Here is a 72,089-nt window from a genome sequence, read left to right on the forward strand (position 1 = left end):
ATTAATATAATAATAATAATAATAATAATAGTAAATTATAAAAATCGTCCTTTATGTTTACACAAAGTTGCAAACTATGGCCTTTATCTTTATAATGTACAAAAAACGTACTCAATTTTTGCAAACTCTTACACGTTATGTCCTTTAGCCTTAACTCAATTAGTTTTTATGATTAAATCTGACCAAACAGACCCCATTTGAGGGCAAATTAGACCTTTTATCATTTATTTATATAAAACAATTTTACTAAAAATAACACATGAGAACTTGTACCCAATTCTACATAATCTTAAAGGACAAAGTCGATGGGTTTTCCACCGGCTTTGCCTCCTTGCCCCTCCTATTTTTATGATATTCCAATTTTAGCCCCTTAACTTTATTACTTTTAAAATTTCATAAAATGGCAAATTTAGTCCTTATATCTTCTACTTTGAATTTTCAAAAGCACAACCTCATCTTTCAAATTTTGTCAGCACCAACCCTCTACTTTGGTTTTCCACCATCGCCCCCTTAGCTCTTACATAGTTACGCACCAACCATCTTCTTTTACATTTCCAACAACACCACCTCATCTTTTACACATTTCCGCCACCACCCCTATACTTTTACACTTTGTCTTTTTTAGACTTTGCTTTTTTACCCCTTGCACTATTACTCCATTTTTACACCCGCCCAACTTTAAAAAAAATTGCAATTGTAACCCCTAGGCTACAACTCCTACTTTAGCAAATGCCAATGCATTGTGTTTTACAAAATGTCTTAGGCATTGTGTTTTACACTTTTTTTGTAATTGTCTTTTACGTACTGCGTTATACGAATCACGTTTTTGTCTTACTATATGTTTCCACCCGTCAAAAGACAAAGTCGGTGGAAACTCCACCGGCTTTGCCTCCCTATCCCCCATACTTTCACGATGTTGCAATTTTAGCCCCTTGACTTTGTTACCTTCAAAGTTTCATAAAATGGCAAATTTAGTCCCTAAACTATTACTCCATTTTACAAATAGTTTGCTTTTGACACCTTAACTTTGTGGTAGTTTCCTTTTCAGCTCCAACTTTGTTATAGTTTCCTTCTTACCTCTAAAATTTATCAAATTTTATCTTTACCATGTCTTAGCCCTAAAGTTTAGGAAATGCAATTTTAACCACTTAACTTTTTATGAACTTTGTAAATGGCACTTTGACCCCTCGAGAGTTTTTGGCTTGATGATATAAATTCAAGTTAGTCAGGTTGCGTATAATACATTGTGATTGTACGATATAAATTCGATTTACATTACGCTTTAATACAATCGCAATGCAACTATAGGATACATTGACTTTAATCGGATACGTCAAAATGTGCGTTTTCATATGGTTAACACATCACATAACGCTTGTGTGACAACTCGGAATTCCGAGGCTCTTTACGCACGTATTATTTCTATTCATGTCCGGTCGTACGTTGTGAACTTGTATTTGTTAGGAAAACATGTTGTCGTTTATTAGAATTAACAAAGGTCGTTAGACGCCAAGTGTTTGTGACACTTGTTGTTAACCGCGCACAAACCTCGAGTCGCACACCCCGAGCGGGCCACACTTCAGCCGTGTGGTTCAAATATTGTAGGCCCAAGATTCTCGAGCCCGAAATAGAACCAAACTAAGCCCGGCTCACTAAAGTGTTTATACACATGACCTTATCTACAACTTTCATAATCTCATAATTCGAATAAGAAGGTAACAAACCCTAGACCCCATCCTTCTCTTGGAGTGACGGCTACCACTCTTGGATTGTCGGCAGCCAATCTCTTGGATTTGTCGGGTAAGTATATTACCATGTTGATTAGAGTGTGTAGGTTTATGTGCAAATGATTGATTTGTTGTGTGATGGATCATTGTGTTGTTATTAAACAATTAGTATGAGTTTGTAGGTTGTCTGTTCGATGTATAATAGAGGTGTATAAAGTCAACATAAAGCAAATAAACACTATAGTGCTAATTGATAAGCTACATGTGAAATCCATGACCATGTTGTGCATAGGGATTCGGGTTATTTGATTAGTGGAATGTGATGCTTATCATTAAGATATCCAATGATCTCTTTAATTGGGATTGGGCCGAACCACTTTGGTAACTGCATGTGAATCTCTTTTGTAACTTCATTCATGTGTGTACACATTATTCAATGTCCTCTTCACGGAATGCATGTAAACCGAATAGATTGATCAAATCAATTGGGTAAAAGGCTGACATCAATTTAATAGATTCAACAGTGGGTTATAACATGTAATTGGACCTTTTATGTGATTGGGCCACTCAAGTAAATGGCCGAAAAACCCTGCTATTGCTTCACATGACATAATAACTTGATAAAATGTTGATTTTAAGGATGATTGTGTGTGCACATGAACTTAATGATCAATTGGATTATGATCGGTGATAGAATAACTGCTTGAAACATTAGAGATTAGGGAATATTGGAACTGCTTGCATTAAGTAAGAAGCTGTTAGGGTGTGCAGGGGGTCCGACGGCAGTTAAGGAACGACGACGAAAGGTTATGTTTCGTCGTCATGAGCATGGAAGGTTTTCGTCGCCTGGGCTCGACGAAACAACTATGATTCGTCGTGTGTATGTTTCGCCATGTGAGCAGTCGACGAAATATGGGATTTCGTCGAGTGGGTTGGTCGTCAGAGGGTTAACGGACTAAACTGGGTTGGGTTGGGTTTGCACAATGGGCCGCACACTTGGATCACACACTATTGGGTGAACCGCTAATCTGATTAAATTACACATGTGTGATTAATGAATGAATAGGATAGTGTCATATGAAAGATGAGTGCATGATGTGAACAGTGTATAACTTGAATGCATGCTATGTGCTATGGGATAACAATGAACTGTTATATATATAAGGGAAACTGTTACATGTTGTGTGAATATTTGGCATGCTACTGGCTTGATTATGGGTGTGTGATACTTGTACGATATTTGTGTAATGTGTATGAAAGACACGTGGTTAATGTGCATGTAAAATTGATGATCACTTGGGAGCGAGAACTTATGTTATGAATGCGTATGAAACCTAAACGTCTTCTATGTATTACTTGTGATTCGCTGAATACGTGTTTTGGATATGTGTACACGAGACTGATTTCATTGATAACCACGGTAGGGTTGGTCGACTAACTGGAACGGGTAACTAGTCATACCGAGCAAACCAAGGTGAGTTCACTACTTGAGCATGCGTCCCGGTGGTTTGGGACAGTCAGTGGGTATCCCGGGGAGGGATAAATCCTTTGGGTAAAACTGGGATGTTGGATAATATTCTCACTCTCTATCTCTTAAGTCCCATCTTTTGCTATCGTGGGTGGTAGCGGGGTATTAGTTGGTAGCGCTACTTAGGTTTGGCACCCTCACCCCGTTCCTGAGAGAGGGCGGGTGTGAACTAATGACCCAGTCGGGCCCAGTGCTTTGATAGGAGCACTGAGGAAAAGGCAAAACATACATCAGGAGCCATCTTGTTCAGTATTGAGATATTATCAACATTACTTTTGGATTTAAATTCAATGGATTAACTAAACACTTGGTAACCAACGTTTTCGTAAAACTACGAACTCACCAGCCTTGTCTGATACACTTGTTGCATGCTCGCAGGTCGTTAGATATCTTGGATTTGGGAACTTGCTGTCTGGAGTAGCTGGAGTGGTCATGGGTCGACTGGAGGGATTCATGTGATTTATTTCTTGATACTTTACATTGGTTTTGAAACTGTTTAACTTTGGTTTACTATTTGCTTCCGCTAAACATATTGGTTTTCATTTAAACTTGTTGATGCGCGTGAGGTGTAATATGTTTTAGGTATATATTTTAAGCCCTTTTTACACTCTTTTAGCCAAGTTTTAAATTTATAAAACACGATATTTACTAACACCAAACACACATATGGGCAAGTGCACCCATCGTGGACGTAGTATAGTGTTGGTAAGATACCGAGGTCGTCCAAGGACACAAGAGCTTTTAGTACCGGTTTATCCTCAACGTCTAATCAAATCAAAATGTGAGAAAAGATTTGTAAAGCTAAGAAAAATAAAACTAACTAAATGCTGAAAAATAAAAATAAAAATAAAACAGATAGACAAGATGAATCACTTGGATCCGACGCGTGTATAGTGTAACCTTTAATTATTTTCGCACTTTTGCACTTGTTTAAGAGATTATCTTAGTTATTGTGGTAGGCCCCTCTTTTGAAGGTGACGTTACCCTCAACCCAGTAGTCTGAGTCAGCAAGGATACAGTCCTAAAGGATCAGATTATTGAAAGATAATAAATTAAGTTATTAATGCAAATTATGGTAGGCCCCTCTTTTGAAGGTGACGTTACCCTCGACTAAGTAGTCTGAGTCAGCAGTGATACAGTCCTAAATAGCCGGGTTATAGTATTAATAGTAGTTTAACTTATGAGGGGGTCAAAGAGTTTGGATCCCTGCCATCCAATACCTTTGGGTATTGAAGGAGATCCTACTAAATTTGACCCAGGTCCCTTGCAGGACCTCTAGACACTGAACAAGGGCAAGACTCTTACCAAACCGTTCCTTTAACCCCCGACCAGGTAGCCAACATACCTCCATATAGACCGTGGAGATATGAATGGTGAAAATCTTTTATTTTATATAGACAGTAAAATAATGTCAAGACACCACGGACAAACGATAAGCAAGAATCACCTTCACCATAAGAAACTAGTTATTAAAGTCATTAATACAAAACCAAATAAAAAGTGCAAAAGATTAAAAATAAAAAGTATTACACTAGACACTTGTCTTCACCAAGTGATGTAAGAGACTTAGGCAAACATGGCCTTTGATTGTCAAGAACTCTTACGATCAATCTTGGATCCCGAGACGACTAACACACTCTATGATGGACAATGGATTATGGTGGTGGATGATGGTGTTATGATGGTGGTGGGTGGTGGGTGAAGTGTGAGAGAGGTGGTGTGCCAAGGGATGAGTTGAAATGTCTCCAAGCTCTCCTATTTATAGGCTGAATAGAAGCCTGGGCACGGCCCCGTGTCCGTCTGACACTCTCTCTCTTCATTAATTGTAATTCGTAATTACAATTAATGGGCCTACCGTACTCTGACCACGCCCCCGTGTCCACTGGACACGGCCCCATGGTGGGCAATAGAAGCTTCTACTGGTTTATCTTTTCTGCTGCTTCTTGGGCACGGCCCCGTGCTCGCTGAGCACGAGGCGTGTTCAGCCTTCTATCTTCCTTGTTTTGCTTGGGAGGATGCTGTCGAGGGGTCGGGCAATCCACTTTTGTCCTTTTTCTTGTATTTATGTTAGATTTTGCTGTCTTTTTGCTTCTTTTGTTAATTTGAGCTCATTTAATCCTGAAAATACAAAAGGAAGACAAACACACTTTCCAACATTAGTACTAAAAAAAAGTTAGTTTTATGCCACAATTGATATAATTTATATGTTGCATTTTGCGCATATCACTTGTTGATGGTATTTTATCAATGATTGAGAACTTTATTTAGAAACTTGTATGGGTTCAATGTAATTAGTGGCTCATTGTTGGTACGTCACACGCCTAACAGGGACATTCCCTAGGTGGTATTTTGGGGGTGTGACAGCTTGGACTAATCCGTTCGATATTTGCGAAGTACCCACGACGCAACGCACGCGGTTCTTATTACTAGTTCTTTCAAAAATACATTCAGATCTCTCTCTCTCTCTCCTCTCTTTCTCTCTTACACACACGCCCACCCCCCACCACCTACACACCACTACCATTTTCATGGTCAAATCTCCCCCACCGCTACCACCAATAACTTGTTTTCATATCTCGAACAATAAATTGTTTTCAAATCTCAATACATGATAAATTCACAAACTATTCTCAGATATATACAACATTCTCAATACATAATTCACTACAAATCTTCATCCTAAAATCTCACTGGTGACCACCGCATCTTAGACTCCGCCGTTCGCCGCCATTCACTTACGGTCTCTCTTGTTGTAAGCTTTTAACCCTAACCCCCATTTTTTTCTCAAATGTTTTTGTTGATAGATCTGGTTGTTTTTTTGATAGATCTGATTTTTGTGAAGATGATAAGGACCACCACCAATGTAATCTTTGTCGTTGACCGCTGCTTCCGTTCGTCATTGCGGCGTGGTTCTTCCGGCATTCGAGTGGAATGTGGAAGTCAAGGGGTAATCACAAATATTTACATCCAAACTTGCATTCATGATTTCAATAATTACTTTATAACAAAACTTCAAATAAATTGCTGGGATCGAAGTTAATGTGAAATTAAACTTCACATATGGTACAAAGGATGTGTGTAGCATTCTATTGGAATATTTTGACTAACAAGGAGAAACCTGTATCATTTTAGTGTGTTGTATTTTGTCACAGGGTGATCAGATAAGCTTGGGGAGACAATTACTTAACCACAATTCAAATATTTCAGGCATTCGGAGCTTACATCAGAACACAACATTTCTTAAAAAAATGCATTTACTTAGTTAATATCAGAGGAAATATTTTGGCAGTGGTTCGGTGTGGTGTATGGAGGTGGTGACAGTTGGGTGGTGGTGGTCCGGCAGAGAGACAACGCGTGTTTGGGTTGTGATATACAGAGAGAGAGAGAGAGGGGTTTATGTGTGTGTGTATATATATATTTAAAACAATTTATTTATCGTTTTTATGATTATTTATTTTAGTATTTAGAGTAAAATGACGAAAATACCCTTATGTAAGGTTTACTTGGTAAGAATTAACTATGAAAACTGACTGAGTTAGAGCTAAAGGACATAATGTGCAAACATCGAGTATGTTTTTTTCATACTTTTTGAACATAAAGGACATAGTTTGTAATCTGGTGTAAACATAAAGGACGTTTTTTGTAATTTACTCTAATAATAATAATAATAATAATAGTTGTTGTTGCTGTTGCTGTTGTTGCTGTTGTTGTTGTTGTTAAAATTATATTGTTACTGTTAATATTATAATTATTGTTGTTGTTGTTGTTAAAATATGTATTATTGTTAATTTATTATTAATATTATTATTGTTAATAACGTAACTGTTTTTTAGCGTTTCATGTCTCTAACTGATCTGAAGAATTGGGTACAAGCAACGAGAAAGGAGAATGGTTACGTAATTGTTACCCGCCGATCGTAAAATATTGGTGGTAGTACGGGGATGGTATGGCTTGTGTGCGACCGTAGTGGTGGGCACCGTAGTAAAGCAACAGTTAGGAAAACTAGTAGCAAAAAAATTGGTTGCCCATTTTCATTACTCGCTATGCAGGACGTGACGAATGATATGTGGGAGTTAAAAGTGGACAACGCAAAACATAACCACGAACCTACGACGAGTCTGTTGGGCCACGCTTTTGTGCGAAGATTTACTGAAGTCGAATACAAGCTAGTGGAGCAGCTAACTGCTCAAAACATGGAGCTACGTTCAAACCCTAAAAAAGTAGTAACCCAACAGCCTGCATGTTCAGAAAGACGTGCCAAATGCGGTACAAAAAGTTAAAGCATCACTGATGGATGGAAAGACTCCCATGCAGGCACTGGAAAGCATGGTGCATGAAAACCGATTCATTTACGACACCTGACAGGAGCCCAAAACAGATGTCGTGATAGCGCTTTTCTTTGTTCATCCTCATTCAATCACTATGTGGTGTGCATTCCCGCACGTGCTGTTGATCGACGCGACCTACAAAACAAACATCTACAACATGCCATTTGTCCAGGTTGTGGGTTTGACGTCGACCAACAAGTCTTTTTGTATCGCACATGCCGTTATTTGCAAAGAACGAAGGTAACTTCGTGTGGGTGCTTGAGCGGATCAAGTCAAGGTTGTATGAATGTATGATGCCGCCTGTGATGGTCACGGATAGAGAGCTAGCCCTAATTAACGTGTGTGCTAAACTATTCCCGAACGCGTCTAGGTTTCTATGCCGGTTTCATATCGAACAAAATATATGTAAACATTGCAAGCAAGGGTTCAATAAATTAGATTGGGAGAAATTTCTGTCGTACTGGTGGAGAGTGTGCGACTCTGCTTCAGAGCCCATGTACAAGTACAACTTGGACAAATTGTATAACCAACTTGTGGCTGCCAACCGGGAAAGTAAGTGTGCCTTCAACAAATGACTCACCCAATCTATCATATTTACACACGCTTTTACATTTCATTATTTTATTTTTGCAGGGGTCTTTAATTATGTCTACGAAAACTGGCTCAAAGACTATAAAGAAATGTTCGTTTTTTGCGTGGACTAATAAGTGTCGCAACTTTGGTCAGCGCACCACCAACAGAGTTGAGAGCCAGCCGCAAATTTTAAAAGATACGTTCGAGACAGGAGTTCATTGGAGCGAATGGCGAGATGCGTCATTGATATAGTTGAAACTCAGTTAGGGGAAATAGAAAAAAGTTTCACCGAAAGCATCGAAAAAACGATGAACCACCACAGACACCCACTGTTGGACAACCTACGTGGAAAGGTTTCCCATACAACACTTGATTTGCTGGAGGGAGAGCTAACGAGGAAGTTGGAGGTGTTGCGGAAACTTAACGCATCATGTGGTTGCCATACGTGGCTTAGTTGTGGGTTGCCATGTGCTTGTAAGCTGGAAAAGTACAAACGTACAGGTAAAAAATATTTAACCTACAAACCTTTTGTTATTTAGTACGATTTAGTTGTTTCTCACACCGTATTGATTTAACTGTGCAGAGCGTAAGATACAGCTCGAAGACGTAGATATATTCTGGCGTAAGCTTGACTTACTACTGTGTAAACTGGTAGATGAGGAAGTCGATGTTGTAGAAGAGCTCAATACTGTGCGGCAACAATTAGAGTCGCAATCCCCCGCTCAGAAAAAAAAGTTTTCTTTCAAAGAAAAAAGCGGTCTTAACCTCGAAATTCTCAACTAAGAAACCACCGATTGTCCAGCAAAATACTCACGGTCGGCCTACATCAAAGAAAGTACAACAAAGGCTAGAAGAAGCCGCGAGGTTAGACGAAGCTGCGATAAACAGCTCCTATGGCGAGGCAAGCAACGTATATACCGCATCCCCACAACATAGGTCGATTTACCCCGACACAGCTCATACATACCATCACAGGGCTCTCGTGGAACTGGTTCGGTTGTAAAGTCTGAAAAACCTAAAATGCAACGAAGCCGTTCAATGAGTTCTAAAAAGAAGGAGATGCGGGATGATCATGGTTTTCCATTAATAAAGGGGGACGAGGACTTATTAACCATTAAGAGGTTTGAGCATCAAATTCCATTGCAGTTACACTCTTATATATCGCGTATACAAGATGTGACCCCAGACTTTCATTGTGGGTACAGGTCTGTCGCTGTCGAGTTAGGTTTTGGGGAATACGTATGGCCCCGTATTCGAAATGATTTACTACTGGAGATTGACCATAGCGAGTCGCTATGGACGCATGTATTCGAAAGACGGGCCGAAGGAGACTTTAACCGGATACGTACCAGTGTCTCTTGGCATTCAGTGGAAGGGTGCCCTCCAAGTCACTGGATGGAAATGCCCCACGTAGGGCTTCTTGTAGCGCAAAGGTATAATATCGTCGTCCACGTGCTAAGCATCGAAGGGAGCTATACCTTCTCCCGTTAACGGATGCCCCTATAGATCCACGACCTTAAGCGATAACGCTCATACATATTTACGGGGACACTTCATACATGCTAAGTTGGAAAGAGACTACCCCATGCCTACAGTGAGCGCATTGTGGGCGGTACATCGAACAATAGCTGTAGAACAGTGGGAAGAAATGTATAGGTCGCGGTTACAACACTACTACGAGATAATCAACCCTAAATCAGACTCAGACAAATACAAAGACCCGAGTATGTCACACCCCGACCACGTGAAACAACAAAACGTGGCGGAAACGTCGGGGAGTGTTGTAACAGAATCAGTGTTTCACAACCATGGATTAAACAATTTCGTTTTATTGAATTAAATGTATTGCAATGTCTTAACAACAAAGAAAAATATAACATAGTTAACTAGTCTTGCATCTTTTAATGTCACTAAGGCCTCGTCCAATCCTATGTGAGCATGCATCAACATCATCATCAAATATCATCAACAATTGTACCTGAAACACATTTGAAAATACTTCAGCATAAAAATGCCGGCGAGTACATAGGCTTTGTGAAAATAGGATTCATAACTTAGGTTTAAGAAAATGTTTAATGAAAACTTGTCATGAATCCAGTTTAAGTGTTTGCTTTTATAAAACGTTTGAAAAGCGATAATAAGGTAGATGATATGTAAAAGAGTAATGTAAGGTTAAATGAATAACCAAGTAAAAATGAGTTTGTATAAAGTAAGTTGTTTGTAAAACAATGTCTTGTGAAAAATATGTTATATGTCTAAACTGAAATGATTTAAACAACGCTGCGATATGTAATATCATACAAACACTTATATATAGGAAGTACCAGTGGCGTATCCACCATGCTTGTATCATATTACACATGCCTCGTTACTTAAATCACTTACCCAAACAAACCACCAATGTAAATTGCCCATGTTTAAACCAATTGCCAAATGTATTGAATAATATGTCAAATGTTTATGTCAAAATGTAAATCATGTAATGTATAACCAATTGTCAAAAATGTTTATGTGTCAAATGTAAATCATGTAATGTGTAACCAAAATGATATGTATGGCTAGTGAAATGCATCAACTAAACCATGGGTGAAAATGCACAAAACAAAGTATTGAAGTAAAACTTGGTTTAAATCAAAGTTATGTTTTGCAGAAATGCATGCTATACTGATACAAACATCTATCTGGTGTTGTGAAAATGCATACATTCAAGCCTTGTGACTGTGGCGATAAATCCTTAAACGAATTTAAAGGTCTATCTGTGTAAATGTATGTCGAATTCGGTCATTCCTTCGACCCAAACAAACCTAGGATCTCAGGAACGGGAGTTGTCAATTCCTATGGTACCATTACCTACTAACGAGCGGCGTGATCAAAGTTAATGAATGTATATTGTCCCATTTAAACAAACCAAATGTCATACCATAATGTAAGCATGTGATGTGATGTGAATGTACTAAGTATGAACTAAATGAACATACATAGCATGTGATGTAACAAATGTACTAAGTATGCACCAATGGACATACATAGAGTGAAATGTAATGAAAACAATGTACTAAGTATGCCCACAATGGACATACATAGCAAAAACATAATGAAATCATGTACTAATAGTGTACTAGTGAACATAGCAAGTATATGATATGAAAACATGGAAAGTATGAAAGTAACAAGTAGGCGCATGTGTTTCACCCCAAAACATTTGAAAACGTAAAAGAGGGGACAATGTACTCACTTGAGGGTGCTTAGAAGTCTTGAACAACAACCAAGCAAAGCTAGAGAGATCACGGAATCAAACGGCACCCTATATAGATAACTACATAAATAACCGGACCTAAATCTGGGGATCGGGTAGTACGAGGGTTTGTAAACCAAATAAGTGTAAGAACTTATGTAATATGGTTTAACAAAGCCTACATACTAAAACAAAACCTATCCTATGTGCTTTTGACCCGTTACGACCCGTTTAGCTAGCTTATGCTACTTTAACGCGTCGTTCACGTAAAGCGCGTTTGGACCGCCTAACTAGCCCTATGACAAGTAAGATATGCCTTAACATGTTTAATATTTTTACCAAATCAGTTTATATGTAAAAAGTTATGTTACATAGGCTTAAAATGAATTTTGGCGACAAAAGGGTATTTTGGTAATTTTCCTAAGGCATAGGAACTACTTATCATACAACTACTTAAACGACGTGACCATAAGGTATAACCTCGGAAGGTTATTCCCTATACAACTATGGTCACCTAAAGTGCTTGGTCGGATCCTAATGATCGACCAAATGGTCGGCTTCGAAAGTATAAGCGGTTGATTAGATCGCTTACCTTTACGACCCTAGACAAGCACAAATCTAAAAGTGACGAGCTAAACATGCTAGAACATGTTTAGTTAAGTTAGAAAATAGGTTTGGTATCAAAACAAACAGTTTTAATACCCTAGAGTAGTTTGGTTACAAAATACGCGAGAAAACGCATTTTGGCCAAAACTACGACTCGTCACTGAGCCTAGATAACGTGGTAATCAGTAGGTATAGTTACTAGGGACTATAACCATCGTGATTACGCTCACGTTATGAAGTTCAACCGAACTTCGCGTTGACCATAAACTGGTCAATGCAGAAAGTCAAACACAGTTTGACTTTAACGCTAAAATGAATGAAAAACACGAAAGAATACTTATAGAAGGTCTCCGCAAGATTTGAACCCGATTCACCCTCAGGTAGGAAGCATATACTTCCACTTAGAGAGCTTGAATCAGATTCAAATGTGAGGAAGAATGAAATGGGTGTTGCTATTTATAGGAAATCGAAGACCGTTAGGATCGTTTCTTGGAGAAGAGGAAAAGATCTAGGCCTTACACTTGTACCCACTGATTTGGTAAACAAGGGGCACCCAAAACCAGCCCATAGAAACAAGGAAACCATGTGCAAAACCATGGGAGCAGCTGGGTTTTGTAAAATGAAGTTTGCTGACCTGGGGAAGGCTTACGGACCGTAAGCAACTCCATACGGTCCGTAAGGACCCTATTTGCTGGCAGCAACTTTCAGAATTTGGCAGAACAGGCCCCTGCACCTCCAAACTTGGTTTTTGATGCGTTTTGACACGTTTAAGCCCCGTTAACCCCATTTTAAGGCACAAATATGAAGTTAAAGTATTGGGAACTTAAAATGTGCTCAAAAATATGCCGGATGTCAGTTCGTTTGGCCGTACGATTGCGTTGTTCGGTTAATTACGACGGAAGTCGTAACGGACGCAAAACGGTCCAAATTGCGCGACGAATGGATTTTTGACAAGACAATCACTAAAACATAATATTTTAATGATTACATAAATTTTTGGATGTCCGGATGTATTCAGAACGTAAGTTATGCGCGAAAATGCAAACTTATGCACTTTTTGACGCTTTTAGTCCCTGAATGAGCATAAAGTTTATTTTAGCACACCGAACCCCTCAAAGCCTATTTCTAAGCTATGAAAAGGATATTTAGGGTGTGTTTAACTTATGATCATGTTCCGGAATGTTCGTTACAGTTCAAATTGGTATACTTTCGCTGTTTGTCAATTTTAGTCCCTGTAAGTGAATTAACTTGATTTCGGCATACAAAACCATCCAAAACTTATTTCTAAGTTATGTGGAGGTTATTTAAGGTATGTTAAGCCTATGTCACTCTTCCGGAGTGTTTGTTGCATTAAACTGGTTATATTTACGCATCAGTGTGCGTATAACCTTCCAGAAAGCGATTTAGAGCTCGAAATCGAACAAGAATTGATATGTGCAAATGATACACATATTTTTACAAATCCCAAGTATGAAATACATTATTTCATTGTTTTGATATTTGTTTGATGGTTGAAGTGACACAGATGTCACAGTCTCCCCTACTTCAGAAAATTTCGTCCCGAAATTTATTTAGAGGAAACTTGTGAGAGTTTGAAACATGAAATTGAAAAGATCAAACGACACTGGTTAGAGTCCTGAACTTCTAGTAGCTTTGAATAACATCATGCTTGCAACTTGGGAGGGACACTTATATACAAGTACATAAAGTGTTATTGGTTCGTCCACCGTACCTCCATTACATTGTTCGCATTTTGTTATGGTTGCCACTATCGGTTCTTACACATAAAAAGTCTTACTGTGGTTCCTGTGCACTGAATTTTGTAATTATGTACGGGTCCATAATTACGTAATTCCTTGCATAGTTCGCACAGTGCATTTTATAACGTGTAGGAGAAACCAAATGAACAAACCTGTGATGAGTGTGACTAGACCATACTGGGGTCCTTTTTAATTAAGTCAATAAATGATCTCCAGACCGCCAAGGAGTCTTTCAGCTTATATCATCACATGTCATTCTTAACCAGATTTTGAATCAATCTTTTGACCTAGACCACTCAAAGGGGTCTATTTTTTGAATCACGGAATGGTACTATATAATCCAAGGGTCTTGACTATCACGTAGAAGCCCAATAAGGATTTAAGGTAGTACCTTTTTGAATATCCTACTACGAATCCCTCATATGAAGATATGAAAGGTTCTACGAGGATTTGGATAATGAATATCTAGAGTATACAAAAACACAAAATGCATAAAAGAAAACACAAAATGCATAAACACATAATTGTTTAACTTGATTTTAAATTTGATATCATTTTGTTAATTTGTTCTGCTAACAGAGCATATGTATTTAAAGCACACTAGGAATCCATTCCGTGGATTTCATTTGGTACTTTAATCATTATCAAGAATCTAACTATGAAGATAGAAAGATCTTAAAGAAAAAATTCGATTTCGATTATAAGGAACCGAAATGTTCGAATTAAGGTACACAAGGAATCCAATTAAGGGACTCTGATTTGAATGATAATCATCCACAAGGGTCTAATTGTGAAGATAAAAAGATCCCATATGGATTTTAGAAGTTGAAGATGTTTTGAAACCTTGCACTAGATGTGCTTAAGTCAAAACATGAAGTAAAAAAAAATGCTTATGAAGTTGAGATGCTAGATATGCCAAGGCGACATATGAAGCGGATTTTGAAGGTTAAGTCAATGTATGAAGAAAATATTTTTGAAAACTATGCATGAGGTTCTAAAATGTGTTCAATGTTTTTTGTGGAAACCTTATATATAATACTTTTGAAATCATAAAGTAGGCGTATTAGGTAGGTATACTTATAAAAAATGTTTTAAAATCATGCGAGATGAATTTTGAAATTATGTATAAGGTTTTTGAAAACATGAATGATGCTTTTTGAAATCATGCACTTGATACAATCCTATTCGTCATGATTTATTAAAAACGTTTCATAAGATAAATTATTTATTAAGGCATAACATACCTTTTTAAAATTCCATTTATATACAAGTTCACATACCTCATGGGGGAAATCACTCACACTCGGCCGAAGGTGTATTTTTAGTGAATCACTCGAGAGCGGCATGGAACTTATTTCTACCATAAGCTTGCCAAGCAATCAATCCTCCTCCTTTTTAACTTTATACCTTTGTAAATATCAAGAGGACTTTTTGGGTGAAGGGTTAGGCTTGGGCTAAAGGTAGGTGGTTGGGTTAGTGGTTAGTTGAAAAGGGCGAAAGGCGTAAAAAGCTTTGGTTTTCGTAAAACATTTTGTTTTTGTGACTTTTATTTTTAATGAAGTATTTATTCAAACAAGCTTTTGAGGAGCTTTGTTTGTTTATTTTCAACTTTATCATATATATATACATATATACTAGTCACTTACCCGCGCGATGCGGCGGGAGTGGAAATTTACAATAGTATAATTGTTTACCGTTAGTTTATCCGTCGTCTCATGAAATATTGTATAGTACTTAAGTTAGTTTTCTTATTCGTGATACAATGGCACTGGTTTTTCTGTTAGTTTGTCGATTATTTGGTGATCTTCTACAAGAATAGTACAAAACAAGGAAGTAGATGTAATTAAAAACAAGAAGAGTTCAAAACAGTCAAGTAGCTGGACAAAACAATAAAAACACCATGCGGGGAGTCTTGTATCTCTTCCTGTTTTACCAATACATCCGTTCGCCTATGACTTTCTTGTACCTTCTCCTCTACTGTACCAGATTTCGACACATAAAAAAATGTTAGACGCCTACAGGTGGTTTAAAATAGTAATTAAAAGGTAATTTCTGGAAGCAAATAAGGCACAAAATCTACTAACTTACCTTCTTTTTTATTCGGATGCGATTAATTAATCACGCAACACTTCCTGGTAGACAACATTTGATGTGTAAACTCCGCTTTGTTTGAATTCTTTGGCGAGATGTACCAACACCTTCGTACTTTGTCTTGAAATCCCTCTTGATAACGCGACATAAAGTTGTCCATGTGAAAATACAGAATCCGAAAGATAAATACCAACGTTCGGAATTGTTTGACCTTGAGCTTTATTAATCGTCATGGAAAAGCTAAGTCGAATTGGAAATTGTTTTCTTTTCAGCTTGAATGGGAACATGTCATCTTCAGAAAGGGTTAGAGGGATTCTTGGCAAAAAAACTCTTTTGCCGGCATGTTGACCGACTGCAATTTCCGCATCAATAACATTTCGCATGAAACCCTTACATATCAATCGCGTGCCATTACACAGGCCATGTGATGGATCGATATTACGTAACAATATTATTGGGCATCCAATTTTTAAACGAAGCTTTTGAGGCGGCAAACCACTAGCATTTAGCGAGTTTAAGAACTCGACCGGATAGAAGTTGCGCTGATCGTCTTCAGCTTCATCAAAACTGTAATAAACTTTTTCCTCCCCTTGAAAAATTTCAATCATTTGATTATTAATCTCGTCAACACTATCATTTTTAGTGGACAATATTGCTCTAGAGATTATATAATCTGAAGAATATACATTATCTTCAATTGATGGAAAGATGGCATGGATCAATTCTTTTATAGCATTTTCTCTGTTGTTGCACTGAATTGTCATGTCATCGGGTATGCGGATATAGTTTCCTTCGATTGGTTCTTCAGTTCCATCGCCGACTCTTAAAAGAAATTTAGAAAACCATGGATCTTTTAGCGCTCTCATATTTATGGTCAACCGCATCTTCTTAGTCAAAGACCAAAGAGGTGACATTCGTACGCTGGAGTCTACAATCTGTGCTCGAGTGCCACGTTTAATAACCGACAACACTTGTCTGAAGTCACCTCCCATAACCATTATCTTTCCACCAAATGGGAGACTAACACCTATAATGTCTTGGAATGTACGATCGACTGCCTCTATCGCCTGTCGTTTAGCCATCGACGCTTCATCCCATATGATTATTTTGGCAGACCGAATCAGTTTAGCGGCCCCACTCTGTTTTTTGATATTGCACATTGAATTATTTTCAAGATTAAGAGGAATCTTGAATCTCGAGTGAGCCGTTCTACCTCCTGGCATATTATTAGCCGCTGCACCTGATGAAGCTGTTGCGAGGGCAATAAGACCACGTGACCGAATTTCAGTTAGCAAGGCAATGTACAAAAATGTTTTTCGAGTTCCAACTGGACCATCAATAAAGAACACGCCTGGAAGATCATTATCAACATGCATCATGATCTCATCAAACACGTTTTTTTGGTCCGAATTAAGTGAATCTTTGGCACTCAAGTGTTCAGGTTCCAAAACAATCCCATACTCTTCTTGTAACTCACGATAACCTGCATCTTGTAAGTTAACATCGTCTGTTATCTTAGGAAGGTCGAACTCATTGAAATTTTTACCCATGGATTGTACCAAGACACTAATTTCGGTAAGAACCATATTTTGAACTCGTTCTATACTTTGACAGTGTAACCGATGATCTTCAGACAGTGAATCAAAGTGGTCATTCCATAACTTTCGAATATCTCCAGGTTGGCAAAAAATCATTATGGTCGCAAATAACCTTCTAAGAGCATTGGGAAACTGAAACGTAGAGGCTTCTTCGAGACATTGTGATAGATATTCATCGTCTTCTATTAAGCCTAACTCAAGAGCTGCTTTCCGAAATGTCACACACTGTTGACCATTAACTGTGCAAAGATGTTCAAAAGAAGTAGGCCCTCTGACATTTGACAAAAGTAGGCGTAAGTAGTACCTTTCTCCTTCGGCTGGATTAGCAGAAACGATACGACCTCTTTGTTTTTTTTACCAAAACGACGACTCCAACGGCGTGTGCTTCCATTCCACGTAAAGTGTTTTGGAAAATCTTTATACAAATGTACCCTTGCTGTTTCATCGTTTCTATTTTATCTCAAAAAATGCTGTTAGCATGGTTCTCTTATCCCTTTCCCTATCAACAATATTAGGCATCAACTCATCATCTCTAAATCTAACCGTCTGATTATTTGGGAGATGAAGTTGTAAGGCTAGAACAACAGGAAAGATTTGAGAAAGAGAGAAGGAAAAAATGCGCCACATAGCCTCTGGGGGCGATATGTAGCGTGCATCTTGAAATCTTTTTATCTCATTAATAACAACCCTTGGCTCACTTTGATCGACTTGAATAACCTGTTTGTCATGTCCTTTATAAACATATTTGAAAAGATATTTCACAGATTTTATACTTGAGCAAACTTCAACATTCATGTGGCAGTTAAACATCATCAAAAGCCTTGGGTTATATGGGACCACCCATCTATTATCAAGTGTTTGTCCTCGTAGGTCCACTTCTATCCCGGTGTCTCTCCTTCGATACAACGGATACGAATCTTCTCCTTGTGTCGTCTGTTCGTTAAATTGTCTAGGATAGTGAAAACGACAAATTTTAGGATCACCCTACATACAAGGACTGCTTGATCGTAAATTGCCGCAAGGACCGTGAATCATGTGCTTGACAACCATCTCATGCAATCTGGAATGTGTTAGTTTGTTAGGAATTTCAGCACACACAACCTTATCATAATGGTCCGCGTTATTGATCTTGTGTTGCGGGTACATGATTAGGAGAAAATGTGCGTGCGGCAAACCCCGCTTTTGAAATTCAATGACATAGACGTATGCCTTAACTTCCCCGAGGACATGTTTCTTGAAGAGTTGATCCTTAAGATCTTCTAATTTAGCCCGGAACACTCTTGAAACAAGGTCTGGACGATCTGTAGCAGTTTGACCAACATGTAAGTTATCACATATCTCAGGTCACTTAGGATTACATGTCATTGTAAGGAATACATCAGGCTTGCCGTCATCTTGAACTAACGTCATCGCGTCTAGAAACCGACGTCGCATGTCGCGAGGCCCCCCGATGAAAGATGCAGGCAACACAATTCTTTTCCCGACTCTGTTTGCATGAACCTCACCAGTATTGACGCAATCCACAATACCTTGGTACAATTCGGCCCGAATCTTAGCCTGGTTTCTCTCACAAAATTCTAAGCGTGACGTCTCAATTTTGATGTAAACATCAACCACAAACTGCTGTAGCAGCCTACCACCGAACAAAAGCACATTATCGGTAGATCGAATCTGGAACTTGTAACAGTAGTACTCTCGCATAGCCACGGTTGTTCTACCACTTCGTGTGTTTGCCTCTGAACGATGAAGATGTATTAAAAACAAACAGTTAATAAAAATAAAACGCATTACGCTATTTTTATGATCTTCACTTAAAAAAGGATAACAAATTGTTGGTACCTTCCATTTCTCCTTCGATGTTGTCATTGTTGCGAACCTCATTGATTGATACTCCGTGACGTGGTATGTTACCATGCCAACCCGACTCACCATTAGGAAAAAATAGAGGATACGACAATGGATCGTAACAGCTGAAGTACGGCTGAATAGTTTGACTATATTCAGACCTACCGTACACAACAATACTTCGTTTATACGAAGTGATATTGTCATTACCTTCAACCCAAATACCAGCAACCTATATAATTGTGAACTATAAGTAAGTAAAATAAGCAATACAATTAAATAATTGCAATTAATATAATATTATATATACCTCCGATGTCGTTGGTCGGTTGTACACCCTTTGGTCAAGTTCAACCGAAGTATTCAAAGTGACTCTATAGTTGTCCAGAGGTCCTAGTTCCGCAAATCTTCTAAATGTATCGACATATGGGTTTGTAGAAAGAACACGTCTTAAAATCTGAGTAATACGCCGATCAAGATTTGGCCATCGGAGTCTGTGATCCAACTCAGTATCAGGATCGTAAAAATACAACTGCAAGTACCTAGGGGTCCCATCCCTCGGAACTAATTGGTCGATTCTGTGATATATTCCTTTATGTGCACGAAAAGTATATACACCGTCTCTCATATTGTTCAATGTATCATCCAATGTCACACCCATTGAGGCAAAAGAAAAATTGGTGTTATAAGCACGGATGTTTTGCCTAAACATATCTCCAATTTCATCTTGAGACGTGAAAAGTCGGTACAATTCCTCTGGAATTTCTAAGTTTGCTAACACAGTTTTCCCACTCATACAACAAAAGGTATCAAATTCATACTGAAATCGTTTTGCTCCACAATTAGGACATGCACCTCGTTCCTTTAAAACACGATGCTCTCCAGGTACACCATTGTAAACAAAATTATAAGGATCATCTTGCACGCTCCCATCTTGGAAGGAAGGTTGATCAATTACTTCAGCAAATTGGGGTAATAAAGTACGCGGATGAATTCGAATACCTAAAAAATTGGTGTATTAAATAATGAAGGTTGTAAAAGATGTCGAGTTCGAAAAAAAAGAAATCATTGTTAAATAAATAGAAACCTCGTGATGTTCTATGCCTGACTACGTCAATTACAGATGGGAATGTGGTTGTCGGCGTAACATCATCTATCGGGGTTTGGTTGACTTGACTGCCATTTGAAATACGCATTCCATTATCGTTTCGTGTATTAGAACATCCTTTATTGTACTCCTGGCGTTTTATAGTAGAAACACTTGAGGCGTTCTCATTTGTTGTTTGTGTAAATTGAGTAATATTAGTTTGTAAACTTCTTAACGGCGTCCTTTCTGTTGACCTATTACTCATTAAAGATATTGATGAAGCACTTTGGGAGGCATCACCACTCCCAAATTTAGATACTTTGTTATTTTCTTTGCGTGCAACATAGTATCTTTTGTGACACTCTTTTCGTTTTTCAGCTTTAGTAGATCCGCTCGAGCTAGAAGCATGATTACGATGGTTTGGTTGTCCATTAGTCATTGTAAATTGACAAAGTGACAAATACCTTGCAAATTAAATAAAAGAGTGTTATCATAGATGATGAAATTCTCAAATCATTACAACATTCAAACACATGACTTAGAGAAAAACAAACTGAATGATAACATTGAAATACATAATGATAACATTAAAATACATGACTTAAGCCGAATATCATGACTTAGAGAAAAAAAAACACAAATCCTTAAAATATTGACATACATAATGATAACATTAAGTGAAAGCCAAACTAAATACTTGGTGAAACAATGGTCTCCACAAACACCGCACCCTTAAAACCTCGAAACCAAGTAACGGGATAAAAACATTCGAAGGGCTTCATATCCATTTCAATTGTAAACAACTTCCCTAATTTAGTCATCACAAACCAATTACCATTTGTCACATAATGTGTTATATCGCACCACAATGATAATGATATCGGGGGGATCGGAGGACATGATAAGACCTTAATCCAGTAATCCCCTTGTAGCGTCCATAGGTCAATTGTCATCTCAAACATGCCAGTGCTAGCAAACATGTGAAGCTCATTTTTTACATTCACTAAAACACCTTGAACCATTCCTGTAGAAGGAACGGGTGGAAAGCTTATCTCCTTGAACTGCTCCGAATTAACATCAAAACAAATCACCACATTCGTACCTCCAATCCAACATTCGCAAACAGTGAAATATAGAGTACCACCACAAAATGTGCCAGCTGACCAATTGAAATGAGGGCTTAGGTACTCTTGTCTTGTTATGAAAGGAATATTTCTCCAAGAGTCTACTTCCCTAGAATAAACATAGACACCAAGTACACCACTCCTACGCTTTATATGCAAGACCTTGTAATCATCGTCAGCGTCAACGTACAAACCAATGGCATCAAGGTTATTTATATAGAATCCATGAGAATCAGGGGTTGACAAATGCTTGAAAGCAGTAGTTGTTGGATTCCAAAGAAGCAGCTCGTATGTATGATTCAAGCAAACACACAACAATCCGTTCAAATGTGAAAGTATTGAGACATCATTATTATGGTGATGGAATGGAAATGTAACTATGGAGCTTGGCCCATAGTCATTGGATTGAAAGATGATCGGATGAACAGAGCATGTTAGGTCGTCAATTAGTAGAACTCTCTGGTTAGATGAAACTAATGAGCGAGAACAATGTATCCTTACGAAATCTTGTGTTGACAGTAACGCGTACCATTGCTTACATACACTCTTAGAACGACCTACATCCTTCGCTGGCACCCTCGTTAATATCTCAAACACAATTGTATGAACAGGAAGGTCAGCCATGGTTATACCTTCGTTTAACACAGATAATGATTATTTAGTTGTCCAATCTAAGAAGATTATAGTTTGGTGAAAAATAGGTGTAACCATTACTTGTAAAGCAAGTAATATAACATACTTGTAATATCATATTATAAGATTAGACAAAGTAAAATATACTTCTACAATTACTTCAATATGAGGGGAAAAAAAGCAAAACACGAAACATCAAGAGAGACTTTAATATTCAACAACTAAACATATAACAACACCAAATGTTTCTAACTTAAACACAAACTTGGATAACGATCCATAATTTAAATATCCCGTGCCTCGACCATATCTGGTTCGTACGTAATCGTACTCAACTCCGTAGACTTCAAAATATTAACTGAAATAACAAATAAAATATAACTTTTATTAAATTACATGAGCCATTAAATCTAACTAATTTTTAGAATGTTCATGTGTAAAGCATAACATACTATCTGGTAGATGAACCAACTTGACACGCGATACATATATGATAGACTTTTGTTGCACGGCTCGAATGGTATGTATAACATCGGAAGGCTTCAGGGCGGACAAAAACATTTGTATTGTGTGACCACTGTATATTACGATTTTGGATTAAAGTTCTGCTAATAATAATATTTTCTTACATATAATGTAAATATTATGTTTGTAATATGTTAATAATAAATAATAACTTACGTCTTATCTCGAAGAGAAAGTTCAAAACAACATCGATCACTTTTGCCTTCTATTATTCTCCCAACCACATCTATAACAAAATCAGCCAAATCGTATACACTATATTATACATACATATATAAACTTTTATATATTTAATAAAAAAATATAGATAAAGTGTCGGATATGTACCAACAATAATTTTTTGAGGTCTCCTGTCATGCTTCAATTCTATAATGGAAGGGACCAATGGATATAAAGAAGCACCCCTTGGAATCGTAAGCATAAGTGAAGAAAGCTTTGTATATTCGTTGATGACAATTTTTTTCTCGGACCAAACTAACACGTAATTCTGGTACTTTGGGTACTCATGATATTTGAGATTCTCAATTTGGAAATGATTTAAGGAAAAAAAACCACCCATCAATGCCGCGTCATTATATATGTGTATCAAATGTTGTGGTACGAACGCAACAATTTTTTGTCTCTAAAAAGAAAAGAAATTTAGTGGTGGAAAAACGCTTACTCGTATAACACAAAGTAAATTAAAATAATGTTCTTACGTGTTGATCAAGAAAAATAACCACTAATCTCTTTTCATCGACGTCATGCCAAATAAACTCCACCTTAACAAAGATTATATTATACCATGCGCTATCATTTGTCAATGATGAAAATTCTTCAACGGAAAAATGATCAGACATATCCTATTAAGTGTTTAATGTTAGTTAACTAAAAAAATAAAAACTCCAGAAACTTAAATTTAAACTAAAACATGATTAAAATTAAACAACAACAAATTTAAATTTAAAGTAATACATAATTAAAACTTACATAATTAAGATTCAAACTAATTCGAGAAAAAAAAACTACAGGAAATGTAAAAGTTGTTCTAAGGTTCCCAAACCCTTTCTTCATCCAATGGTGGTTCGTAAACCGCCCCAGGGTCAGTTTCGTACCCTTCAGCCCAGCTCGGTAGTTCTTGTGTTTGACTGTGGTTTTCCACATAAGGGGGGTTTGAAGGTGGAGGATGCATAGGCAGTATAGGAGTGTTTGCCACCGGACGATGATGCCCATCCTCAATTTGTAGTCCACCAAATTGTAGTTGAGCGAATGTATAGTCATACGCCCAATTCAACTCTTCATCCGTCCAACCAAATGGATCATCGTGTTCAAGGTTGGTCACCGGATGAGGGTTTGCCACCGGAGGTGGGTTTGACACCGGAGGTGGGTTTGACACCAGAGGTGGGTTTGTTGATCCTTGTGGTTCAATGGGAATTGGATAACCACCACCCATACCTCTCAATTTATATTTGTTTGGAGTGATTTATAAACTGAAAAATACAATTTTGATTGTATATAAAGATCAATTTTAAAGCAAATAAAAATAGTTTGATTAAATATAAAAAAAGGATTGTGTAAACTTAAACATAAAATTTTTATTGGATATAAAGATCAATTTTCTTACCATGTTAAAAATTAACATCAAAGTAAACTGAAACACAAGGATTGTGTAAACTTAAAAAAAAAATTTATTGTAACATTTTTAACATCAAAGTTAAGTCAAATGTTTATTGGATTTATATTTTTTTGACCAAAAGAAATGGAAGCAAGTGCTAATTTCATTAGTCCTCTATTCTCTCTATCGGCGTTTATGATTTCAGGTTCAATCGGTTTATTTGGTTTTAGATGACTGCCATCAGACAACTGTTCCTCGTTAGTAGTCCTTTTCGATTCCGCGATTTTGCTAACAGTTGAGAATGACCTTTTGATACTAACAGTTAACGCTCTTTGTGATACTATTTGAAACAGATTGTTGGGTCTTAGAATGACCTTTTGTTTATTCTATTATGCTGATTGCTGATTGGTAATGGCATGGTTATATTGGGTAACAGTTGACATTTTCTAGGTATTATTTTTTCTTATTTTTCGGCAAATGTTGGGATTGCTTGGTTGATGTGTGGTGCTCTTGGAATGGGTTTAAAAAATGAAGATCAAAGAAGGTGTTTTTATTCTGGGCTTTGAGTTTTGATACTGGATGAATACGGGGAAGAACACTGTTGTGGTCTTAAGTTTAGTTTAGATTTTATCACAGTTTGCAATAATTTAAAATATTTCATGTCTTTATATAATGAACAAAAAACTAAAAGAGAAACCTAGTAAAAATGCAAGATAAGAAAAAGACCAAAAAAAATCTAATTAGCCCACCGTTAAAAAACACAATTTGGTAAAAAAAATAACAAAAAAAAGTTAAAAATAGATAAATATTAAAATATAGAAAACTTTTAAAGGTATTAATAGAATTAAGGGTAAAAGAGTCAATCAATAATACATTTTTAAGAAAATAAATCACAATGGGTAAATTTGCAATTTTTTTCATTAAATAAGGGGATATATGCAATATTATTTATGAGTTGGGTAAATATGCAATAAAAAAGATTTAAAGGGGGATATATGCAAATCACCCTATAATATAAGTTATTGTAAAAAAATTACGGCATAATTTTTTAGTTTAATAGTCCAAAAATACATTTAATTAAAAATAAAGAAATAAAATTTTAATTTATTGGTATCAAATAGTTGAAAAAGATCCTGTTATATTAATGAACGGAAATGTTTGTACAATTTTTTTAGTATGTAAAACCACATTTTTTTCCTAGTTGACAAATAAACAAATGTAAACAGACAATTAGGAAACAGGTATATCAAACAATGAACCTTTAACCAATAAAATTTTGACAGGATTTTAACCCTTTCAATTAAATAAAAAACAAAGAGGCAGTTAAACAATACATCTGGATTCAACAACAAAAACTAATTAATAAAAAAAAACAAAGAGGCAGTTAAACAATACAGATCCAAAAACCACAGTTATTTCAACATTTACAACCTTCTAAAGTTAAAAGCCACAGTTAAAAATTAAAAAAAAACCAAGACCTTAAACCTTCCCAACATGTGTGATTTAAACCCAAGACCTTCCCCTTCCCAACCTAGGTGTTTTAAAGGCTTTGCATTTACCAATGAACCACCACCCATTGGTTACTCCAGAAGTTAACATACCTAACTAAAAGAGTATAAAATGACCACACACAATAATGAATTATAAATGTCAGTAAACACATCTTGTAGAAATAACTATATGCATGCAATTGAATACATTACCATTGTGCAAATATGCATTTAGTTTAGTTATTGAAAATTTGAAGGTATTAGAGGAATGTCTATATTTATTCTTGTGTAAAAAATATTCTAATTGTTACGTTGTATACACACTTAAATATTGATGCACATATATAGTTACATAACACCCCACCAATTGTATTATATTACCAACATTTTACAATTAAATTTATTTATAGTACAGTGTTGCGTTTCCTGTTTTCTTAATTCTAAGTTGTTAACTTTTCATATACATATATAAATAATCTTAGTGAGACACTTTTATAAAGTTGGATGTTAGATTAAACTTTGCATATTATATATTTAAAAAGATAGGGGTAACTTTATAGAAATGTAATCAAGTTTGTCAAGTGTTCTAATTAAGTCACTGGAACTTTTTTTGTCTCTCTAAAGTCACTGAAGTTTCATTTGGTGTTCTAATACTATGTAATTATTAGGTTACCAATGATGATGTGTCAGGTATCTTTAATTTTTTTTATTCTTTAATATGATGTGGAAAAAATAAATAATGACATAGATTTTTCAATTAAAAAATTGCATTTTTATTCTAAATAATTTATAAGATAAGCCATTATAAGTTTTAAACAAATTTTTTTTCTTATTTTTTAAATCATAAAATGAAATTTCATGTGGTTCCTAAATGTTGCAGTGATTTCGATATAGTACCAAAATGGATCATTGGTTCCAAAAAAAAAATCACATTTTCTGTTTTTTAAATCATAAACATATGTGATTCAGCGATGATTTCTTATATATTGCAAAGATGATGTTCAGAACATAAACCATAAACCGGAAGAAACCATATTTAAGAAGTCACAGTGATCGGATCCAAGCAAATCAAATCCACAAAATAAAAACCACATTTTCTTTCCAAAAACTCAACAAAACCTAGATGAGAATCAATACTCACCTCATTAGAAATCGGAAAACAAGAGTGAAACAAAGTTTCTTCTACAGTTTCATGGTATCATGATTGAAATCACAAAGTGAAACTAAAATGGAAATCGGAAAAACCTTTTCCGTGATCTCGATTTTCAAACAATCACAAAATCAAATGGATTAGACGTACATGATTGAAGGTAGGCTTAGATATATTTTGTTTTTATAAAGTCCATCTACCCTAAATAATACCCAAATAAGCAGAAAAAAGAAAATAAAAATTTAGAGAAAAAAGTGGTAACCTGATGACCTGGTAATTACACATTATTAAAACACTAAATAATAGTTTAGTTATTTTAGAGAGACAAAAAAAGTTTGAATGATTTAATTAAAACAGTTCACAAACTTGATTACATTTCTGTGATATTTTCCCAAAAAGATATAATAAGTGTTGTAATTTCTTTTGAAAGGGGGAATCTGTGGTGCCATGTGATGCCCAGCTTGGACTTCTTATTTGTGTTTAGTGACTTTAGAGCAGGTTTAGTTAAATAAGGGGATATATGCAAAGAGGCAGGATTTTAACCGATAAAACAATGAACCTTTAACCGATAAAATTTTGACAGGATTTTAACCCTTTCAATTAAATAAAAAACAAAGAGGCAGTTAAACAATACATCTGGATTCAACAACCAAAACTAATTAATTAAAAAAAACAAAGAGGCAGTTAAACAATACAGATCCAAAAACCACAGTTATTTCAACATTTACAACCTTCTAAAGTTAAAAGCCACAGTTAAAAGTTACAAAAAAAGCCAAGAAATTTAGAAGAACTTACAACAATGCAAGAGGCAGAATTTTGTTACAGACGACAACAAATGTGAAACCTTGATGTGAGAGCCGAGAAACAACGCAAGATCCAGATGCAAAGAGTCAATATATTCTGAAATCGAAGTAAAATAGAAGTTATTAGGTTGATGTTTTGAAGATTTAACCCTTTAAATTGAAGTAAAATAGAAACAACGTAGGATTTAGTTCAACTGAGATAAACTTACAATTTGAAAGTTTAATTCGTCTCAGTTGAGTGTTTGTAGAGTGTTGAGCTTGATGAAGTATTTGTAGAGACTAAAGCAAGCATGCTCTCTTTCAGACAACAGTAGATGTAAAAGCAGTAAGTCAGTTGAGTGTAGTTGAGGGTTTGTAGAGTGTTGAGCTTGATGAAGTACTTATAGAGACTGAAGCAAGCAAGAGACAACAGTAAACTCTGTTCTTTACAGCTGTAGATGTAAAGCAGTACACGGTAAGTAGTAAAAAAAACAAAAAGGACAAAAGTCAAACAAAATATCCTGACATTACTTGGTTTTTGAAAAAGTTGAGATATATTAAAGAGTTAATTACACAAATGGGTCCTGTGGTTTATACGTAATTTCGCCTTTGGGTACTAACTTATTTTTTTAACATGCTTAGGTTCTATGGTTTCAATTTTGTAACACATTTGGGTACTAACACCAAAATTAGTTAATTAATGACTAAAATACCCTTGCATTTTTTTAAGTTTATCAATGTAACACATTTGGGTACTAACATCTAATTTTATTTAAGTTTAAATCAATTTTATAAAATCTATTTATTTTTTTATTTTCATTATTTTATTATATCTCTTAATTAACATAAACTCTATTTGTTTTTTTTATTTTCATATTTTTATTAAATTTCTTATTTAACATAAAATCTACTTGTTACACCAGTATTTTTTTAAATAGATTTTTTAAATAAAATCTACTAGCTATATAGTTTTATGTAAATTAAATTTTCGTTTTCAATTTTGGGATTGAAATGATTGATAATAATAAATATCTTTAATGTAAAAAAATTTAAGCCTTTTTTTAACTCGTTTTTTTGTTCATTTACATTCTACTATTTTAGAAAGATATTTAATTTACATAAAACTATATAGCTAGGTATTTTAGATAAAACTAAAAAAATTTAAGCCTTTTTTTAACTCGTTTTTTTTGTAAAATAGATTTTTAATTTACATAAAACAATATAGCTAGTAGATTTTACTGGTGCAGCTAGTAGATTTTATGTAAATTAAATATCTTTCTAAAATAGTAAAATGTAAATGAATAAAAAACGAATTAAAAATGGCTTAATTTTTTTACATGAAAGATATTTATTATTATTCTTATTATTATTATCAATCATATATATCCAAAATTCAAAACGAGTAAGGTTTACATTTTTAAAAAACTAGTAAAAAATTTAATTTACATAAAACTATATAGCTAGTAGATTTTATTTAAAAAAATATATTTAAAAAATACTGGTGTAACAAGTAGATTTTATGTTAAATAAGAAATTTAATAAAAATATGAAAATAAAAAAATAGACTTTATGTTAATTAAGAGATATAATAAAAATATGAAAATAAAATAAATAATTAGATTTTGTAAAATTGATTTAAAGAAAATAAAATTAGATGTTAGTACCTAAATTTGTTACATTAATAAATTTAAAAAAATGCAAGGGTATTTTAGTCATTAATTAACTAATTTTGGTGTTAGTACCCAAAGGTGTTACAAAATTGAAACCATAGAACCTAAACCTGTTAAAAAAATAAGTTAGTACCCAAAGGCGAAATTATGTATAAACCACAGGACCCATTTGTGTAATTAACTCAAAAAAGATATTATTCTAACTAAAGACTTATTAAGAATATCAAAAAAGTCTTTGGATTATAACTTGAAGTTGGATTCTAACTAAACCATTTGGTATTTGAAAAGGGTAATACTTCCAGCTATACTCCACGGCTGAAATTTCATAGTTAAAATATTATATAGGTTAATCTTATTGTGCTTTTGCATATTCAGAGCAACACCTTTAGAGATTGTAGATCGCTTCTCTTCAACAACAGCATTTTTTCCATTGATCGTGATCGGTGAAGCCTGAACATTAAACAATACAATGTCACATTCAACTAAATAAACAAAATCATGTTGTTAACTTGCACATACCTCAATCGCCTTTTGAACCGCATCTGGCACCTCAAATTCAACGAAACCAAAATAGAATCCCTGTTGCTGCTATATGAGTATCGGGGGTGTATAAAAAATAGTGAAAAACAAATGACAAGTGCGTCGAAACATACCCTGTTGTTTCGAATTTGAATACCATTGGGCTTGATAGGTCCAAACTTCTTGAATTCCTCTTCTAACAATGCATGTGTAGCATTCATTGGAAGACCCTTGATATACCTCAATCGCCATTTTCATCCGGATCATTAACTCGTCTATTTTTCTCTGTTAAGTCAGGGGTATTTCCGTCTTTTTTGTTAACTCGTCTTTTTTGGACGGAAGTCGCAAAACTGGCCAAACCACTGGACGAAAATGACATTTACTCCGAAAATGATTCCAAATATGATATAGTAATTACTAAAATGCCCAACTTCAACAGCTAATGTAAGAATACCTTCTTCCTCGTGAAGAGTGTTTTCAACAGCATCCGCATTGGAAGCCACTGGCTCGGCAGCTACAGTAGTTGGGAGAGCGATATTCAAATGTTGTTCTTGTTTCCTTGGTTGTGGTTTTCTGGGTGCTGGTGCTGGAGATGAAAACGGCACACCATTCTGTTTCATATCCATTACCTTGACGTCTCCGATCCACCATGTCCCTCATAGATAACATTCAAATAAATATAAATATTAATAAAAAATTTAAATAACATTCAAATAATTTTTTCAAAGTCACACGAATTGTTTTTTAATTGAACTATAAATTTTCCTTTAACTCATGTTAAATAACATATTTTTGAAAAGAAATTATTTTATCCAAAAAGATTAGGAGTGAGAAAAAATTAGTTTAAAAAAAACCCATTTTGATAAATAATTTTCAAAGTACCCATTTAGGTAAATAATTTTTCCAACTACACCATTTTAGGAAAAAAACTCAGCACCAATGCCCCAAACCCAAAACAGATACGTAATTTTAAATAATTTATTGGCGCCCTTATACATTCCCATGATCTCGTAACCGACTCGTGTGGACCCAGTTGACCAGACTCTTACCGATTTTGCACCGTCCATTGCCACCTTGAGAGCCGCCACGTTTACCAAATTTGCCAAATCAGCACCTGAAAATACGATAAACAGATCGTAAACTGAACTGACATAAAGAATTATGTAAATATAAACTGTTGCTGACCTTGAACAACATCAACCTTTCGAGTAATGTATTGTACTTACATTTTGAATTTCGGTAACCTTCGACTTTTGGCTTTTTAACCGTTCACCTCGTGGATCGGAGCCGTCGACAACCGAGGATCCAGGATTTGAACAACACCTTCCTTGTTTCCATCTGTCATGTTTCTAACCCATTGTACAATATCCACCCCATCCCCAAACTCACCGACCGGTTTCCTCCCAGTTACCAGTTCCAACAGAACCACACCAAAACTGTACACGTCACTCTTTACATCAACCTTAAGTGTGTAAGCATATTCTGCAATTGCATAACACATAATAAACACATCTAAAATGTTCAAAACCTTAGTTTAATTAATAATATGAGAAACACTAATGATCATAATTCATACAAACCTAGGGCTATGTAGCCGTAAGAACCGGCAATAGCGGACATGCATTCTAAAGTACCGGAATCCTGCAAGAACTTAGCAAGCCCGAAACCAGTATGAGAAATTATGACCTGAACAACACGAAGCAAGCGAATCATGAGAAATTTAGTTATTTTCGAGAACAATTCTTTCAATTGGGATATAAAATGTTGTACCTTTTCGATCACCATATTAATGACATTTTACTCGAATGTTTTTTTGTAAATTATCAACACGATAATTATGATTACAAAACAAAGATTACGACAATAGCAACAAAAATAATTAATGAAGATTCAAGATATTGTATTTGTATGCATAAAAAAATGTACCTAAAATGACTTTTAACCCACACCCGTTTGCGATAAAACACAACCAAATGGACCCGATCATAACTTATACTCACCAAATGCAAGGCTTACGATTCCATTTTCGCCTGTTGATAAATCTGCTATGAGTGCAGGCCAAGCATCTGGATTGATCTTGTCAATGTCTATGAAACCAGAACGTTGCTGAAGGATCTGCACATACCCTGTTCCATTAGTGAACGTTAAACGTATGTATGTAGGTGTATTACTGATTTAAAAAAATACTAAAAGTGTTTCTTTTCTTTCAAACCTATACAAAAGTGTTTCAAACCTATACAAAAGTCTTTCAAACCTATACTAAAAAAATACAACTCGTTTTATGTCATATTTCATATCAAACATATAGACAAAAGTGTTTCAAATGTTTAAAACCTCCTAACTCGTTTTATATTAAAATGATGAAAATTTTTGTTTAAGAATATAGGTTTTACAGTAGCCAAATGTGTTGTTGGGACCGACTCGATTTGGCTATACTAAAAGTTCCCCATTTGACCCGTTACTCAATCCACCCGACCCATTTACTTATAAATGACTGTTTGTGTCATGCTGTATACCAAACATCAGTAGGGCTGTCGTTTGTTAAGGAAGTATACGTGTTCACGAACTGTTCATGAACACTTACCGGACAATATTTTCTATTCGAGTTCGTTCATCAAGGATATGGATGTGTTCGTGTTCGTTTGTTAATTTTGGGCACCGAACGCAAACGGACATTCATGAACACAAACGACACAATTTTAGCAAAGCACAGGGACCATCCGTGTACTTCACTCTTAAAAAAAAGACGCTATAAAGTGCGTCGAATGCGCCATATTTGACCAAAATCCAAAGCCAGTCCAACTTTTTGCAAAGATTAATAATTTTAGCAAAGCACAGGGACCATCCGTGTACTTCACTCTTAAAAAAAGACGCTATAAAGTGCGTCGAATGCGCCATATTTGACACAAATCCAAAGCCAGTCCAACTACGCCCCTGATCCAAATTACCTTACTTTTCTTCTGCTTGTGAGTGTCACTGACATCTTCGTTTCCATCATGCTTCCTTTTCTGAAACAATTTAAAATAACACCATCAGAATCTCAAGCGGAAAACTAATATTAATGTCTGAATCGGTGTTAAGTAGTTGTCGATTTTGCGTGCAGAATGTCAAAAGCATCTAACCTTGTCATCCTAGGTACAGTTATGATAAGATTCAGATATTAAAGACATTTTACATAAAGCACTATATTCATAAACCATTTCCATCCTTTTAGATTTTTAAATACAAACTAACTTATCCTAAAATCACACATAACTATACGTCTATACCATAAAATTAAAAACCCAAAATGTCCATCAAATCACACATAACTATACCTTAAACAACAACCTATTCTGAATCTTATCAAACCATTCTTCCTTTAAAGATCTTCAGCTCTCAAACGGAGCTTCCTTAGGAACGATGCAACATTTAGGAGGCCTGTAACATAATGTTTAAAATGTAACTTAACAACATAGAGTTTGGACTTATCCAACTAAAAACCTGATCCAAAGTTCATTATTCATATAATAAATTACTAGTTACTTTCAACCACAGAATAGTTAAATCATTTCTAAACCTAACCACAAAATCTTTTATGCATGTCTTTTCAACAACTAAACCAGTAACCCTAGTTTGGACTTATCCAACTAAAAAACATTTTTAATGAACTCCCTAACAATCACAGACAAAATATCCAAACAAGCACCATCGTTGACGAACCCACAAGCACCATCTACTTACAAAGAACATATCTACTACAAATAAACCATAGATCTTGCCAGATCTTCCACCCACAAGCACCATCGTTGACGAACCCACAACCAAAAGGAAGATCTGAAACATTACCCATTCAAGATTCAAATAACAAAAAAATAAATAAATAAATAAGATATGGTAATAAGAAAGGTACCCTACAGTCAAACCAGTAGAGCTGGTGTCGGATCTACTGAAATAGTGTCGGATCTACTGAGATAGTGTCGGATCTTGAAGCCACCGGGAAAGAAGCCATAGAAATCGATGTTGTGTTGGATCTGGTGTCGGATCTGGTGTCGTCAACGATGTAGGAGCGGTGGAGGAGCGGTGGAGGAGCGGTGGATGAAATGAAGGTTAGGGTTAGGGTTTGTAGAGAAAGGTGGAGCGTCTGGATGGATGAAACGAATTTTGTGGTTAGATAGAGTGAATGAAACATTATATTGGATCCATCAAACTAAAAATAGGTCAAGTTAACCCGGCTAAGATCCGCGTGGGTATCAGGTGTTGAAAACAAGTTTTCAACACTTTGTGCTTAACAGGTTTGTACAATGGGCTTTAAAGACTTGTAAAGTGGCAAAAGACCATTCTATCCTTCCTATATGCTTTATAAAGTAGTATAGATATATATATTTTCAAGAGTCACACGAAAATCAAGCTTTGTTACTAAAATAAAGGTTTAAAAATGAAAAAGGGTTTTGGTGGGTAAAAAGGGTTTTGGGTTAAGAAATGAAAAGGTTTAGGCTCAAAGGGGTTAACTAGGGGGAATTTTTGGGTAGGTGAAAAGAAAAATAAAAATTAATGGTGTTGAAAGAAAAAGGGTTAGTCCTAATGCCTCCATCATTTACTTACGTGGGTTTAAGTTGGTAAGGACCTGGAATGAATTATCGTGGCAAGTTCTAGAGTCATAAGAACCAAGCGGCTATTCACACAAGAAACGAAAAATGAGCATTTAGTTGTAAAGATGTGTATTTGTATGCTCTATAAAGGCTCAAAACTCACTTTTGTGGGAATGAGTTTTTATGTGATCAAGTATATATAATCAAATTTTAACTAAGCTTGTCATGCCGTTTCATAATTTTCTTTTGTTGGTTCTTTTTATTACGACGCTATCGGTTGTAAATTCGTAAAAATATAACCTTGTTAAAATTAGAATTCCCAACTTAAACTTAGACAAGTAAAAAAAATGAAAACTTTTTTTGAAATTTTTTTTTGGGGTGATTAGCAATTCCAATAGAGTTTTGTGTAAGGCTTGTTATTAGGATTTGCAAGATTCAAGGTTTTAGCTTCCCCCCCACCCCCCACACTTAAATTACACATTGTCCTCAATGTGTCCCAAAAATAAGTTTTTAGGTTGATTGGATGTGTAAAATGGTGTTTAAAAGCAAGTTTTTATGTTACTGGCAGTCTGGACACGACCCCGTGTCCAGGTGCCAGTAACGAAAATTGAAGAAAAGAAACAGAAGCCTGGACACGGGGGCGTGTTCAGTGAACACGGCCCGTGTCCAGTTACCTGAACTGGGCAATTTTCTGCAGGATGCTCAGCACGGGGCCGTGTTGGCTGGACACGGCCCGTGTTGAGCTTACTGTAATGAATAAATTGTTGTCGGATGGCTCTGTTTTTGTGCATGGGGCCATTTTTCTCGTTTCCCTTGTTATCCTTGACCATCCCGAGTGTGTTTTATTTATTATAACACCATTTAATCCTTAAAATCATCCATTCATTCATAGAGAATTACATAGTCCTAAATATTACTAAGTTTAGATAAGAAAACACAAGAAGCATAAACCGTGGAGTTCTACAAGTTATTTTAATTAGCAAAATTTCCAAGAAGCATATATTCTTGGTTTATAGAACTCCTTCTTCCGGGTGTGGTCTCCTTATATGTCGGCGAGCCATTCCTCTATCTCCCTTGGGAGGAGAAAAGAGGGCTCGTTGGCGCTAGTTTGAGGAGTTGCGACTTCCACCGGGATTTCTTGTGAATGCTCAAGGGGAGGTTCTGCCGGAATGTCATCCCACCCGGTAGGGTTGTTAACTTCAAGTGCTAGGTTCCAATCCTCTTGAGGGAGGACGGGTTCCATTGGAGGTGTTACAAGAATATTTAACCTCTGGTGCAAGAGGTTAATTTCTTGAAAGCTATTTTCCAGCCCTACCGTAAGATAGTTAATACAGTCAATTAAGACCTCCTCTACTGAAGTCATTTCATCGATAGCCTCCCTTAATGCTATGACATAGTGCACAAGTGTAGCTTCAATGGAAGGCCTTCTCCCTCTTCGACTGTTTGATGAATGCACGAAAGATGTCTCACTGTTTTCACTAGACATTCTACGAAAACAAACTAAAAATAGTTTATTTTTCTGAAACAGTGGTCTGAACACGGCCCCGTGCTCAATGAGTACGGCCCCGTGTTCATCTTTCTGCAAGGTTTTGAAACAAGGAATCTTGAAGTTCTAAGTTATTTTCTGAACTTGTGAGGCCTTTTTGAACATTAGTAACTTAAAACTATGTTATACAACTTATTTTTAACAAGATTCCTTGAACAAAACTCAATAATCCTTGCCATAAAGCTTGATGTTTCAAACTTTAATGGAGGTTTTTGAAGAAAGATGAAGAAGAAGGGAATGGATAAAAGAGGAAAGGACAAGATGGGTTGTTGGAACCTTCTTTTAGAACATACCTAGGATAGTTGAGAGAAGATTCCTTCAAATTTCTGTCCCTAGATGGTCCATATGTGTAGAATTCTTGGCTGTATTTATAGAAAACGACAGCATGCTGGACACGGCCCCGTGTCGGCTGGACACGGCCCCGTGTGCAGATAGAATTCTGACGCAGTTTGTCCGTATTCTGACGTAAGGGTCAGACGAGAATCTTTTGGTGGACACGGGGGCGTGTTGGCTAGACACGGCCCCGTGTCAAAGGGCTGATTATGAAGTTTGTCTATTTCTAAGGAACTTATCCGGATCGGGTGGTTCCTTACTGGATGGAACAACCCCAAAGTGCCTAAGATGCCTAAATTGACTTTGGTTAAGACGAGAACGCAAGAGGTTGTCGGTGAGGGTGATTCCTATGCTATATGTAGGTGGACAAGTCCAACCCTTTTCCGGGCTCTCGTTAAAGAAGGTATATGCCGAATCGCTCAGGTCTATGTATGCACCGAACGAGGTCGATGGAGAGTCCTTCACGGCACAATCGACACAGGGACGACTATCGTCCACGTCTTTACTAGAGTCGAAGGTAATATTGGGAACAACGAGGTTGTGTGAATGCGATCCCAACACTTCTTCTTGGTTATCGTCGTGGGATGAATTTAGAAAATCCATCCTAAGTTCTTTTAACCAATTAAGAATCAGATCTTCTAGTTGAAATAGTTCATCAAGAAGCATTTCTCCTAAAATATCTGGTTGGGCGCCTTCGAGGGAGAGATAAGGATTATTTTTACTTTCGCCCCTCTTAAGGATACAAGGGAGCAATGGGTCTATATAGTGGGGCTTATAGTTTAGAAAATAACATTCTAGATCTTTATGTCCGCCTCCACAAAATTGACACCATGTACCATAAGAGTGCCGAAAGTAAAAAAAATCATCATCACTCATGTTTGTGTCAGAAATTACCAACCATCGGGATCTTACGGTTCTGTTTTCAGCAACTGAATCTTGGGCACGGGGGCGTGTTGAATGGACACGACCCCGTGTTAAGCTTACTGTCTGACTTAAAACAGGATTGCCAGTTCCAATGATTGGGCACGGGGGCGTGTTCAGTAGGCACGGCCCGTGCTGAGCTCTGCAGAAGCTGAAAAACTAAGAAAATCCTAAAAAATTAAAAAGAAAATAAAAAAAATGATTAGGTCGTTGATTCCTAACTTTCTTAAAATCCTTGTGTCCCCGGCAACGGCGCCAAAAACTTGATGCGCGTGAGGTGTAATATGTTTTAGGTATATATTTTAAGCCCTTTTTACACTCTTTTAGCCAAGTTTTAAATTTATAAAACACGATATTTACTAACACCAAACACACATATGGGCAAGTGCACCCATCGTGGATGTAGTATAGTGTTGGTAAGATACCGAGGTCGTCCAAGGACACAAGAGCTTTTAGTACCGGTTTATCCTCAACGTCTAATCAAATCAAAATGTTAGAAAAGATTTGTAAAGCTAAGAAAAATAAAACTAACTAAATGCTGAAAAATAAAAATAAAAATAAAAACAGATAGACAAAATGAATCACTTGGATCCGACGCGTGTATAGTGTAACCTTTGATTATTTTCGCACTTTTGCACTTGTTTAAGAGATTATCTTAGTTATTGTGGTAGGCCCCTCTTTTGAAGGTGACGTTACCCTCAACCCAGTAGTCTGAGTCAGCAAGGATACAGTCCTAAAGGATCGGATTATTGAAAGATAATGAATTAAGTTATTAATGCAAATTATGGTAGGCGCCTCTTTTGAAGGTGACGTTACCCTCGACTAAGTAGTCTGAGTCAGCAGGGATACAGTCCTAAATAGCCGGGTTATAGTATTAATAGTAGTTTAACTTATGAGGGGGTCAAAGAGTTTGGATCCCTTCCATCCAATACCTTTGAGTATTGAAGGAGATCCTACTAAATTTGACCCAGGTCCCTTGCAGGACCTCTAAACGCTGAACAAGGGCAAGACTCTTACCAAACCGTTCCCTTAACCCCCGACCAGGTAGCCAACATACCTCCATATAGACCGTGGAGATATGAATGGTGAAAATCTTTTATTTTATATAGACAATAAAGTAATGTTAAGACACCACGGACAAACGATAAGGAAGAATCACCTTCAACATAAGAAACTAGTTATTAAAGTCATTAATACAAAACCAAATAAAAAGTGCAAAAGTTTAAAAATAAAAAGTATTACACTAGACACTTGTCTTCACCAAGTGATGTAAGAGACTTAGGCAAACATGGCCTTTGATTGTCAAGAACTCTTACGATCAATCTTGGATCCCGAGACGACTCACACACTCTATGATGGACAATGGATGATGGTGGTGGATGATGGTGTTATGATGGTGGTGGGTGGTGGGTGAAGTGTGAGAGAGGTGGTGTGCCAAGGGATGAGTTGAAATGTCTCCAAGCTCTCCTATTTATAGGCTGAACAGAAGCCTGGGCACGGCCCCGTGCCCGCTATGCACGGCCCCGTGTCCGTCTGACACTCTCTCTCTTCATTAATTGTAATTCGCAATTACCATTAATGCGCCAGCTGTACTCTGACCACGCCCCCGTGTCCACTGGACACGGCCCCATGGTGGGCAATAGAAGCTTCTACTGGTTTGTCTTTTCTGCTGCTTCTTGGGCACGGCCCCGTGCTCGCTGAGCACGGGGCGTGTTCAACCTTCTGTCTTCCTTGTTTTGCTTGGGAGGATGCTGTCGAGGGGTCGGGCAATCCACTTTTGTCCTTTTTCTTGTATTTATGTTAGATTTTGCTGTCTTTTTGCTTCTTTTGTTAATTTGAGCTCATTTAATCCTGAAAATACAAAAGGAAGACAAAAACACACTTTTTCCAACATTAGTACTAAAAAAAGGTTAGTTTTATGCCACAATGATATAATTTATATGTTGCATTTTGCGCATATGACTTGTTGATGGTATTTTATCAATGATTGAGAACTTTATTTAGAAACTTGTATGGGTTCAATGTAATTAGTGGCTCATTGTTGGCACGTCACACGCCTAACAGGGACATTCCCTAGGTGGTATTTTGGGGGTGTGACAGCTTGGACTAATCCGTTCGATATTTGCGAAATACCCGCGATGCAACGCACACGGTTCTTATTACTAGTTCTTTCAAAAATACATTCAGATCTCTCTCTCTCTCCTCTCTTTCTCTCTCACACACACGCCCACCCCCCACCACCTACACACCACTACCATTTTCATGGTCAAATCTCCCCCACCGCTACCACCAATAACTTGTTTTCAAATCTCGAACAATAAATTGTTTTCAAATCTCAATACATGATAAATTCACAAAATATTCTCAGATATATACAACATTCTCAATACATAATTCACTACAAATCTTCATCCTAAAATCTCACTGGTGACCACCGCATCTTAGACTTCGCCGTTCGCCGCCATTCACTTGCGGTCTCTCTCGTTGTAAGCTTTTAACCCTAACCCCCAGTTTTTTTCTCAAATGTTTTTGTAGATATAGATCTGATTTTTGTGAAGATGATAAGGACCACCACCAACGTAATCTTTGTCGTTGACCGCTGCTTCCGTTCGTCGTTGCGACGTGGTTCTTCCGGCATTCGAGAGGAATGTGGAAGTCAAGGGGTAGTCACAAATATTTACATCCAAACTTGCATTCATGATTTCAATAATTACTTTATAACAAAACTTCAAATAAATTGGTGGGATCGAAGTTAATGTGAAATTAAACTTCACATATGCTACAAAGGATGTGTGTAGCATTCTATTGGAATATTTTGACTAACAAGGAGAAACCTGTATCATTTTAGTGTGTTGTATTTTGTTACAGGGTGATCAGATAAGCTTGGGTAGACAATTACTTAACCACAATTCAAAAATTTCAGGCATTCGGAGCTTACATCAGAACACAACATTTCTTAAAAAAATGCATTTACTTAGTTAATATCGGAGGAAATATTTTGGCAGTGGTCCGGTGTGGTGTATGGAGGTGGTGGCAGTTGGGTGGTGGTGGTCCGGCAGAGAGACAACGCGTGTTTGGGTTGTGATATACAGAGAGAGAGAGAGAGGGGTTTATGTGTGTGTGTATATATATATTTAAAACAATTTATTTATCGTTTTTATGATTATTTATTTTAGTATTTAGAGTAAAATGACCAAAATACCCTTATGTAAGGTTTACTTGGTCAGAATTAACTATGAAAACTAACTGAGTTAGAGCTAAAGGACATAATGTGCAAGGATGTGCAAACATCGAGTATGTTTTTTTTGTACTTTTTGAACATAAAGGACATAGTTTGTAATCTGGTGTAAACATAAAGGACGTTTTTTGTAATTTACTCTAATAATAATAATAATAATAATAATAGTTGTTGTTGCTGTTGCTGTTGCTGCTGCTGTTGTTGTTGTTGTTAAAATTATATTGTTACTGTTAATATTATAATTATTGTTGTTGTTGTTGTTAAAATATGTATTATTGTTAATTTATTATTAATATTATTATTGTTAATAACGTAACTGTTTTTTAGCGTTTCATGTCTCTAACTGATTTGAAGAATTGGGTACAAGCAACGAGAAAGGAGAATGGTTACGTAATTGTTACCCGCCGATCGTAAAATATTGGTGGTAGTACGGGTATGGTATGGCTTGTGTGCGACCGTAGTGGTGGGCACCGTAGTAAAGCAACAGTTAGGAAAACTAGTAGCAAAAAAATTGGTTGCCCATTTTCATTACTCGCTATGCAGGACGTGACGAATGACACGTGGGAGTTAAAAGTGGACAACGCGAAACATAACCACGAACCTACGACGAGTCTATTGGGCCACGCTTTTGTGCGAAGATTTACTGAAGTCGAATACAAGCTAGTGGAGCAGCTAACTGCTCAAAACATGGAGCTACGTAACATACTTCAAACCCTAAAAAAGTAGTTTCCCAACAGCCTGCATGTTCAGAAAGACGTGCCAAACGCGGTACAAAAAGTTAAAGCATCACTGGTGGACGGAAAGACTCCCATGCAGGCACTGGAAAGCATGGTGCATGAAAACCGATTCATTTACGACACTTGACAGGAGCCCAAAACAGATGTCGTGATAGCGCTTTTCTTTGTTCATCCTCATTCAATCACTATGTGGTGTGCATTCCCGCACGTGCTGTTGATCGACACGACCTACAAAACAAACATCTACAACATGCCATTTGTCCAGGTTGTGGGTTTGACGTCGACCAACAAGTCTTTTTGTATCGCACATGCCATTATTTGCAAAGAACGAAGGTAACTTCGTGTGGGTGCTTGAGCGGATCAAGTCAAGGTTGTATGAATGTATGATGCCGCGTGTGATGGTCACGGATAGAGAGCTAGCCCTAGTTAACGCGTGTGCTTAACTATTCCCGAACGCGTCTAGGTTTCTATGCCGGTTTAACATCGAACAAAATATATGTAAACATTGCAAGCAAGGGTTCAATAAATTAGATTGGGAGAAATTTCTGTCGTACTGGTGGAGAGTGTGCGACTCTGCTTCAGAGCCCATGTACAAGTACAACTTGGACAAATTGTATAACCAACTTGTGGCTGCCAATCGGGAAAGTAAGTGTGCCTTCAACAAATGACTCACCCAATCTATCATATTTACACACGCTTTTACATTTCATTATTTTTTTTGCAGGGGTCTTTAATTGTGTCTACGAAAACTGGCTCAAAGACTATAAAGAAATGTTCGTTTTTGCGTGGACTAATAAGTGTCGCAACTTTGGTCAGCGCACCACCAACAGAGTTGAGAGCCAACACGCAAATTTTAAAAGATATGTTCGAGACAGGAGTTCATTGGAGCGAATGGCGAGATGCGTCATTGATATAGTTGAAACTCAGTTAGGGGAAATAGAAAAAAGTTTTACGAAAGCATCGAAAAAACTATGAACCACCACAGACACCTACTGTTGGACAACCTACGTGGAAAGGTTTCCCATACAGCACTTGATTTGCTGGAGGGAGAGCTAACGAGGAAGTTGGAGGTGTTGCGGAAACTTAACGCATCATGTGGTTGCCATACGTGGCTTAGTTGTGGGTTGCAATGTGCTTGTAAGCTGGAAAAGTACAAACGTACAGGTAAAAAATATTTAACCTACAAACCTTTTGTTATTTAGTACGATTTAGCTGTTTCTCACACCGTATTGATTTAACTGTGCAGAGCGTAAGATACAGCTCGAAGACGGAGATATATTCTGGCGTAAGCTTGACTTACTACTGTGTAAACTGGTAGATGAGGAAGTCGATGTTGTAGAAGAGCTCAATACTGTGCGGCAACAATTAGAGTCGCAATCCCCCGCTCAGAAAAAAAAAGTTTTCTTTCAAAGAAAAAAGCAGTCTTAACCTCGAAATTCTCAACTAAGAAACCACCGATTGTCCAGCAAAATACTCACGGTCGGCCTACATCAAAGAAAGTACAACAAAGGCTAGAAGAAGCCGCGAGGTTAGACGAAGCTGCGATAAACAGCTCCTATGGCGAGGCAAGCAACGTATATACCGCATCCCCACAACATAGGTCGATTTACCCCGACACAGCTCATACATACCATCACAGGGCTCTCGTGGAACTGGTTCGGTTGTAAAGTCTGAAAAACCTAAAATGCAACGAAGCCGTTCAATGAGTTCTAAAAAGAAGGAGACGCGGGATGATCATGGTTTTCCATTAATAAAGGGGGACGAGGACTTATTAACCATTAAGAGGTTTGAGCATCAAATTCCATTGCAGTTACACTCTTATATATCGCGTATACAAGATGTGACCCTAGACTTTCATTGTGGGTACAGGTCTGTCGCTGTCGAGTTAGGTTTTGGGGAATACGTATGGCCCCGTATTCGAAATGATTTACTACTAGAGATTGACCATAGCGAGTCGCTATGGACGCATGTATTCGAAAGACGGGCTGAAGGAGACTTTAACCGGATACGTAACAGTGTCTCTTGGCATTCAGTGGAAGGGTGCCCTCCAAGTCACTGGATGGAAATGCCCCACGTAGGGCTTCTCGTAGCGCAAAGGTATAATATCGTCGTCCACGTGCTAAGCATCGAAGGGAGCTATACCTTCTCCCGTTAATGGATGCCCCTATAGATCCACGACCTCAAGCGATAACGCTCATACATATTTACGGGGACACTTCATACATGCTAAGTTGGAAAGAGACTACCCCATGCCTATAGTGAGCGCATTGTGGGCGGTACGTCGAACAATAGCTGCAGAACAGTGGGAAGAAATGTATAGGTCGCGGTTACAACACTACTACGAGATAATCAACCCTAAATCAGACTCAGACAAATACAAAGACCCGAGTATGTCACACCCCGACCACGTAAAACAACAAAACGTGGCGGAAACGTCGGGGAGTGTTGTAACAGAATCATTGTTTCACAACCATGGATTAAACAATTTCGTTTTATTGAATTAAATGTATTGCAATGTCTTAACAACAAAGAAAAATATAACATGGTTAACTAGTCTTGCATCTTTTAATGTCACTAAGGCCTCGTCCAATCCTATGTGAGCATGCATCAACATCATCATCAAATATCATCAACTATTGTACCTGAAATACATGTGAAAATACATCAGCATAAAAATGCTGGCGAGTACACAGGTTTTGTGAAAATAGGATTCATAACTTAGGTTTAAGAAAATGTTTAATGAAAACTTATCATGAATCCAGTTTAAGTGTTTGCTTTTATAAAACGTTTGAAAAGCGATAATAAGGTAGATGATATGTAAAAGAGTAATGTAAGGTTAAATGAATAACCAAGTAAAAATGAGTTTGTATAAAATAAGTTGTTTGTAAAACACTGTCTTGTGATGTATAACCAATTGTCAAATGTATTGAATAATATGTCAGATGTTTATGTCAAAATGTAAATTATGTAATGTATAACCAATTGTCAAAAATGTTTATGTGTTAAATGTAAATCATGTAATGTGTAACCAAAATGATATGTATGGCTAGTGAAATGCATCAACTAAACCATGGGTGAAAATGCACAAAACAAAGTATTGAAGTAAAACTTGGTTTAACTCAAAGTTATGTTTTGTAGAAATGCATGCTATACTGATACAAACATCTATGCGGTGTTGTGAAAATGCATACATTCAAGCCTTGTGACTGTGGCGATAAACCCCTAAATGAATTTAAAGGTCTATCTGTGTAAATGTATGTCGAATTCGGTCATTCCTTCGACCCAAACAAACCTAGGATCTCAGGAACGGGAGTTGTCAATTCCTATGGTACCATTACCTACTAACGAGCGGCGTGATCAAAGTTAATGAATGTATATTGTCCCATTTAAACAAACCAAATGTCATACCATAATGTAAGCATGTGATGTGATGTGAATGTACTAAGTATGAACTAAATGAACATACATAGCATGTGATGTAACAAATGTACTAAGTATGCACCAATGGACATATATAGAGTGAAATGTAATGAAAACAATGTACTAAGTATGCACACAATGGACATACATAGCAAAAACATAATGAAATCATGTACTAATAGTGTACTAGTGAACATAGCAAGTATATGATATGAAAACATGGAAAGCATGAAAGTAACAAGTAGGCACATGTGTTTCACCCCAAAACATTTGAAAACGTAAAAGAGGGGACTATGTACTCACTTGAAGGTGCTTAGAAGTCTTGAACAACAACCAAGCAAAGCTAGAGAGATCACGGAATCAAACAGCACCCTATATAGATAACTGCACAAATAACCGGACCTAAATCGGGGGATCGGGTAGTACGAGGGTTTGTAAACCAAATAAGTGTGGCAACTTATGTAATATGGTTTAACAAAGCCTACATACTAAAACGAAACCTATCCTATGTGCTTTTGACCCGTTACGACCCGTTTAGGTAGCTTATGCTACTTTAACGCGTCGTTCACGTAAAACGCGTTCGGACCGCCTAACTAGCCCTATGACAAGTAAGATATGCCTTAACATGTTTAATATTGTTACCAAATCAGTTTATATGTAAAAAGTTATGTTACATAGGCTTAAAATGAATTTTGGCGACAAAAGGGTATTTTGGTAATTTTCCTAAGGCATAGGAACTACTTATCATACAACTACTTAAACGACGTGACCATAAGGTATAACCTCGGAAGGTTATTCCCTATACAACTATGGTCACCTAAAGTGCTTGGTCAGATCCTAATGATCGACCAAATGGGTCGGGTTCGAAAGTATAAGCGGTTGATTAGATCGCTTACCTTTACGACCCTAAACAAGCACAAATCTAAAAGTGACGAGCTATACATGCTAGAACATGTTTAGTTAAGTTAGAAAATAGGTTTGGTATCAAAACAAACATTTTTAATACCCTAGAGTAGTTTGGTTACAAAATACGCGAGAAAACGCATTTTGGCCAAAACTACGACTCGTCACTGAGCCTAGATAACGTGGTAATCAGTAGGTATAGTTACTAGGGACTATAACCATCGTGATTACGCTCACGTTATGAAGTTCAACCGAACATCGCGTTGACCATAAACTGGTCAATGCAGAAAGTCAAACACAGTTTGACTTTAACGCTAAAACGAATGAAAAACACGAAAGAATACTTACAGAAGGTCTCCGCAAGATTTGAACCCGATTCACTCTCAGGTAGGAAGCATATACTTCCACTTAGAGAGCTTGAATCAGATTCAAATGTGAGGAAGAATGAAATGGGTGTTGCTATTTATAGGAAATCGAAGACCGTTAGGATCGTTTCTTGGAGAAGAGGAAAAGATCTAGGCCTTACACTTGTACCCACTGATTTGGTAAACAAGGGGCACCCAAAACCAGCCCATAGAAACAAGGAAACCATGTACAAAACCATGGGAGCAGCTGGGTTTTGTAAAATGAAGTTTGCTGACCTGGGGAAGGCTTACGGACCGTAAGCAACTCCATACGGTCCGTAAGGACCCTATTTGCTGGCAGCAACTTTCAGAATTTGGCAGAACAGGCCCCTGCACCTCCAAACTTGGTTTTTGATGCGTTTTGACACGTTTAAGCCCCGTTAACCCCATTTTAAGGCACAAATATGAAGTTAAAGTATAGGGAACTTAAAATGTGCTCAAAAATATGCCGGATGTCAGTTCGTTTGGCCGTACGATTGCGTTGTTCAGTTAATTACGACGGAAGTCGTAACGGACGCAAAACGGTCCAAATTGCGCGACGAATGGATTTTTGACAAGACAATCACTAAAACATTATATTTTAATGATTACATAAATTTTTGGTTGTCCGAATGTATTCAGAACGTAAGTTATGCGCGAAAATGCAAACTTATGCACTTTTTGACGCTTTTAGTCCCTGAATGAGCATAAAGTTTATTTTAGCACACCGAACCCCTCAAAGCCTATTTCTAAGCTATGAAAAGGATATTTAGGGTGTGTTTAACTTATGATCATGTTTCGGAATGTTCGTTACAGTTCAAATTGGCATACTTTCGCTGTTTGTCAATTTTAGTCCCTGTAAGTGAATTAACTTGATTTCGGCATACAAAACCATCCAAAACTTATTTCTAAGTTATGTGGAGGTTATTTAAGGTATGTTAAGCCTATGTCACTCTTCCGGAGTGTTTGTTGCATTAAACTGGTTATATTTACGCATCAGTGTGCGTATAACCTTCCAGAAAGCGATTTAGAGCTCGAAATCGAACAAGAATTGATATGTGCAAATGATACACATATTTTTACAAATCCCAAGTATGAAATACATTATTTCATTGTTTTGGTATTTGTTTGATGGTTGAAGTGACACAGATGTCACAGTCTCCCCTACTTCAGGAAATTTCGTCCCGAAATTTATTTAGAGGAAACTTGTGAGAGTTTGAAACATGAAATTGAAAAGATCAAACGACACTGGTTAGAGTCCTGAACTTCTAGTAGCTTTGAATAACATCATGCTTGCAACTTGGGAGGGACACTTATATACAAGTACATAAAGTGTTATTGGTTCGTCCACCGTACCTCCATTACATTGTTCGCATTTTGTTATGGTTGCCACTATCGGTTCTTACACATAAAAAGTCTTACTCTGGTTCCTGTGCACTGAATTTTGTAATTATGTACGGGTCCATAATTACGTAATTCCTTGCATAGTTCGCACAGTGCATTTTATAACGCGTAGGAGAAACCAAATTAACAAACCTGTGATGAGTGTGACTAGACCATACTGGGGTCCTTTTTAATTGAGTCAATAAATGATCTACAGACCGCCAAGGAGTCTCTTCAGCTTATATCATCACATGTCATTCTTAACCAGATTTTGAATCACTCTTTTGACCTAGACCACTCAAAGGGGTCTATTTTTTGAATCATGGAATGGTACTATATAATCCAAGGGTCTTGACTATCACGTAGAAGTCCAATAAGGATTTAAGGCAGTACCTTTTTGAATATCCTACTACGAATCCCTCATATGAAGATATGAAAGGTTCTACGAGGATTTGGATAACGAATATCTAGAGTATTCAAAAACACAAAATGCATAAAAGAAAACACAAAATGCATAAACACATAATTGTTTAACTTGATTTTAAATTTGATATAATTTTGTTAATTTGTTCTGCTAACAGAGCATATGTATTTAAAGCACACTAGGAATCCATTCCGTGGATTTCTTTTGGTACTTTAATCATTATCAAGAATCTAACTATGAAGATAGAAAGATCTTAAAGAAAAAATTCGATTTCGATTATAAGGAACCGAAATGTTCGAATTAAGGTACACAAGGAATCCAATTAAGGGACTCTGATTTGAATGATAATCATCCACAAGGGTCTAATTGTGAAGATAAAAAGATCCCATATGGATTTTAGAAGTTGAAGATGTTTTGAAACCTTGCACTAGACGTGCTTAAGTCAAAACATGAAGTAAAAAAATGCTTATGAAGTTGAGATGCTAGATATGCCAAGGCAACATATGAAGCGGATTTTGAAGGTTAAGTCAATGTATGAAGAAAATATTTTTGAAAACTATGCATGAGGTTCTAAAATGTGTTCAATGTTTTTTGTGGAAACCTTATATATAATACTTTTGAAATCATAAAGTAGGCGTATTAGGTAGGTATACTTATAAAAAATGTTTTAAAATCATGCGAGATGAATTTTGAAATTATGTATAAGGTTTTTGAAAACATGAATAATGCTTTTTGAAATCATGCACTTGATATAAGTAATTATACTGTATTAATAACATTTTGAAATCATGAAGGTTTTTTTTTTTTTTTTTTTTTGAAGACATAGATACGTTTTTGAAATCATGGAGGTTGTTTTTTTGAAAATATAGACAATGCTTTTGAAATCATGCATTTGATATGTTAAGTAAATACACTATATTAAAAATGTTTTCGAACTATATATAAAATGTTTTTGAAATCATGAGGTTGTTTTTGAAAACTTATGTTATGCATATTGAAAAATCAGAACGTAATGGGTATGAGATTTGAAAATACCCTTAGTTATCTAACCAAGGATTCAAAGGCACAGATGTGCAAAAAGTACGATTACTCACAATTTCGCTTTATTTCTTGTACTTCGTCTCCTAGAATGAAACGAGCACTTCAAATTTTCAAGGAAATCATGAGCGATCACTTGAAAAGGAGAATCACAAGAGTAGTTTGTAAAGAACATAGTTCCTTGATGTATGTATCATAGGGAAATGCCATACACACATGTAACTACATTTGTATATCACAATTGCGAACAACGACTTTTATTTATGAACAAAACGGATTGTTTCACAATACAAGAACACAAAAGAAACAAAGGCATAAGACAACAACATCTTTTGCTTGGCCAAATGCTCATCCAAGGGTTGGATTTGCATTGACAATCTTTGGGCATTTGTTCCTAAAATGGCTCGTCTCGCCACAGTTGTAGCACGATCTACGTGGAAAACAAGCTTGGATAGGGTTGGCTTGTGGTTGATTTGGACCACCTTGGCTTGGGTTGTTTCGACAAGTACTTGCCAGGTGACTAATTCGCCCACATGATACACACACACGGCACTGCAGGTGAGCTTGGTGATGCCCGTTACATTTGTTCATAACGGTGCCGTTCCCTTTATTGCTTCTTTGCTGGTGGTGCTGCCACCTGGCTAGGTCCGGTCTGACTTGGTGCAATGACTGGAGAATTCTTTGAAGCTTTACGCTTCTTTGACCTTTTCGAAGGCTTGGCTTCTTCTTCCCTTGATGCTTCTTGAGTGGCTCTATTATTGAAACGAGACATGGCGATACCTAAATCCATAGATTTCAGGATTATTTCGCCTATTTGTTGGGCAAATTTGGCTGTTTGCTCGGACATTTGACCGTTGCTGAGATAAAGAGACATTCTAGAAGAAAATGAAAGACATAGGAAGAAACAAGGGAAAGGTTATCGGATAATCAAAACAGAATGGCAAGGCATAAAAATTGCGATCATTTGTTTGTTACCTAAGGCAAACAAATGAGACTGTGACAAATCAAAGCAAACGGGTAATAATAATGTATCGTGTTAGTGCATTAATGTCTATCGCCTTCGTCAATCCGAGCCGTAGCGAGAAACTGAAGATAATGAGTCTTTAAAGTATTATATCTAGTCAAAAGGCAAGGTGGTAATCTTGTAATTAATGAAAAGTTTCATTAAAAGCCTTGGCCTATAAATAGGAAGTTATAGTGTTAGTCTTAAGACTTTTTGCTCATTTGGAGATTTAGAGATCTAAGCTTAGAGAGAGAAAGTCTAGAGAGAGAAAGTTCTCTCACGTGATTCTTGCATTGTACACGTCATCTTATTCAATAGAATCACGGTTCTAGTACGTTCTTGTGTGTTCGGCCACGTACGTGTACGGATTCCGCACGTTACACGCTCGTTACGCAATCGTTTGGTGTCAAAACCGATCCTACAATTGGTATCAGAGCCAGTTATGAGCTAGTATACCAGAATCAAAGCCTTTTCCTGCAATTTTGAATTTCTGGACTTTCCAACGGACAAAATGGACTGAAATTTGGACACATAGTGTAAAACTGTCTATTAATAAACCCTTGAGAGTATCAGACCTAAATACAACTTAAAACTGATAAAAAATGGCTCGTAACCTGATTTCGCTCGAAAGTGTGCTTGAGTGATTTCGCTCGTAATTTCAAGCGAAATCAAGTTTTGTTACATAAGGTCTTAATTTCGCTCCAAGCAGTAGATGCGAAATCTGTGATTTCGCTCTTGTAGTCTGATTTCGCTCAAAGTTTATCATTGATTTCGCTCCTAAAGTGATTCCACTCGGAATTACTTCTTGATTTCGCTCAAAAAGGTTCATTTTCTGATTTCGCTCCACAGAGCAAAGTTTGATTTCGCTCCAAACCACACTTGAGGCCGGATTTCGCCTGAAAAGTCATTTTTAGTGTAAAAACATGGTTTGAGCGTTTAGTCCGTTTCGTTCGTGATAGCGTGTTGGAAACTCAGCTTGTGTTGAAAGTTTTTCGATAAAAGTAAACTGTTTGTCAAAAAGTTAAACATTTTTGAAATTTGTCACTTAAAATGGAACATCAAGATTTTTACAACTTGTTTGCGGGAAGCGGCATGATGGCTACGCAAAGTCCGGCGAGTATAGTTCAAAATGTTAACATGGAGAATGAGCTAGGGACGATGCAAAAGCGACCGAAGCTTATGAGTTTGGACGAATATGCCGGATGGTCAGGTCGTTTCAAAAACTGGGTCCAAGCCAACCACTTCGAATGTTGGATGAAAATAGAAAAGAAGTATGTACCACCGGTTGATGGATTAGGCTTAGAAAAGGGCATCGGGAGTTTAACCGAAACTGAACAGATTGAGTTCAAGGCTGAGAAGAAGATGGTCAGCATTCTGCAACAGGCCATCAAAGAAGACATTCTGGTTTTACTGCAACATGATGACAATTCTCAGTCGATGTGGCAAGCTTTAAAACTGAAGTTCCAAGGCAGTGTATCGATGATTAAAAGCAAGAAAGCATTAATCAAGAAAGAATTTGACATTTTTACCGGGATTAAAGGTGAAACGAAAAAGCAGTTAATTGAACGGTACTGTCATCTTGTGGTAGAAACGAAACGGTTGGAGATTACCAAGACGAATGAAGAATGGATTGATAAGCTGTGTGATGCACTACCGTATGATGAATGGGGCACTTACCTAATGATGCTGAAGAATAATTCTGATTTTGTGAATCTAAACCTCAGCTCATTCATCGAGAAGATCGAAGCCCATGAGTTGGAGTTGCTGAAAATCAAGAAGATGAATTCAGCGAGTGTGCAGCAAGATGTATCTCTGTATTACAAAGGCAACACTCCAGTTGCAACCAATCAAAGTCCAAAGATAAAGACGGGTTTTATTGCTGATAACAGCTCAAGTGCTTCTTCAAACACTCCTCAATCAAGCAAGTCTTCACCATTCATGAACTTTGAACCAAATGTCAACGCTTAGGAACAGCCTTCACCTCAAAGTTCAACAGGATCCAACAATCAGGCTTACGTTTCTGGGGTGCAGTGTAACATTGCGGTGAATATCAAAAACGGAAACGAGATTACTGAAACAGCTGCAAAACAACACATTGCACTACTTGCTTCCGTTCTAGAGGCTTATGAAGGTTTGGTGGCGGGGAGGATTGGTAATCCTGATGTGACGAAGGAAGATTACGACCAAATTGACCCCAAAGAGCTTGAATTGATTGATATCAAGTGGTGCATGGCGAGTTTGGTTCGAAGGGCTCAACGTTTCATGGAAATCACAGGCCGGAACAGTCTTTCAGGTCCCGATCAAAAGTTAGGGTTCGACAAGTCGAAAGTTACATGCTTTAAATGTAAAGAACGTGGTCACTTCAAAAGAGAATGCCTTAACCGTGAAGTGAACAATCATCAAAACCCGTTCACAAACGATTACTACAGGCAAGCAATCTATCATCGACCGAACCAACAGCCAGCTGTTCAGAGGCCGCAGAGTGAGAATAAACCGGAAAAGGCGCTTATTGTGAATCAAGACGATGAAAAGGTAGCTGAAGGTTTCAGCTGGGATAAATATATCCCCGGTAGCTATGGGCATGCCATGATGGCAGAAGTAGTTGAAATATCTGAGATGGTGTCTGAGCCAGAAATAGTTACTGAAGATGTTTCTGTGGTTGCAGAAGAGGTTTCTGTTGAAAATGTGGTCGATATTGAAGAAATAGCTGCTGAAGTGTATTACTACCGGTCAGAGCAGGAGGTATTGGCAAGTTCAATGAAATCGATAATGCCTCCTAAAATTTTTGAATCTTTTGCAGGTTATTTCGAAGAACCGACAACGGGATCATGTCCTAGATTTGAAGAGAAGAAAGAAGTTGTTGAAGAATTGATAGACGTGTCGAAAGAGCTGACTGGAGAGGCGTTGAAAGACATAGCTGACAAAGCTCTTATGGGAAAGCTCAAAGAGGTAGAGTCCGAACTCGAGAAGTCAGAGTCTGTCAGTACTGTGTCGGTCAAAAAGGAGTCTGATCAGAAATCTGGAGTTCAGGAGATCAAATCAGTCAAAATGTCTGAGTCTGAGTTAAACAATGTCGGTAAAATTGATTGTGTTGAGCAGGTTGTGGAAAAAGTCGTTTCAATTCCTGAAACACCATGCCAACAGTGTTTAGAACCGTGCATGGAGTGTCTTGAAAAAGACACTAAGTATCAGGAATTGAAACACCATGCTGATATGCTTAAATTTGACCTTGGCCAAGTTAAAGAGGCGTATGATACTCTTGCCAGGTCAATTAAAATGATACAAAAAGAGAGTGTTGAAAACGATAAAGCAACAAAATTGGCTAAAGCAACACTATTTGATAAACAAATTGAGGTCAATTTTCATTTAGACACGATCGCATCGCTTAAGAAAGAACTTGAATTGGCTAAAATTGAAAACGATCGGATAGATAAAAAGTTGATGAGTTATGTGGCTTCATCGTATGTTCTTGAACAGATTGTCCCTCAGCAGCCACATGCTGCACCAGTCTTTAAGAGCGTTCCACCCCAATGTGGAATCATTATACGCAGAAATATCCAGATGGGGTGGAAGCCGCTTTGAATCTCAAATTGAGATCGATTAAGGATGATTTGCCTGAAAGCATAGATGTGACATTCTCTGCATCCGATACCGACAACGAATCACAGGTTATCAAAACCGTTGTCGATCAGGTGTTGGATGAGGAGAGTGATAAATCTGAAATGTCTCAATCTGAAAAGGTTGTTAGTGATTCTGAAGATGAGGGTAATTTCTTAGATCGGTTCATACCGAAATCGAACAAGAGTGCGAATGATGATCCGATTATGGTGGTATACACTATGATTGGACAGACAAACTTTATTCCGATTTCGAGTATCCTCTTCAGAATGTGAAGATTGAAAATGTCGAAAAAGTGTTTAAGCTTGTTGAAATGAACATTAATGAGGTTAATAACAATCTTTTCAAAACCTAAAAAGTCGTTTGTTACATCACGTCCTACAAGTTCGGGAAAGAAAGAAGGGGATGGTAAAGGTAATAACAAGAAAAACAATTTTAAAAACAAAGGAATCGGTTTTGAGAAGAAAACGGCTAAACAGGTGGTTAAGCCGAAAGAGAAAAGGAACGATATTTTTGTCGCTGGTCCGAGTGTTGATGATGAAAAGGACTATATTTTTAGTCAAAAGGCTGTGGACGATTTCAATGCAGCGAAAAAGTTGAAAGAAGAGATAGTCAAATCAACTTTTGTCGAATATGACAAAAGGGTGTGTTATCGCTGTAGTGAAATCGGGCACATGGCGAAACAGTGCAAGAAAGTGATTGAGAAACCTGTTTTTGTAAAACCAGTTGTTCAAAAACCAAGTGTTCAAAAACAAATTGTTCAAAAACCAACTGTTCAAAAACCAATCATTCAAAAACCTCAACCAAAATCACCGAATGATACAAAAGGTAAAAAGGCCGATGGTTTCTCCGATTCGCATTTTAAAGAGAGGTGAATCTTTGAAGTCGGAGGATAAGCCGAAATCGACTTTCGAGGTTGGCGAATCCTCTAAGTCTCGCAAGACTTCAAAAATTTACCCTAAAACAAAAATTTTCGAAAACCAATCTTGGGTCGCGAAGTCGAAACCATCTGTTGAGGTCAAAAAGATGGAGAATGCTTTGAAAATTGATTCAAATATTTTTAAAGATGACGTTGTTGAGTTTGAAAATGAAATTGATAAATTTCTTGCTGAGTTTCCCCCGATAACCAATAAAGTAAAATCAATTGTGAAAGAAGAGGTTCCCAACGTCACATTTAACTTTCCGAAAACAGACGAGAAGTGTGAAGTAGTGTTCAGAAGTGTGTCTGAGGTTAAGAAATCATGGGCTTCATTGTTTGAATAAGTCGATTTGATGTTTGCAGGGGCTGCCTAAGTCTATACTGTCAAAATGGATCATGGATAGTGGTGCTTCAAGGCATATGACTGGGACGCTAGCTCTTCTCTATGATGTCAAATCCATCAATGGAAGCTATGTGGGTTTTGCCGGGAATCATGGCGGGAGAATCGTTGGTCAAGGAACGTTGACAAATGGCGTGATTTCGTTCGACAAAGTGAATTACATAGTAGAGTTAGAAAACAATTTACTCAGTATTTCACAAATTTGTGATAAAGCTTTTAGTGTACATTTCACCAAAACAGAATGTGTAGTTTTGAAACCAGGGTTTAAAATCCCTGATGAGATGGTGTTGTTGCGCGCTCCGCGGGAAAACGGTCTTTATATTCTTGATATGAGCGTCGCAACACCAGCAACTCATCAGAAACAATGTTTTGTGTCAAAGTCTAAAGCGACGGAAAAAGAGTCGATAATGTGGCATCGTAAGATGGGCCACATTCATGTGCGTAAAATGAACTTTTTAGTATACAATGATTTGGTTGATGGTGTAAATCTAAAGAATTTTCACTTGAATGATGATTGTGTAGCGTGTAAAAAGGGAAAGCAGACTCGGAAGTCACACCCACCGAAGATCCTCAATTCAATCAGGTTACCTCTTGAGAGATTACACATGGATCTCTTCGGGCCTGTCAATGTAAAGAGCATCAGCGGAGACTTGTATTGCCTGGTGGTGACGGATGACTTTACGAGATTCTTGTGGGTCGTGTGCTTAGAAAGAAAAGATCAAACTTTTGAGTCGTTGATGGTGTTATTCAAGAATATGGAAACGGTGTATGAGCTGCCGATCCGGAGGATTCGTAGTGACAACGGAACGGAATTCAAAAACAACAAGATGTACGAGTTTTGCAATGAGAAGGGAATTCTTCATGAATTCTGTGCGCCGTACACACCACAACAGAACGGCGTAACTGAACGAAAGAATCGGACCCTGATAGAGACAGCTCGTACAATGTTAGCTGATTCCAAACTACCAATCTTCTTCTGGAGCGAAGCAGTATCTGCAGCCTGCTACACATTGAATCGAGTACTCACTGTCAAAATGTACAAAAAGACGTGCTTTGCGCTGCTGCACCGATATAAACCGAATCTTGAATTTCTGGAGCCATTTGGGTCTCCTTGCACGTTTATTGATGAAAACGGTAAATTTGGCGCTAAATCTAATGAGGGTTTCTTTGTAGGTTACGCAAGCCCACTGAAGAGGGTGTTCGTACCATGCCTGGGGAAAGTGATTCAAGTCCAGCATGTGGATTGTCAGAAGCATACTCCGTCACCACAACGTCCCGGGCAAAGATTCCTGTTCGATTACGACAAGCTCTGGGAGTCGTTTCAACTACCGGTTCAGCCGAATGATGAGGAACTAGCTCTTCTGTACCAGTACCAGCAATATATGTCACAGGAGCCAGTGTCTAGACCGCTAGAAGTTTCTCAACCCACCGGGGGTACTCACGATGATGAAGCCGGACCGAGTGGAACAACTCACGAACCACCAGAGGAACCAGCTCCATCTTTTGATGAATCTGACGACTCAGAAGCGGAACCTGCTCTGACTTTTGACGAGGATCCAACGGAAGCTGAGGATCAAACCGTTGATCTTGACATATCGAACTTGCAATCGGAAGTGAATGTACCTGACAATGCTATGCCTCGGACTTTGTCTTACCATCCATCAGGACAGATAATTGGTGACCTGCAAAGTGGTGTCAAAACCCGAGATCAAATAAACCGAGCTCTTACATGTTTCTATTCTTCTATTGCTGATGTGCAAAAAGAAGTCTCATTAAAGTGTTTCATTTCGCAGATCGAGCCCAGAACTTACAAAGAGGCATTGACCGAGGATAGCTGGGTAAATGCCATGTAGGAGGAACTGCAACAATTTGAAAAGCTAGGTGTCTAGAGACTCGTCGATCTGTCTGAAAATCAGAAATTAATCAAAGCAAAGTGGGTTTTTAAGTGCAAACGAGATGATAGAGGTGTCGTGGTGAGAAACAAAGTGCGACTAGTGGTACAAGGTTTTAGTCAACAAGAAGGCATAGACTACGATGAAGTCTACGCGCCGGTTGCCAGACTCGAGGCAATTCGGATCTTTCTAGCCTTCACGTCATGGAAAGATTTTAAAGTGTACCAGCTGGACGTCAAATCTGCCTTCCTTTATGGAAAAATCAAAGAGGAAGTGTATGTGGGGCAACCGCCGGGGTTCACAGATCCACTTCACAAAAACAAGGTGTATCTACTGGACAAAGCGCTTTACGGACTTCACCAGGCCTCGAGAGCCTGGTACGAGATGCTTTCCCAATACTTGTTGGCCAATGGGTTCACAAGAGGGACAGTAGATAGCACTTTGTTCACCAGGGAAGAAGCAGGCCACTTGTTGATCGTGCAGATTTATGTTGACGATATCATTTTCGGTTCCACCAACGACGACCTGTGTAAAGAATTTGAGAAAGTGATGAAGAAAAAGTTTGAAATGAGTTCGATGGGGGAGATGAAGTTCTTCCTCGGGCTGCAGGTGGAGCAAATGCCCGATGGAATCTTCATTCACCAAACGAAGTATGTGAAGGACGTGCATGTTTACTGTGTAGCCGAACTGCTGCTCGACTTTTTCCTGAAAGATTTATGAGAAAACCAGGCTTCTGTTTCTACTCATTTTCTACTTTGATTCATGCTGTTTGTGTATTTCCGCTGCATAAATGTGACAACTCGAGTTTCTGATATTCACTTTCGCATTAAATGCGCGTTGACTTTGACTGTTTAGTTGTTTGGATTGTGGACTTGAAATTGTACGCGTTGTGTTTTAATGAAACGTATTGTCATTTTGCCTATATGTGATTACTTGCTGTGGTAGAAAATAATGTTAGAATTATTATTAAAACACTTAGTCTAGATCACGAAACATGACATACAGTTCGAAGGATCTCGAAACATATCCTTCGATTCGAAGGATCAACTTTCGGTTCGAAGGATCTCGAAACATATCCTTCGACCAAGGATTCTATCCTTCGACATCTTTCGGCCCGAAGGATCCCGAAACATATCCTTCGACATCTTTCGGCCCAGTCTTTCTAATGGGCTTGGCCCATTCCTGTGATACGTTTATATACGTGAATGCATGTAAACCGGCAGTTACTTCTAAAAACCCTAGTTCCATTGTGTGTGTGGGACGGCATATAGCAGACCTACTCTCTGTTCGAAGGATTTCATTCCGTAATCCAGATTTCCGGTTAGTGTGTGATGTTGTTTATGATGCTTTGATTTCATGATTAATAAATTGTCTTGCAATATATTGTTAGTATGTTAATCGGATCTATTTTGATGATGTTCAATGATAATGTTTTGTGGATCGGCTATGTTAACCGGATATGTATGTTAATCGGATATATGTTAATCGAATTGTTCATATTGTAATCGGTTGGTATGTATGTTTTGGAAAATATTTATGTTAATCGGATTGTTACGCCATGGATTCGAGTATTGATATTGATTAGTTATGAACTTGTCGTGTTTTAAAGTTAACCTGATTGAATGTAAATAGGTTGTGTTCATGTATGGTTCGATTAGGGTTCTTGTGAAACAATTGAAATCTGCCTGTTTGATCGATGACGTATTGAAACTGTTAGGAATTGATAGTTGACCGAAAGATATTGTGTTGACCGAAAGATAGTAGTGTTGACCGAAGGATAGCATTGACCGAAAGATAGTGTGTTGACCGAAACATAATCTGTGTGTCGAAGGATAACTATGTCGAAACATAGCTGATGTGTCGAAAGATAACCATGAATCGTAAGATGATAACTGTGTATCGAAAGACGTGTCGAAACATAATTGTGATAACTGTGATAATTGTTAGACCGAAGGATGAGCAATGTATCGAAGGATGAGTAATGTGAATCGAATGATAGTTGATGATTAAATGTGAAATAATACGTGTTGTGCCGATATGCAAACTGACTGTTATGTGAACATTAAATTGCATGCGTATCATTGTGAACATGAACTGATTTGCTATACGTGCATACAATAGGACTTGATTAATTACTTGTGAGTGCATAACCTAGCATACCGAGCAAACCAAGGTGAGTTCACACTCCTACTAAGGCATGGGATTCCCGGGTCGTGGGAATGGGTTAAAGGTTTCAATTGACTAATAACGTACAAACGCTTTTCCTAGACTATCACCTATCATAGTCCTCGGATGTCAGGACGGTTCCGTAGGTTGGGATAACACCTACGTGGTTCCGTAGGTTGGATAACACCTACGTGGTCATATGCCATTACTATCCTCGATACAAAGGATACGCACGTAAAACCTACGTGTACGCATTACTTACTTCTTCCGTAGGTTGGGATAACACCTACGTGGTCATATTTTCAATTACCTCATACGAGCTACTGTTCTCGGACGAAGAACAGGGATAATACGAATAGTCTAGTGGTCACATAACATGGGAAGCCCCCACTTGTATAACTTACTATTGGCCCTGTAGAGCCACCCGTTACTTACTGTTACGCATTTACTTACTGTGAACTCGCTCAACTAGTTTGTTGATCATTCTGTTACATGCCTTGCAGATCGTTAGGTACTTGGAGCTTGCACTGGAGAAGCGGGTCGTTGTGGGCAAGGATCGTGGTTTCTACGATGAACTGTTATGACATTTAAAACTATTAACTATTGTTGGTTTATTTACTATGCTTCCGCTACACTTTGAAACTATGGTTATGTTTTGAACACCTATCGTATTGAATGGATGGTTTACATTTATTTTACTTAATATTAATTACATGTTCAATATGATTGGTGGCTTGATCCTGGTCAGTCACGCTCCCAAGCGGTGATACTCCGCGTGTGGATTTTGGGGGTGTGACAGATTGGTATCAGAGCCATTGGTTATAGAGAACTTGGTTTTAATATGGAAAAACGTTTTTATTAAAACCAGACTATAACCAGAACAGTGCTCTCAACGATCCACAACGACGCTTCGCTCCACGTGCAAGACTCGACATCCTAGGTAATAAGGTTTATGTTTATTGCCTACATGCTAGAACTGCATAGAACTTTGCTCGTAGTATGCTTACATTACTTTGCTCACTACTTGTTATTGCTTGAGAACACTTACGTGCTTACACTCTTCTGTCATCGCACTATTCGCGAACTTTTCTCACTTATGTTGCCTTTGATGTGAAGATCAATGGCCGCACGAATTACCATGACTCAAGCCCAGCTAGAGGCTCTCGTTGCTGCGGCAGTTGCAGCCGCCCAAGCAGGTAGTATACCCTGCAGTATAGACACTAGGATCTTTAGATCCTACATTAATTCTCGTACTTAACTTTGCCCTATTCGTACACAATAGGTCAACCCGCTCAGCAACAACCTGGGTGCACCTTCAAGAATTTCATGGATTGTCGTCCTAGCTCGTTCAGTGGCACGGAGGGAGCAGTTGGACTCCTCCACTGGTTTGAAAAGCTCGAGTCGGTTTTCGAAATGTGTGAATGCCCTGAGGCTCGCAGGGTGAAGTTCGCCACTGGCACACTTGAAGGGATTGCGCTCACTTGGTGGAACGCACAAGTGCAGATCTTAGGGTTGGCAGCTGCTAACGCCACACCCTGGAATGATTTCAAAGAACTGATCAAGAGGGAATACTGCACTAGAGAAGACATTCACAAGTTGGAGGACGAGTTGTATAACTTGAAAATGGTTGGTTCGGAAATCGAAGCTTACACTAAGAGATCAAATGAGTTGGCTGTGTTATGTCCAACTATGGTGGACCCTCCATACAAGCGTATTGAGTTGTATCTCAAAGGTTTGGCACCAGAAATACAGAGCCACGTTACCTCGGCTAACCTCAACAACATCCAGGAAATCCAGCGTCTCGCTCATCGCATCACCGATCAGGCAGTGGAACAGAATAAACTGCCTAAGCGTATCAGTGCTACTGCTACCACTACTGCTTCTACTACACTTGCTACTCCCAGTGAAAGTAAGAGAAAATGGGATGGGGATTCTAGCAAGGGGTCAGCTTCAGTACAGTCACAAGCTCAGCAACGAAAGACAGACAGTTACCAGAGTCCCAGTCAGCACTCCTCAGGCAGCCACAGACAGGGAGGGTATCGAGGAAACCTTCCAAAGTGTAGCACCTGCAACAAACATCACAGTGGCCAGTGTAATAAGGTTCGTTGTCAAAGATGCCTCAAGATGGGTCATGAGGCCAAAGATTGTAGAAGCGCTCGACCTGCGAACCAGAACCAGCAGCAGCTACCGGCACAGCAGAATCGGCAACAGGGCAACAAGGGGTGCTATAATTGTGGTGCTGAAGGTCACATCAAGAGACACTGCCCTCAGCTAAACAGGAACCAGAACAACAATCAGGGCAACGGGAACAATAACAACAATAACGGGGGAAACAACAACAACAACGGCAATGAAGCTCGTGGTCGTGCTTTTGTGTTGGGTCGAGGAGATGCAGTGAATGATCCCAATGTGGTTATGGGTAAGTTTCTTCTCGACGATATTTATGTTACTGTCTTATTTGATTCGGGTGCTGATACAAGCTATATGTCATTGAAAATGAGTAAATTATTAAAACGTACACCAACACCCCTAGACACCAAACACGTCGTAGAACTAGCCAATGGTAAAAGTGTAGAAGCCGCACAGGTAGTCAAGGGTTGTAGTATTGTTCTAGCGGGCCAGACTTTCTCGATTGATCTCATACCCATAGTTTTGGGTAGTTTCGACGTCGTCATCGGTATGGATTGGTTATCCCAACATCACGCGGAGATCTTATGCAAAGAAAAAGTTATTCGTATTCCTCGCTCCAGTCAAGAACCTCTCGAAGTACAAGGTGACAAGAGTGGTGCTGTGGTTGGCATCATCTCTTTCTTAAAGGCGCAGAAATGTTTACGAAAGGGACATACTGCCATTCTGGCACTTGTCACTGACGCATCAGCAAAGGAAAAGAAGCTGGAGGATATACCAGTTGTGCGTGATTTTCCTCAAGTGTTTCCTGAAGATTTACCTGGTTTACCTCCTCATCGTCAAGTCGAGTTTCAGGTTGAGTTAGCTCCTGGAGCAGCACCAATAGCCCGCGCACCGTATCGTTTAGCTCCAACCGAACTGGAAGAACTGTCGAAGCAGCTACAAGAGCTCTTGGAAAAGGGCTTTATTCGTCCAAGCTCTTCGCCTTGGGGAGCTCCAGTGTTATTTGTAAAGAAGAAAGACGGTACGTTTAGAATGTGCATCGACTACCGTGAACTCAATAAGGTGACGGTGAAGAACCGTTATCCTCTTCCGCGCATAGATGACCTATTCGACCAGTTGCAAGGGTCGTGTTACTATTCCAAGATTGATCTAAGGTCAGGGTATCATCAGCTGAGAGTCCGGGATGAGGACATCTCCAAAACCGCTTTCAGAACTCGCTACGGTCATTACGAGTTTCTTGTCATGCCATTCGGGCTTACGAACGCGCCTGCAGTCTTCATGGATCTTATGAACAGGGTGTGCAAACCTTATCTTGATAAGTTTGTTATCGTTTTCATCGACGACATTTTGATTTACTCCAAGAGTCAGGAGGAGCACGAGCAGCACTTACGTTTTATCTTGGAACTTCTTCGAAAAGAGCAACTGTACGCAAAGTTTTCAAAATGCGACTTCTGGCTTCGTGAAGTCCACTTCTTAGGCCATGTGGTGAACAAGGATGGGATTCATGTCGATCCATCCAAGGTTGATTCGATCAGAAACTGGCCAGCACCACGTACACCGACAGAAATACGCCAATTCCTGGGTTTGGCGGGTTACTACAGGCGATTTATTAAAGACTTCTCAAAGATCGCGCAACCACTTACTATGCTAACACAGAAAGGTGTCGTTTACAGATGGGGTAATACGCAAGAGACCGCTTTTCAGTACTTAAAGGATAGGCTTTGCAGCGCACCTATTCTCTCATTGCCAGAGGGCACGGATGACTTCGTGGTTTATTGTGACGCATCGATACAGGGGCTTGGTTGTGTATTGATGCAGCGGGATAAAGTTATTGCCTACGCTTCGCGGCAACTCAAGGTTCATGAACGGAACTACACGACGCACGATTTAGAGCTGGAAGCTGTTGTTTTCGCGCTTAAGATATGGCGACACTACCTGTACGGTACCAAATGCACGATTTACACCGATCACAGGAGTCTCGAGCATATTCTTAAGCAAAAGGATTTGAATATGCGCCAACGGAGATGGGTTGAACTTCTAAACGACTATGAATGCGCCATCAAGTATCATCCAGGCAAGGCCAATGTTGTGGCTGATGCCCTCAGTCGGAAAGACACTCTACCTAAGCGCGTGCGAGCGCTACAGCTTACTATTCAGTCCAGTCTTCCTGCACAGATACGAGCTGCTCAGCTAGAAGCACTGAAACCCGAAAACGTCAAAGCTGAAGCCTTACGCGGCTCAAGGCAACGAATGGAACAAAAGGAAGACGGCGCCTACTATGTAACGGGGCGTATTTGGGTCCCACTTTATGGCGGTCTACGCGAACTTGTAATGGATGAAGCTCACAAGTCTCGCTATTCGGTACATCCAGGGTCGGATAAAATGTACCACGACATCAGCACTACTTATAGGTGGCCTAGTATGAAGGCTCACATCGCTACGTACGTTGGAAAATGCTTAACCTGTGCGAGAGTCAAGGTTGAATATCAGAAACCAGCTGGTCTACTTCAGCAGCCTAAGATACCGCAATGGAAATGGGAAGAAATTTCCATGGATTTTGTTACAGGTCTACCTAGATCTCAGCGCGGGAACGATACAATATGGGTCATAGTTGATCGACTCACCAAGTCTGCACACTTCCTGCCGATCAAGGAAACGGACAAGTTCTCCACTCTCGCAGACGTCTATCTTAAAGAAGTTGTTTCGAGGCACGGAGTGCCCACCTCTATTATTTCGGATCGCGATGCACGATTCACGTCAGAGCTTTGGCAAGCGATGCACAAATCCTTCGGCTCACGATTAGACATGAGCACAGCATATCATCCTCAGACGGATGGGCAGTCTGAGCGAACTATCCAAACTCTAGAAGACATGCTTCGAGCGTGTGTCATCGATTTCGGCAACGGCTGGGAAAAGCACCTCCCTTTAGTGGAGTTTTCATACAATAACAGCTATCATACCAGCATTCAAGCCGCTCCATTCGAGGCATTGTACGGACGTAAATGCCGGTCACCTCTCTGTTGGGCAGAGGTGGGGGATAGTCAAATTACGGGTCCAGAGATTGTAGTGGACGCCACAGAAAAGATTGCGCAGATACGACAACGCATGGCGGCAGCACGCGACCGTCAGAAAGCCTACGCGGACAAGCGTAGAAAGCCATTGGAATTTGAGGTCGGAGACCGGGTTTTATTGAAAGTTTCACCCTGGAAGGGTGTGGTTCGATTTGGTAAACGAGGCAAACTGAATCCACGGTATGTCGGACCGTTCGAAATCATTGAGAAAATTGGCAAAGTAGCCTACAGATTAAACCTACCAGCTGAACTCGGTGCAGTTCACAATGTATTTCACGTGTCGAATCTGAAGAAATGCCTATCAGATGAGACCCTTATAGTTCCTTTTAAGGAACTCACTATCGACGAGCGGTTGCAGTTCGTCGAGGAACCAGTTGAAATCACGGACCGGGATGTTAAGGTCCTCAAACACAAGAGAATCCCTCTTGTTCGAGTTCGTTGGAACTCCCAGCGTGGCCCAGAGTATACCTGGGAACGCGAAGACCAGATGAAAGAAAAGTACCCCCAGCTATTCGAAACCAATGCATCCACTTCTGAGGCTGAAGCTACTACTACTGAATTTCGGGACGAAATTCCAAATCAACGGGGGGATAATGTGACACCCCAGGAAAACCAGTGAACGATGTAACTTACCTAGCTTCCTCAGTGAGTGCGTACCAAATTTCGGGACGAAATTTCTTTTAAGTTGGGGATAAATGTGACAACTCGAGTTTCTGATATTCACTTTCGCATTAAATGCGCGTTGACTTTGACTGTCTAGTTGTTTGGATTGTGGACTTGAAATTGTACGCGTTGTGTTTTAATGAAACGTATTGTCATTTTGCCTATATGTGATTACTTGCTGTGGTAGAAAATAATGTTAGAATTATTATTAAAACACTTAGTCTAGATCACGAAACATGACATACAGTTCGAAGGATCTCGAAACATATCCTTCGATTCGAAGGATCAACTTTCGGTTCGAAGGATCTCGAAACATATCCTTCGACCAAGGATTCTATCCTTCGACATCTTTCGGCCCGAAGGATCCCGAAACATATCCTTCGACATCTTTCGGCCCAGTCTTTCTAATGGGCTTGGCCCATTCCTGTGATACGTTTATATACGTGAATGCATGTAAACCGGCAGTTACTTCTAAAAACCCTAGTTCCATTGTGTGTGTGGGACGGCATATAGCAGACCTACTCTCTGTTCGAAGGATTTCATTCCGTAATCCAGATTTCCGGTTAGTGTGTGATGTTGTTTATGATGCTTTGATTTCATGATTAATAAATTGTCTTGCAATATATTGTTAGTATGTTAATCGGATCTGTTTTGATGATGTTCAATGATAATGTTTTGTGGATCGGCTATGTTAACCGGATATGTATGTTAATCGGATATATGTTAATCGAATTGTTCATATTGTAATCGGTTGGTATGTATGTTTTGGAAAATATTTATGTTAATCGGATTGTTACGCCATGGATTCGAGTATTGATATTGATTAGTTATGAACTTGTCGTGTTTTAAAGTTAACCTGATTGAATGTAAATAGGTTGTGTTCATGTATGGTTCGATTAGGGTTCTTGTGAAACAATTGAAATCTGCCTGTTTGATCGATGACGTATTGAAACTGTTAGGAATTGATAGTTGACCGAAAGATATTGTGTTGACCGAAAGATAGTAGTGTTGACCGAAGGATAGCATTGACCGAAAGATAGTGTGTTGACCGAAACATAATCTGTGTGTCGAAGGATAACTATGTCGAAACATAGCTGATGTGTCGAAAGATAACCATGAATCGTAAGATGATAACTGTGTATCGAAAGACGTGTCGAAACATAATTGTGATAACTGTGATAATTGTTAGACCGAAGGATGAGCAATGTATCGAAGGATGAGTAATGTGAATCGAATGATAGTTGATGATTAAATGTGAAATAATACGTGTTGTGCCGATATGCAAACTGACTGTTATGTGAACATTAAATTGCATGCGTATCATTGTGAACATGAACTGATTTGCTATACGTGCATACAATAGGACTTGATTAATTACTTGTGAGTGCATAACCTAGCATACCGAGCAAACCAAGGTGAGTTCACACTCCTACTAAGGCATGGGATTCCCGGGTCGTGGGAATGGGTTAAAGGTTTCAATTGACTAATAACGTACAAACGCTTTTCCTAGACTATCACCTATCATAGTCCTCGGATGTCAGGACGGTTCCGTAGGTTGGGATAACACCTACGTGGTTCCGTAGGTTGGATAACACCTACGTGGTCATATGCCATTACTATCCTCGATACAAAGGATACGCACGTAAAACCTACGTGTACGCATTACTTACTTCTTCCGTAGGTTGGGATAACACCTACGTGGTCATATTTTCAATTACCTCATACGAGCTACTGTTCTCGGACGAAGAACAGGGATAATACGAATAGTCTAGTGGTCACATAACATGGGAAGCCCCCACTTGTATAACTTACTATTGGCCCTGTAGAGCCACCCGTTACTTACTGTTACGCATTTACTTACTGTGAACTCGCTCAACTAGTTTGTTGATCATTCTGTTACATGCCTTGCAGATCGTTAGGTACTTGGAGCTTGCACTGGAGAAGCGGGTCGTTGTGGGCAAGGATCGTGGTTTCTACGATGAACTGTTATGACATTTAAAACTATTAACTATTGTTGGTTTATTTACTATGCTTCCGCTACACTTTGAAACTGGTTATGTTTTTAACACCTATCGTATTGAATGGATGGTTTACATTTATTTTACTTAATATTAATTACATGTTCAATATGATTGGTGGCTTGATCCTGGTCAGTCACGCTCCCAAGCGGTGATACTCCGCGTGTGGATTTTGGGGGTGTGACAATAAACAGTAGTATCTAGCTCTGATTGACTCACTCGACTGTCAATAACGGTCCTACAATGATAGTTTGAAATTAGCGGCCCAATGATTATGTAAAAGTTAAAAGGTTGTCGGTTCAATTAGGTGATATCCTACAATTGGTATCAGAGCAGGAGCTCGATTGCACTGATCAAACACATTGATTCGTACCAGATTTCAGCAATTTCAGATCCGAATTTCATCTATTTCTTCATCTTTTTCACTTTTATCACGGTTTTCACTGAAAAACGTCGAACTGAACGGGTTTTTACGGTCCAAATCGGATGAATTTTTGATATGTTGTGCGAAAACACCTGATCTATAACCCTACCAAGTTTCAGATCCAAATTCCTAGCCGTTTAGGAGAAATTTAAGGTTTTAGGTCCGATTTCGTGTCAAATACGTTGATTTCGCTCGAAATACCTTAATTTCGCTCGAAATACGTTGATTCCGCTCGAAAAACGTGAATTCGCTCGAAACTTTAGTTTGATTTCGCTCCAAAACAGTTTATTTTCTGATTTCGCCCGAAACTTTATCTTGATTCCGCTCGAAATCAAACAAGTCTGATTCCGCTCGAAGTTTAAATCTTCGCTTGAACAATGTGTTTCGACTGAATACAGACGTTGTGGCCCAATAATATCATCTTGATACTAGTATTTGTCGGCCATTGTTTGAAATCCATGTGAAGTATTAATTCATGTCGGTTTAGTGATCTAGTAGCCCAATCGTATTTGTGTTTTATTTTGTCGGCCCAAGGCACAAAGCATTAGATAAAGTGGTCCAATGACATTAACTTATATGAACGGCCATTGCATGTGTTAATCGAACTAAAAAAGTCGGCCAAGTTGTCAGCATTAGTGGTTATGTTCGGCCCAATCAAAATTGTTGAATTCATGTGGCCCTATAAATATTCATGCAAAGAAAAAAGGTCCAATAGATTGTGTTTAACATTTGAAAGGCCAATCAGATTATGAGATTCTAATTGATTGAAAAATTCATTTTAAAATGTTGCACGTGAATTGAATAAGGCTGCTCATGTGATTATATGATCTAGAGGTCCAATAGAATTGTTATTAGTAGAAGTGTTGTCAATCAGTTTTGAATTGAATGGATAAGTACATATTGTTTGCGGCCCAATAAGATGCTTCTTTAAATTGTTGAATATCAAAGTTGTCGGCCACCATAAACAGTAGTTAAAGTACAATCTTAGGTCAAGACATTTAGTAAATACATTTTGAAAATATAATCTTTTGTCAGTCCATAATTACATTATATGAAACGACCCATGTGAAGCCCAATACAAAATCTCGGCCAAGATTAAAATTGATAGGTAAGTTGTTGGCTGGCCCATGTGATCACATTGCTTGAATCTATAGTCCATTTTCAAGCCCATTCATTTAGTGATTTCACCCGAACAATATTGGAACGAATCCGCAAATCTTCGACAACGAGTCTTAGATTGACTTCACAAACATAATTTCACGTATCCTGTTCAGTTTAAACTGATTGTTTGTTTGTTTGCAGGTGATTCAAAGTGATTTGTCAAGCATCGAATATTCGCTCGAGCGAATCCCCACTCGATCCACTGTCTCCTGATCTTTGCTATTCAATTGGATAGTCATTTGATTGTATGAATTTTTGTATTGTTTGAAAATCTGTTGTTGTGTATTTTTCATTACCGAAGCATGAGTTCTGAATTTTATATTGCACAAGACAAGTTCGCTAGTTTTACGGGTATCAAGGGAGAATCAACTGAAGAGTTGATCGAAAGGTATGTCAAGTTATATTTAGAGATGGAGCGTTTGAACATTAGCAAAATGGATGAGACGTGGGTTGACAAGTTGGCAAACGCTTTACCGTGTGATGAGTGGGGTACATATTTGTCGGCTTGGAAAAATAGCTTGGGATATTTTGGATTCAATTTGAGCACGTTCGTCGAGAAGATTCAAGCTCAAGAACTTGAGTTCTAAAAGATTAGAAAATTGAAGTCTGATTCAGGAGAAAAGAATCAGAAATCAGCAACTGTTGAAGTAAAAGTCAAATATGAAGAAAATGTTCAAGTGGTAGAGAAGCAAGTTGACGAAATTTCAGCTATTAAGGTTGAGAAGAAGGCTGAAGCTGTAAAGATGATCGAGAAGTGCTTAAATTGTGAAAATCTGAAATCTGAAAATGCCAAACTCTTGAGGGATTTAGAGAGTTTGACATTGGAAAACAAATTTTTAAAAGAAAAAGAAAAAGATTTTCAACATCAAATAAAGATTTTAGAAGATGAGAAAGATATTTTTGGTAAAAATAATCTTGAAAAACAAATTGCAATAAATTCTCATCTTGCTAAAATCATTCAGCTTGAAAAAGAAGCTGAAAGTGATCGGAAGAAAATTGCTGAGTTAGAAAATAAGTTGAAAGGTTTTGTGACTTTTGCACCATATGTGTGTCCAGAACCGATCAATTCTGTACCAATAAGTGACATTGTCACAAATTTTGACAAAGTCAAAATTGAGGATTGTGATGATAAAACTGATGATGAAAATGAGAAAAATGAGAAAAGAAAAATATTTTTAGAAATAAAAGAAAAATTCAAAAATACTGTTTTGCAATCTACTAAAATAGGTGAATGCTCAAAGCAAAAACCTGTTAAGAAGATTGTAGAACATAAACAAAAAATTAAAAATTCGAAATTTTTTCAAAATGAAAATAAAAGCTCATCAGTTCGGTCATCCAATCATTATGCAAAATCACAAAAATCTAAAAACAAAAACTCACAAAAAGTTGGTAATATGTGGTGCAGGTTTGACCACAGTGCTCAAGCGTCAAATCAAGCTTATAGGAGAAGTCATGAGTGCTACAAATCAAATCAGTGCTATGATTTGAGCGTTTGGATTGATGGAGGAGATTGGTACGATAACAGGGTGTGTTACAACTGTGGTTTTCAAGGACACATTGCTATTAACTGCCAGAGACAGAGATTTGAGACAAGAAGATGTTATGAATGCCAAATCAAAGGTCACATTGCCAGAGATTGCCCAATGAGATCAAATGAAAGATCAAGGGCTGCATCTCAGAAAAGGGTGATGAAATCAGTCAAAGTCAACAAAAAGCCCAAGGAACTGAAAGTTTCAGAACAGAAAGTGAAAGAACAGAAAGTGAAGCTTTCACAAGGGCAAAAAGACAGACTGAGAAAGAAAAGAAAGAAAGCACGGGAGTATCTCGAAAGGATTTTGTCCTCGGATACAACAAGAAAATCAGAGAAGAGTTCTGATAAATTGTCTTGCTCTCCAAAGAATGACAATTCAAGCAAAACGAATTCATCAGATACAAATCTGAGGACAGAATGGAGTGTTAAGAAAGAAAAAGTTCCTGGCGATGAATTTGTTTCTTCGGAAGCAAAGGAGCCACATGTTGGCGATGAATCTGACTTGTCAAAGTCAGATGAGCCACGTTCTGGCAATAAATCTGATTCATCAAAATCAGAGGAGCCACCTGTTGATCAAAAAGGAGAAAATTCAGTTCCGCCAATGAATGATATCAACTTTCCACCATTGCGGACTGAAAATTTTAAACAAAAAGATGGGAAAGTGAAAATTTTGAATCAGTTCTATTCTGAAAAGAAAGAATTTGATATAGAAAAGACTTTCAATGGCAAAGTAAAAAATATTTTTGGAAAGATGGTTGAGGGAAAGGTTAAAGGGGTTAAAGAATTTTATGAAACAGAAAGGAATGTTCAAACCCCGAGTGAAAATAACTCGGATGCACCCAAGACTGGTCAGGCTTGGGTGTCACCTTTCTTTACTTGAAAATCCTGACTTGCCGGAACTCCCAGGTTTGTAATTGGGGAGTAGGAATCGGCATCTTTCTTGAGAAATTCACAGGTTGGTAACTATGATATTTCGAGTTACAAGTGGTTAATCAAGGACATTAAGTTCTACTTGATTTAACTATCTTATAAATGGTATGATTATTGGAAATTGTGTTTGTGATAAACCTACAAGAAGTTGAAAACAGTGTGATGAATTAAACCCCATGTTTGTGAAACGACACACAAAACTAATTTTCCGAAAAAACCATTTTGATTAAAACAAACTTAAGTGTTTTGAAATCATAATGGGAAAATAGTTTGTTGTCAGGGGGAGTTCTGACTGTTTAAGCCAAGTGGATGGCGAATTGAGGCGATTCTCATCAGTTTGTCATTTTCTTTGTATAGTTTACTGCTTTGTTTTTCAAATTTTCCCAGAAAATCAAAATTGAAATATATTTTGATTTTAGGGGGAGAAAAATTTAAAAAAAAATTAGAAAATTTGAAAAATTCAAAAACATTGAAAAATCAAAAATGAGTTTTGTTGAGTCAAGAGGAAATGATTATACATCAGTGGACTATCACAGCACGCTAAAGAAATGAAATGTCAAATGTGATAAACGGTCTCACTAAAGATGTGACGATAGGCTCAGCTAGACTAGTAGATTTGCGATAACGATACAAACATAAAATGATAAAGCATAGTTCTAGTGGGAAACATGATTGAAAGCATAGTACTTAGTTTTGTCCTTCTTGATTGTGTACCTACTCAGTAATCGCTGAATGCAAAGAGCATAAAAACCGGTCAGTTTGTGAACTTTCACAACTTGCTGAAAAAGTCACTGTGATTGTGCATTTCATTTTGCAAAGATTTAAACTTGTTTTATTTCTTTATTTTGTTTAAGCATTGGACATCCTCTGCGTATACGTGAGTATCGACCTGGATGTTATTGCCTAAACGTTCTGCTTTATTTTCTTTGATGTTTCGTTTAAGCTTTGGACCTCCTCTGTGTATACGGAAGTATCGACCTGGTGGTTAAAGCCTAAACAATTTCAACTTGTTTTTATTTCTTATTTTGTTTAAACATTGGACTTTCTCTGCGTATACGGAAGTATCGACCTGATTGTTAATGTTTAAACATTCTGCTTTATTTTCGCACATATCACAGTTGATGAAAGTTTAAAGGCATGACTTGAGTTAGTGTATTGCATGATGAGGGGATATGCTGAGATCGTGGGGTCCATAAGAATTTAGTGCAAAATTAATATACCTTAACGTATCGGTAAGCATTTTCGAAAGTTTTTAGATTGAGCTTAAGAGGACAATTATATCGTCAATCAACGTGAAACGTTTAGAACTTAAAATGTCTAAAAGCTTAACGGTGCTTGTGATGTGTCTCATAAACTGATATGATCCTCTTACACAAACTCACAAAAATATTTTCTGTATAT

The 72,089-nt window shown here is 37.9% G+C and overlaps 3 protein-coding genes across 4 annotated transcripts; all 3 read right to left on the bottom strand.

Moving 5' to 3' along the window:
• Positions 1-15,871: 15,871 nt before the first annotated feature.
• Positions 15,872-17,891, bottom strand: LOC110893351 (ATP-dependent DNA helicase PIF1-like). Its single transcript, XM_022140461.1, has 2 exons — positions 17,805-17,891; positions 15,872-17,671 (listed from the first exon to the last, which is right to left on the bottom strand). The coding sequence occupies exons 1-2, from the start codon at positions 17,889-17,891 to the stop codon at positions 15,872-15,874; spliced, it is 1,887 nt and encodes a 628-aa protein (XP_021996153.1).
• Positions 17,892-21,067: 3,176 nt separating this feature from the next.
• On the bottom strand, positions 21,068-22,126 carry LOC110893352 (putative F-box only protein 15). The gene has a single exon (XM_022140462.1). It carries the CDS (start codon positions 22,124-22,126, stop codon positions 21,068-21,070), a length of 1,059 nt encoding a protein of 352 aa, XP_021996154.1.
• Positions 22,127-27,721: 5,595 nt separating this feature from the next.
• Positions 27,722-30,125, bottom strand: LOC110897028 (nuclear transport factor 2-like). Of its 2 annotated transcripts, XM_022143971.2 has the most exons (5): positions 30,000-30,125; positions 29,866-29,925; positions 29,730-29,796; positions 27,907-28,128; positions 27,722-27,794 (listed from the first exon to the last, which is right to left on the bottom strand). In XM_022143971.2, the coding sequence occupies exons 1-4, from the start codon at positions 30,084-30,086 to the stop codon at positions 28,028-28,030; spliced, it is 315 nt and encodes a 104-aa protein (XP_021999663.1). In that variant the 5' UTR covers positions 30,087-30,125; the 3' UTR covers positions 27,722-27,794; positions 27,907-28,027. The 2 variants fall into 2 exon arrangements, with proteins under 2 accessions (XP_021999663.1, XP_021999664.1); XM_022143972.2 differs by lacking the exon at positions 27,722-27,794 and having other exon boundaries at positions 28,013-28,086.
• Between the last annotated feature and the right edge of the window lie 41,964 nt (positions 30,126-72,089).

This window comes from Helianthus annuus, chromosome 12 (genome assembly GCF_002127325.2).
Source record: "Helianthus annuus cultivar XRQ/B chromosome 12, HanXRQr2.0-SUNRISE, whole genome shotgun sequence".
Taxonomy (NCBI): domain Eukaryota; kingdom Viridiplantae; phylum Streptophyta; class Magnoliopsida; order Asterales; family Asteraceae; genus Helianthus; species Helianthus annuus.

Excerpts from the sequence above, each read along its gene's own strand:
- LOC110893351 (XM_022140461.1), bottom strand. The coding sequence starts at position 17,891 with ATGAAACAGCAAGGGTACATTTGTATAAAGATTTTCCAAAACACTTTA. Across the intron at positions 17,672-17,804 it reads CCGTTGGAGTCGTCGTTTTG|TGTGTGACATTTCGGAAAGC; the intron begins GTAAAAAAAACA and ends AATGGTCAACAG.
- LOC110893352 (XM_022140462.1), bottom strand. The coding sequence starts at position 22,126 with ATGGCTGACCTTCCTGTTCATACAATTGTGTTTGAGATATTAACGAGG.
- LOC110897028 (XM_022143971.2), bottom strand. The coding sequence starts at position 30,086 with ATGAATGCTACACATGCATTGTTAGAAGAGGAATTCAAGAAGTTTGGA. Across the intron at positions 29,926-29,999 it reads TTCAAATTCGAAACAACAGG|GGATTCTATTTTGGTTTCGT; the intron begins GTATGTTTCGAC and ends TAGCAGCAACAG. Across the intron at positions 29,797-29,865 it reads CGGTTCAAAAGGCGATTGAG|GCTTCACCGATCACGATCAA; the intron begins GTATGTGCAAGT and ends TTTAATGTTCAG.